Source organism: Diadema antillarum, unplaced genomic scaffold, assembly GCF_040938485.1.
Source record: "Diadema antillarum isolate AM-2024a unplaced genomic scaffold, OU_Dant_1.0 seq00000935_RagTag, whole genome shotgun sequence".
NCBI lineage: Eukaryota > Metazoa > Echinodermata > Echinoidea > Diadematoida > Diadematidae > Diadema > Diadema antillarum.
In genome coordinates this window covers 189,230-252,417 of record NW_027271786.1, presented here as the reverse complement: position 1 = coordinate 252,417, position 63,188 = coordinate 189,230, and the positions used below count along the sequence as shown (strand labels likewise).

Sequence of the window (63,188 nt, the reverse complement as noted above, 5' to 3'; positions counted from 1 at the left end):
TGTGCGTAATTTGTGGGGTTTTAGTACACGCAAAGAACACGATCTCAAAAGACGAGTCCTATCGTTAATTAACTTCATTGACTTTTTCTACCGATGCTGTATTTTGAACCCCTGCCTACAATAGGGTCTCAGGTTCTATTTAGGTATTGGTACTTGCATGCTAAACGCATCCTCTTTAGTTTCCATTGACAACAATATTGGAGGAGAATGGAAGCGATGAACGCCCTCACTAAAAGACGCTTCTCGTAAGACGTACTGCGTGCCCGCCTACAATAGGTTCTCAGGTTCTTTGGTACTTGCTAAACGCATCCTCTTTAGTTTCCATTGACAACATCATGGAAGGAGAATGGAAGCGATCAACGCCCTCGCTAAAAGACGCTTCTCGTAAGACGCATTGCGTGTCTTCTTTTTTTCTTTCTACTGTTTCATATTATTTGTGAGTTAAAAACTAGCGGCAAACCACAACGCAGCCGACACACAACGCGTACCGACTCATTCATGCGGCGGCAGCGGCACGGACACAAACGCGCCGAAGTTTACATTCGGGCTGCCGCATTGGTCAGAATCGGTAATGATAGACCTGTCCTGCGATTGGTTAATTATCTTACATACCCAAGCTATTGCCTTATACGGTAGTGCGTAGTGCGTGCGATGGAGCGTAAACGCCGTCGCTAAGCAGGACTGTTGTATTGTTTCGTCTCGTGATAGAAACAGGTTGTGAGCTTGAACGTAGCCTGAACTTTGAGAGCGATTTTCTCCGTTATTTAGAAAATGGGCTGACATCATAAACGTAGTTAATTCGTTTTTATGATCTATAGGGATATCGAAATGAGTTGTCTTACATATCAGTGTAAAGCTTAGAGTCTGTAGAATTCACATTTTTATAGGCATAACTACGATTTCATTTTTTGCGACTTTTGACTCATTCCGACGGAGCGCATCACATTTATTATGATACAAGATGCTGACTTCAATCCTGTTGAGGGTAAATTGCTTATAAATATTTTTATTTAATTTAACCAGTTTCTTAAAAGAAATTAAAAAAAAAACCTTCAAAAAATAGCATGGGTGATCACCCTAATCAGCATTTAAACAGATCACCTAATTTGTCTGTCTCAACAACTTTCCAATTCTAGTTATTACCTCCGCCAAGGGAGGAGGTTATGTTTTCGTTACCGTTGGTTTGTTCGTTAGTTTAACCCTAACTAGGCCGGGCTATTTAGGTAGTTGATAGAGCCGGGGGGGGCCTCCCAGGCCCCCCCCCCCCCTCCAGATCTCGGCCGTCGACCGCGCGATCGCAATGAAAATTGGCACACACATTGCCTATGATGTAATCTAAAATACCATGAAGTTAATTTTTCAAAAAATTATCATTTATGCTAAATTATGCTAATTTATGCATAATGATGCATAAAATCAGACTATTTGGTATAAATCACAAAATAAAGCTCAAAACAGGCACATTTTTTGTGTAGATATTCTTTTTAGTGTCCTTAGCAAATGCAAAGAAAAAAAATTGTGATACCAGAAAAAAATCTTAAGTATTTTATTGTTTTTTGAATTTCTTATGTATTTCTGTTTTTTCGACTTTATGTTTTTCATATTTTTTTCGATGAAATTTGTTCGCGACATCGCTCCGAACAAGAAAATATGTTATTCATTGATTTTAATCCATAAAACACCAAAATAATCATGCTTTTATGAAATTTGCCTGCAAGCACAGTTTGCATTGAAATTGTACACAAATTCACGTTTTTGAGCTATTTTTGGTCTGACATGCATGTACATATTTATGCGTAACTTTGGAACCGCACGCCCGGGCGTCGCAAATTTGGTGTCAAAAGATGCGGGAGACTCGGAAGGAAAAAGTCATGAAACGTCGCGGCGATAGCTTTTTGCGATTGCGATACATCGCGCGGAACGTCGAGGGGGGGGCCTCGGAGGCCCCCCCCCCCCGGCCTAGTTACAGTTGTAGGGTTAATAGTTCGTTAGTTAGTTCGTTAGTTAGTTAGTTTGTCTGTGTGCAAAATAACTAAAAAAGTAGCGAACGGATTGGGATGAAACTTGCAGGAAAGGTTGAGAATGACACAAGTACCAAACGATTAACTTTTGGCAGTGATCCCAGAATTTTGGGGGAATTTATGAAGGATTTTTGACATTTTGGCAGGTAGGGTCAATGAACTTGGGAGTTCAGGTTGCACGTATTTGAGGTTTGCCTGTGCGCACTATAGTGCGTGCTCTAGTTTCTGCAGGGGTGAGGCGCGCCGTGCAGCTGAGGGTTTATGATGTAACAAAGGCTTCTATGTTGGGAAATCTGGCAACTTTCAGCACACAATGCAGTACGTATGGGTGGAAATCACTGATATCTCTACGGAAGAACAAGATCAGTGGTGAAAATTATTTGCATGCTTGGTGGAGGTCGGCGCTCTCAGAGTGCTTCTCTAGTTTTATTTGTTTTTATCCCCGATGTTACAAGATACTTGATATAATGAGGGAATTTCAGTGTTTCCAAGCAGCTCATCAACACAAGGTACCCTTGGTCTACATTTCCCTTTCTGGACATCTACACAGAAAAGCATTTACTCATACACACTTAACACTTTCTACATTGAGTTCTGAAGTCCCCATACACTGTGACTTAATACACAGGCCACCAGGTTCTCATATAAGGCGGGTTTAACCCTAAAAAGACTGGGCTATTTTGGTAGCTCGAAAGACTGGGGGGGGGCCTAAAGGGCCCCCCCTTAAGATCTCGGCCGCGGATCGCGCGATCGCCGCGGAAATTTGCACAATGGTAGTGTGCGATGTAATCTACAAGATCGCATATTTAAATTTTCCAAAATAGTCTTCTTTGATTTTATTTTGATTAATTATACTAATTTATGCGAGAAATCAGACTCTTTGATCTAAATCAGTAAATAAAGCTCCAGAAGTGCTCATTTTTGGTCTAATTATTCTTTGTGGCATTCTTGGCAAATGCACTTGAAAAAAAATTTGGTATCAAAATTAATTTCTTTTTTATTTTATTGTTTTATGAATTTCTTATGTATTTCTTTGTTTTTCCGACCTTTTGTTTTTGTTTTTTTTAACAAAATTTGTGGCAGACACTTTTTGAAGCATAATACTCCTAAAACAAATTAATTTTAGCCATTGAGAGTAAAAATAAGCATATCTATATGAACCATGTGAAAAAACTCAATTTGCATTGACTTTGTACACAAAATCACATTTTTGAGCCATTTTCGGCCTCACGTGCACGTACAAAAAAGTTATGTAGCTTCAGAACCGTATCCCCGGGCGTCACAAATTTGGTGTCAAAATGTGCGCGAAACTCGAAAGAAAAAAGTCATAGAGCATCGCGGCGAGAGCATTGCGTGTTGCAGAGTAATCGCGCGAAATGTCGAGGGGGGGCCTTTTAGGCCCTCCCCCCCCCCAGTCTTTTTAGGGTTAAACAAACACTGAGAGTTAACTGTGGAAAATGTAATATATTAAATACCTCCCAAGTTTGTCTGTTGCTGTGTCCATTCTCTGAGAAATCTCCTTTCTTGATGTCCCCCTTGAAGGGACCATAGCGGGTGCCTTTCTTGATGATTTTCTCGGCTATGACACCAACACACTTGATGTCATTATCAAACTGCTTGTAGGCCAGCCCTTCCGGCAGAACTCCTCCCTCTATGAGGATAGAGGTGGCTAGGGCATTGTTGTGGAGATAAGGTTGGGAGTCCCCCGCATGATCCTTGGACGCATCATCCCCTGACTGACCAGAAGGAGCTAAACGTTTCACTGCTGTCTTATTGCAGCTGGATACTGTTGGACCTGTGCTCTGAACTTGTCCTTTGTTTTGAAGGCTGCTGTTATTATCCACTTCTCTCTCTGATCGAGGTGGGCAATTGTTGGGGTGTACATCTCTCTCTGGTCTGGGTCCTGGTTTACTGAGAACTGCAATATTTGGAACCTCTGCACGGTGCCCTGTGGCTGAGTTACACTGAGTTGCTGTTCTGATTGTATTGGTCAGATTGAGATCAGGATGAGTTGTAGTAGCAAAAGCTGGAATGTGAAAGGAATGCCCTCGTTGTGGAACTTGCTGTGACAGTCCTGAGTTACTGCTCTGGGTGACTTGAAGGTTTCCTGTCAGACAACAACAGCAACAACAACAAAATGACTCAGCGTAAAAAATGTGGTAATATTAAATGTTCCCGACACTTATTTCCTATTACATTGCATCACAATTTCTAAGAATTTGTCAAGACTCTTGAACCCTACAGTGTGTACATAAGACTTTTGAAAAACAAGAGCTTCCTAACCATGACAATTTCCTCTAATTTTTGTCACACTTACCACAGAAAAAGTAGAATAGCCACCAGTGGAGCAGTGTGGAAAAAAAAAAAAAACCACATCCAAGAAGTTATGGAGACTATTTTCAAAAAAGTATTAATTTTATATCTAATAAAAGTACCAAATATAAATGTTGAAGGATACAAATTATAACTCTCTCCTTTATGTTACATGTATATGTAGGCAAAATGTATTCAAATCTGTCTTTGCTGATCCTAGCATGGCTCTTTTGATTAGAGCAGAAATACTACAAAGTGACAAGTTTTTGGGTACATAGGAGGGGTCATTTTGGCTAAAAATTCAATAAGATTCATAATTGGCTTCTGTTTTCATGGAATATCATACCTGAAAACCCTGAGACTGAATAAATCTGAACAAGCAAAGAAAAACTATTTAAAAATCTGAACTTTCATAAATTTCATATAATATTTAGCGTGAAAGATATTTCTAAAAATCAGAACATATTGAAATTAATGCATTTTCTTTCCGTGAAAAATCTGAACAGCAGGCAGGTATGGAATATGACACGCTTAATACACTACGGTATACGTATAAACCTACAATGGGAACTGGGTGAGAGGAAAAAGCACAGTACAGTTGGTTATCAAATCTCAAAGACAGAGCACAATACCTGCATTCACAAGGTCAATCCTTGTTGAAAAGACTGCAGGCCTGTCAGGAGGTAGAGCTTGAGGCAAGGCAATTGGCCTGGGAGGGTACTCTGCACCAGTAGAGCTGATGGTGACTGGGTAGACCAGGTCTACAGTGGGACTCTCTAAGGGCATCTCATGGTATGTACTGGCCTGAGAGCTTGTTGATGGTGGCATCCCGTATGGAATCTGGAGTGGAAGGTGTTGATTTGGCTGATCCAAGAAGTTGAAATCCATGGTGGTACATCCAGTGTTCCCTTCAACTTAAGAACACTGCAATACACAAAATGAAGGCAAGATGAAAAAAAAAACATATCAAAACAAAATCAAATCTGGGATTACATGTATTATAAAAACAAGTGTATACAGCTATACACGCTTATTACTAGGTTCTACTTGGTGGTACGTAGTCATTTAGACCCTTGGTTATACTTATAGACAGAAAATAGACAAAATAAACAAGAATGTGGCAGCTAGACGAGTAGATCGAGTTTTAGAGGAAAGAAAGACGAGGTACAATTAATGTAGCCTTGGTTGAAGCAGAGCTTGTATTGTAACTGTTAAGGCTCCTCTGAAAAGTACAAGGTATGTAATTTTGAACTTTATAAACAGTAAGTGGTTTAATTAGCACCTGAGAGAAAAAAAAAGAAAAATAAATACATAATTGATTATCATACTTGTACACACAACATGCAAGAGTATAAAAATGGCTTTTAAATAAGCAATCTCAGTATAGACTATACACTACAAACACTTAAATATACTGTGTATACAAAAGCAAGAGTAGGAGAGCTTAAAAAATATAGATAGTGAAAAGAAGAGATGAAAATGAGATTACAAAAGAGTAATGTTAGGCTTTGAGAAGATATTTACAGAGGTCCATGTCATGGGCATAAAGAAATCCCTTGTTTACATGCATATATAGGTTCTAGACTTTATAAAATTATATAAATGTATGGTCAGCCCTAGACAGAAAGATCCGTCTGTCCGGAGGACTCTCTTATATTTTGCCATTAACGCTGTCCTCCGTAGACAGACGGAAGGTACCAGTACCCATTGCTGTGTGGATATTCTTAACCTGTCTCTATGGAAAATTGGGTGAGGTACCTCACCCTTCTCGATTGCGTCTAATTCAAGGCTCTAGGTCGGCAAATTTAAGCTTATATAGTGAAATCAACTATTCAAGAATACATTACACTCACCAGATTAATGAATAATCCAACATTTCGGTAGAATTTTCAACGTAAAACACACATCAACCAGCCCGTCACGACGTCATGTTCAAACTGCAGAAACATACACGATACAGTATGAATCTATTAGCCAATCACATGCGAGGTAGTTTCTGCGTGTTTTTTTACTAAAACACATACCTCGCATGTGATTGGTTTACAGATTCAAAATGGCGACTTACGGCTAGCGAACGGCGATGTTGCGATATGGATAAAATTTCTGCATAACCGAGTTACTGTGAGTATTTCGATTGCACAATGTGAGAAATTAACCCCAAATATTGTTGCATAATGTGTCATGTCATGTCAAACTTGTTTGAATGTAAAAAAGCTGTCTGAAATTTGGTTTATCGTAACGTTTGATCTGCGCGCGATGCTCCACACAGGAGCTGGGATCATTGACTTCGGTCTGTATACGGAGGGGATCCGTGAAGCCAGACGTAGTCTCCGCGGAACATTCCCCGACGGACAGATACAGACCGATCTTTCGGTCACGGTCAGCCCCCGCCCCTGCTTGCTGAAATAAATCACAATTCAATGCAAATAGCCTCATAATAAACACGCTTGTTTTGGTTCTGTCAGTCGTATAGCCTCATCTAACTGCGACTTGACCGAAAGATCGGTCTGTATCTGTCCGTCGGGGAATGTTCCGCGGAGACTGCGTCTGGCTTCACGGATCCCCTCCGTATACAGACCGAAGTCAATGACTGCAGCTCCTGTGTGGAGCAGTCGCGCACAGATCAAACGTTACGATAAACCAAATTTCAGACAGCTTTTTTACATTCAAACAAGTTTGACATGACATGACACATTATGCAGCAATATTTGGGATAAATTTCTCACATTGTGCAATCGAAATACTCACATAAACTCGGTTATAACGCAGAAATTTTATCGATATCGCAACATCGCCGTTCGCAAGCTGTAAGTCGCCATTTTGAATCTGTAAGCCAATCACATGCGAGGTACGTGTTTTAGTAAGACAAACACGTAGAAACTACCTCGCATGTGATTGGCTAATAGATTCAAAGTGTATGTTTCTGCAGTTTGAACGTGACGACGCGACAGGCTGTGTTTTACGTTGAAAATTCTACTAAAATTTTGGATTATTCATTAATCTGGTGAGTTTAATGTATTCTTAAAAAGCTAATTTCACTATACAAGCTTAAATTTGCCGACCTAGGGCCGTGATTGGAAGGAGAGCATCAAGAGATAACTCTACCTGATCGATGAACAGGCTCTGTCCTACAACATCGTTCCGGAAAAGTAAAAGTAAAGTAAAGTAAAAGTGAATTAGACGCAATCGAGAAGGGTGAAGTACCTCACCCAATTTTTCATAGAGACAGTGATTAAGAACATCCACACAGCAATGGGTACTGCAACCTTCCGTCTGTCTACGGAGGACAGCGTTAATGGCAAAATATAAAAAGAGTCCTCCGGACAGACGGATCTTTCTGTCTAAACTGCGACCAGCCCCAACGCGAAGCCACTACCACTGTGTACATGGACCGGGGCCTCATGATACTCATGAGTCATGGATGATGATGGTCATGAAATCTTGGAATTGGAAGCATCACACTAGTTGAACAATCCCACTTCATTTTTTTCACTCAGTCCCAGTGGCAGTGCACAGTGTCTGTGTGAGAGTGCAAGCTGGACGTGGCGTGGATCTATTCGACACACTAATAATAGTATAACATACACTGTATATTACTTACGATTGAAACAACTTTAAACGACACCAACTGGAACCAAGAGTTCCTCGAAGTCAGGATACAGGGTTGTCTTTTCGTAGTACTCACCCCACAAGTGCTGCAGATTTCGACATTTCAAGTCTTTGTCATCACCTCATCTCGGGTCCTTTCCGTAGAAACTGTGATATGCAGCAAGGATTATTCTGCATGATAGGGATCCAGGAATGCACGCGCACCCGGCTCACAGTAGTGAGCGCACGTACGTTGATTGTACCCTAACCACGACCCCAACCTCCTGGCGCATCCATAGCCTGCCTGTCCTGTCTTGGGTACTAGTAACCGCGCGCACGTCGACGGATGACCTGCTTGCTGCTGCGATGATGCTCGAGATGGAGCGTGCTCTATGGCAGGGTGTGTGTACAATTTTGTATTTTGAAATTTAAATTACGATTTAAAAAAAAAAAGAAAAGAAGAAGAAGTAAGACGGTGCGGTGTGTTGGAAACATATCTCATTATTTTATTTTATGTTCAAATTATTTGAAAATCTGCGATCAGGGAAGGACAGTTCAATGTCCCCTCCCTCTCCCATAAAGAGGACGTTAAATTAAATTATTTAATTTTCATTACTGAAATGCATTTTGATGCATATTACCGGTATTATAGGCCTAGTTGTGGTGGCATATTACTTCTACTTATACCACTTCTAATACAGTACTTCTCACCAAAGCCCTTTCAGCAACTGGATGAGGGTTATTGGTGTGGTGTTTCTGACAGTGGATGCCGTTTGTGCTTTGTGCTCTTTCAAATGTAAGAATGTGATAAATAAAAAGGAATGTGATAGTAAGAAAAAAAAAATGTGTAAAAATGGCGTCAAAATGGGCCTAGCTGCTATGATGAGCTTTCGATCCTTATAGAATCTGCGATCGTCAGAGGCAAAAATTAATGACAAACGTGGGGAAAGCAAACATATAAAAATGTGAACTAGGCTATACACACAAGAAGTACAGTCTGAGAATCGCCAGAGATCCGGCTTGGCCCTATAGAGACACAGAATAATGTAAACATTAAAAAGGGGACAAGTCTTGTCCACGCTTTTTATTTTCATTGTTCTCTGTCTTTATAAGCTCTCATAAGCCAAACAGGTAGGGCCTAAGGAGGGTAGAGGTTAAAACATGAGAGGTGACAAAACGCTATCAAGGTGGGCCAGTGATGATCCACTCTCGTAGGGGTGCGGGCAACTAGTGAAAGATTTATAATAAGGGAGGCAACGTAATCAAACAAGATAACAAAACAGTGAAGAATACTGAAGAGAAAGATGATTGAATTCAAAGTTTATAGCAACTTCATTTTGAGTGAGGGGGGGGGGGGCGGTCCTAAACCTGGTTAAGTGGAAAAACTTTTTTTTTTTTAATGAAAGTGAGAGCCAACTAACAAAAAATGCAGGAATATAAACAAATCTCAAAGGAGGAAATAGGCCTCCGTGATCTATAACGTAAACAATTATGTATATATGGATATTTATATTACATATCATAAACATCAACTCTGTGTGTGTGTGTGTGTGTGTGTGTGTGGGTATATTATATATATATATATATATATATATATATGAAGAGTTTGTTTGCAAAAACCGATAAGTCCTTTTTTTAAGATTTTGAAGTACGATGTCAGTCATAAAGTACAAAATAATACCTTTTAAATGATATGAAGAGTTCGTTTGCAAAAACCGATAAGTCCATTTTTGAAGATTTTGGAGTACGGTCTTTGTCACAAAGTACAAAATAATACCTTTTAAATGATATATTGGTCAGTACATAGATAAAGGTACATTTTTGAAGTTATGGTCAAAAGAAGCAAAAATTTTCTTATTATTCTCTTTATTTTTCTTGACCTTTAATCGCAAATATCTCCATTTGGAAAATATGGACTTATCGGTTTTTGCAAACAAACTCTTCATATATATATATATATACATATATATATACATATATGTCTTATTCCTCACAAATGGAAAAGGGGTCATGTAAAAATAATTATGACTATTCTAGGAAGATAATGCGTGGAGAAGGGTCAATAACAGAAATTCGTAGTCCAGTCATGATGCTACAAACTACGTCATTGGCTCTGCCAATTTTGTTCAAAAGATGAGTGCGACATTTTACTCGGCTGATTTTCTTTGCGAAGATAGACCTCCAATAGGACCTATATAAGGATAGGCCTTATAATGCGCAGGAAATTGCCCAAAGCTGCACTTTAGTTGCTCGATTTGGAACATCGGTAACAGGGTCTCTCTGCTCTGATATGCGAAAAATGTTGTTTGTCCAGTTCTTTTTTTTTTCATTTTGTATTTGTTGTTTTGTTAGTTTGTTAGTTTGTTTGGTTGGTTGATTGGTTGTTGGTTTGTTTTTGTTTTTGTTTTTGATTTGTTTTTGTTTTTTGTTTTGTTTTGTTTTGTTTTGTTTTGTTTTGGTTTTTTTGCTCATCCGGAACATGTGGAAGAACTCGAAGTATAGTGCTTGAAATAATTACAACCATGGGTTATAATGATTCAGTATTTTCGCTACGGCCAAATTCAACACACATATTATCATTATACATATATCTTCTTTTTTTCTCGTGATCGAATTTCCCGACAAAATGTTATCGATCCAAGAATTGGAGGTATATATTCCTATACATTTAATAAATGAGTGGTTTCATGGAAAGTATGTTAAAAGAATCTTTACAAAATGTAGAATATAAATTATCATATTAACCCTTTGCGTGTCACGTATATAATGTTTCCTGTCAATAGGTTTAAGTGTAAAAGTTGTGTACATTTTGACTTATTGGCACAGAAAGCTAATACCGTGTCTCGACTAGCACTTGTGCTAACTTTTGGTTCCCCCTTTAACAACATTATCTTCTGTTTTTCTATTATTTTTTTCGATTATTTTTTTCAGAACTTCTGTCTATGCATATATATGTCTACATTACATACTTATTCATTCTCTTTGCCTTTTCAGTGATAAATGTATCACAATGAAACTAAATCTATTATACACATGTATTCTTGATATGTAAGGTAGATAGAGGTATGTAAAATATATGCTTGCAAAGCTGTAAGAACCTTGTACAAAATCATTGTATTCTCATAAAAATTTCATGTTATTGTATCTTACACTGGAATTTCATGTTATCATGTTATCATATTCACATGTATGTTGTTAATAAACTCAACTCAAACTCAACTCAACTCAAACTCAGATTTTGTTAATTTTATAAAAGGAAGCGACATTTGCAGCAAATTTATCATAATACCTGCATTTCTCGTAATTATTAGGTTCTCTTATTTAAAGAAAAAAATGTAACTACTTAAGAGGAATTTTGGAGAAAACTGATTTGGATACCGCATGCCCTTTTTGGCATGATTCGAGTATGCTGAGTTAGTAAAAAAAAAATAATGGTTCGCAAGCAAAATCCAAAATAGTACATCGGTATACGCACATCAAAACTTTTATAAACAAAATGTCTGCAAAATCATCACTTTATCATTATCATTATTATTATTATTATTATTGCTATTATTATTGCCATTATCATAGTATAGTCACTGATTATTATTATTATTATTATCATCATCATTATTATCATTATTATCATTATCATTGTTATTATCATTATCATGATTATCATCATCATTATTGTTATCATTGTTATTGTATAGGCCGTTAATTTTGGAGGCAATCAATTCTCGGAAAGACAGAATTTGCAGATTAACGTTGTTTCAATCGCACAATGAGAAGGCAGGGCTGCAGATAAGAATTCGATACATAAATATCATCAATTCATTAATATGGAAGTTATTTATTGAAATATGCAAATTATGGGTTGTCATGCAAATAACACAATAGCATATTGCCAATGTCTTCATCATTTTTTGTCACTTCATAATGACATAATAGTTATATGAAAATCAGATGCAAGGTCAACGAATTAGGAAGTAAAAATGGCATAGGCAAACCAGTTTAACAGAAATTTATGATTATGCAAATGCGTGGCGTCTACAAAGGTGTTGTAATGATGAAGGAAAAGAAGATGCACCCATGAAAACAGCTATTAGTTCCTTCAAAAGTTTACTTTAAAAGCCACAAATCGAGGATGCATCATCATATAGATTTTTGTCATCAATTGAATTAAATAAATTATAGTTTATGAGTCAAATTGTCTCACGTAAACTTCTTAGCACTCGGATAGGATAATGGAGGGACAGAGAAAAGACGAAAATCTTTGCTTTCTGCCCATGATGACTGGAGGAAACTATTACTATGATTAGCTCGATGTCATTACGAAAAACCTAAACTTGAAGCCATACATCGTTCTTGTCCTTTCTTCTTCTTTTTTTTCGGGGGGGGGGGGGGGAGGTTTCATGAAGAGTATATAGATAGATGTTATCATGCATGAAAAACAAAATACATGTACATGTCGCTCCCAACAGAGAGACAGAACTTTTACTGCCACCTTTGATATACTAGTACCATACCGTTTGATTTATAGATGGCGCTGTTCATTACACTCTCGCAGAGCCTTCTATTGTTAAAAGTTCACTCATGGTCCATCAAAGAAAGTTGCATTTGTGTGAAAGCATCTCTACCAGAACTTAAGAAAATAGGAAAAAAAATAATCTTTGACATTTTATCGTAACCTTGAATACAGGAAGAAGTGGGACAGTGATGCTGTCCCAGTTCATCCCAGCACCCCCCCCCCCCAAAAAAAAAAAAAAATCAGAATGGCGGCTAATATCACAATACTATTTTTTTTTTTGCAAAATCTTTTCGGCCCTAATGCAAATCATTGGAACTCATAAGGCCTTCATAAAGCATGCTGAGTGCCTGCTAAAGCCGTGCGATGAATTCACGAAGCACTTCACACTGAATTTTAAAAAAAAAAGTGTCCAAAATATAACTCAAAATTAAACTTTCCCGAAGAGTTGTTGCAGAGCAGTTACCATGAGATTGTACATTGATGCCAAATGCCTAATAGGCGATAAGACTTAAAATCCGATTATACACTGTAGTTCAAAACTCTTTGAGATAATATAGGAGTATAGAGAGGTGTCCCACTAATCTCCCGCACCCAGTTCATCCCACGTACTCTCCAGATTCTTTTAAAAACGCGGCGCCGGCCCCTTATATAGGCCTATACCCTAATAAACTAACATGACTATTATGCTCTGGTGCATGAACTTTTGAAGATAAAATTCATCCTTGAAGTGAAATTATCAACCTACTAGCTATGATTATGCCGTGGCAAAGTTATTATCAAGGAATGCTGGTATTATCCATAAACTGACGTCTTTACTGATTTAGGCCATATTGTATGCTATTATACATTGATAATAATCGGGTATTAAACACTGTCACATTTGCTGCTTGATTGGGGGTCACCTCCAAGATTGTGTATAGGCCTATTGATAGGATCTTAAGAATACACACTTCAAATATATTTTTGAGAAAAAAATACTGAAAATAATCTATGACTATATCTTTTCCAACGTGGATATTTGATGTAAACCTTATATGTGAATGAATGTCCTATACTGCCCTTTCTGTTTTATATATAGGACGAGTTTGTTCGTAAAAACCGATAATTCCATATTTGCCAAATGGAGATATTTGCGATTAACGGTCAAGAAAAATAAAGAGAATAATAAGAAAATGTTTGCTTCTTTTGGCCATAACTTCAAAAATGTACCTTTATCATGTATAGTGACCAATATCATTTAAAGGGTACGTATTACTTTGTACTTTATGACAGAGACCGTACTTCAAAATCTTCAAACATGGACTTATCGATTTTTGCGTACAAACTCTTCCGATTGAAGAACAGGATTGGCAGGTGGGATTGGTATTCATAATTTACTCTACTCGTCAGCAAAACTAATTCCATATAGGGGCCTATACCTCGATCGTACACACACCACCTTATAGCTTTGAAACAATTGGCCAATTGAAGTCAAGTCTGCCCCGAGTTCTTGTATTTAAGCAAAGATTTAAAAAACACCTCCTTGCATCTTATCAAATAATTATGTTGATTGAGGATGATAACTATATTATATGACCCGTAACGAGTGACCAATGCGTGCAGTATCTACGCCTACTTGAACGGTTATGTCACTACTCTCGTTTTCATTTCTTTTCTTCTCTTCCTTCCCCACTATCTCCCTCTTGTTTCCCCCCCCCCACCTCAGCCCTTTATTCATTTTGCAATATGATCCACTCATCAGCTGTTCTTTGTTTTTTTAGGGGACCAGCTTGTTTTAATAACAAGCTGTGTTTTCTCAAGGTCCCCACGCAACATTCGATGTAAACATCAACCTCAATTGTTCATTATTATTTTTTTTTTGTAATTATACAAAGCAATGTACTTTTCCCCCACAAGGGGTTTGTGTTACATGTGAATGGTGTGTGAAGATAAATGCAGTTTACAATGTACTGTAATTATCGTTATCATTAGCATAATTGCATCAACTTTATGAGGCGTCTTCGATACCATGTGTATTGATATCAAATTTCTTCGGAATTCGGCAGTCAAGCCATTTCTTCTTTTTTTTTTAGAAAGAAAAAGCAAACAAAAAAATCAAGTTAAAACAGTTTATAGCCATAATTATTTCATTCTATTAAAAACGACTGTAACTAGTCTAGACAATGCTGAATTGAACAAAAAAAAAAGTGAAGGGCGTACTCGGTCAAGACTAGATTCGATCTACGCGAAGAAGAAGAAAGGGTAACTTTACAAATTGCTTTGTAAAATTATATAAATACATCTTATTTGTGCGAAAGTGTAAGAAATATCACAATAATGGGCCCAAGAATGTTAAGCGTGCTCTATAGCCCTCTCATGCCTTTTTGTACAGCGTGATTTTGTTAGCAGCAGACGCACTGAGTGACAAGAGTGTAGAGAGCACTGTTTTGATTATGACTGTATTGTGTTGTGGTGGTGAATACACAGCCGCCAGTCGGCTGTATTTTAGTGAGTGTAAGCACAGACCACCGTGTCGGGTCGGGCTAGGTCGTGAGGTGGCCGGTGGTGAAGTGAATATGGGCTAGATGTAAGTATTTATTAGTATATTACTAGATCATATAAGACTCCGGAGGACAGACAGACCTTGCTCAAAAGTTGCTGTCTACATGCATGGTCTAGCTCGCTGCCAGCTCTGCATGTGCGACAATCGGAGATGGGCTGCTGCCTGTATACATCATTTTAGACGCAGAGCACTGTCACAATAACAATGTCAATAGACTGCTGGGCAGTTTCACTATCATCACTTCAGTATCTACCCTCATAAAACTGTGAGGGTGAGCAGGCCTACCAATTCTCACACCGGAGGCGTGAGACACACGCCTCAGCTTCTCATCTCATGCTCACACGCCCATCCAGCTTCCAATTGCCTCCTGGCGCAGTAAGGACGAGAAAATAAAAAAAGATTGTTAGATAGGTAAAACACAATGATTGATTGCGTAATATACTAGCGATCAGTGACAGAGAGGTACAACTACAACAGGGTTCGAAATTGGCAAAGGTCCACTGGCCATTGGCCACCCAAAATCATGTTGGACTAGCTAAAAATCATAAAATTCTCAAGTTACTAGTCCGCCTGGCTAGCCAAAATATTGGCTTGCTTCGGTGTCAAAATTGATTCTAAGTAGTCCGCCTGGCTAGTTAAAAAAAAAGTTAAGTGCGACCCCTGTTAACAATACGAGTAATTTTTCAATCCAGATCATGAGATAGGAATTATAAAATGTCGTGTTTGCATATTCTCAGACAACCAGTTTATTGAGAGATTATATGACAGTTCATTTTCATGTCCAACAAAAAGTGCATGCCTTACAGGTATGCACAAAATCTCATGATTTCATGCTTATCCAAAATTTACTAATCTCCTTAATTAATACCATGGGGGGGGGGGGGGCTGTCCCCATCCTACACCCTCACCCCTCGCCCCTCCCCCCCCCCCCTCGTTGCTTCGCTCCTTAACAGGATCTCACTTCCAGCCACTTCACAACTTGGCTTCTCTGTACGATGTGAGTGTGACATCTAGAGTAATCTACACTGATTTAGTGATTATTAGATTAAAGCCACAGCTGTGATGTTTACTTTATTTTAGGATTCATGCATGACATAAATTTACATTACAATACATACAAACATTGTATTGTAATGTACTAGGCCTGTGTCCTTGCTGGTCATTTGTTCTACTTTTATTATTCAGAAAGGCATAAGGAGGTCTTCAGTGCCTGCTTTGTTTGTTTTTTGTTTTGTTTTTTTATTACTGTATAATTATAATTTTCTATGTATTTTTTTAAGGTTTTGATTTGCGGAAGTTGGCAGCCCTGCATCTTGGACATTGCACACACGTGAAAGTGACATGGAGTACAACTACATGCAAGAGCGAGCAGCAGATCACCGAACCAACCCAGAGACCAGCCAGTCTCTTCACCAGCCTCAGCACCCAGTGCACTATCAACACAGCAGTATCCCACACCACACCACTCCATACAAGCTGGCTACCCGGGCCTGAGGTTTGTGCTTCTCACCTATATTACATGTGGTCACTCTTGTACGTAGAAGTCTAATATAGACTTCCTTCATAACCTCTGTATGACAGAGAATGAACTTACCGTGGCAACGGGCTTACACTCATATACAGTGCACTCCCGTTATAACGAAATGCTCGGGACCGGCAGTTTTCTTTCGTTACAACGAAATTTCGTTATAACCGAACAAATACAATATATAACGACAACAAGGAACCACGTATATATCATAGTATGTTTGCTGAATACTCATCATACACTGGAAAGCTATGTGAAATGTGATGGGATAACTGTATTACAATAATAAACGCAAGTTCCCCTCAGAAACTGTGCGTGACACAAGGAGCAAACACACAGTGGTGTGAAGTGTTCACCCATGCAGAGACGCTATAAATGCTTGTTCCGCTACGTATTTTCGAAAGCAATTCGCATTTCGTTATAACGGAGCACATATTCTTTTGTTTTTCTTTGTTGGTGGCGCTCGGAAAAGACTTCGTTATAACGAAATTTCGCTATAACCGTGTTTCGTTATAAGCGAATTTTCTACCACAGACTTTAATGGTGATAGTTTTGGGACCAGAGGATTTACTTCGTTATAACGAAATTTCGTTATAACCGTGTTCGTTGTAACGGGAGTGCACTGTATGTGGTAATGTGAATAGCTGGCTGTGTTATCTTTCATTGTCTCTTCTTGTAATAATTTCTTGAAGGAAATGTTGCAAGCCACTCTGTTCAATATGTAGGGAATAAAAAGATATCACAAAGGTGATTAACATCTTATTTCTTTGTGTCTGCCATAGAGGGCGCCAGAAGATAATTTGTTGAATGAATGACTTGTCTTTATAATACAAAGTTCTGTATATTTGTCCATTCCTCTCTCCAGCTGTCCCACCAAGATGGGATCTGTTTCCCGATTGCAGATTCAGGAAAATTTTTGTGTCCTTTCTTGGTACCTGCCCAGGTATTCAGAGGTTGATGCAGATCACATAGAATTTGAGAAAAAAGTCCTCTCTAGGTCAAAGGTCACAGATCTTTGGCTATGAAATCTATGGTACTTTATCGCTGTAACTTCATTCAGAAATGGTCAGCAGAAATATAGGTGTGCAGGAAATGGAGAAGTGGGTGCTACATTCCAATGGCAATTTTTAATTGGAATGATAATGGTGAAAATATGAAGGTGTCACCCAAAGCCATTATGAAGAGTGTCCAGAGATGTTGCAACTTGGTAGACTGGATAGCAGTATAGCAATGAATCAGAATATCATGGTTGTTTTACAGAGTATTTTCCATGAGGTTTAAGGATAAGAATGAATGTATACACCAAGTTACCTGAAATACACACATTGTAAGTGAAAAATCCAAGGTCAAGTCTGCAAAACAATTTTCAGAAATAATCATCTTGGAAATTAGGGTTGTGGATAGAAATAGATTAGAAGTATTTTCTTTGTACTGAAAGGGTTTATATATGGGTCAATCCTGTAATGTAGTCAGTGGTCAAGATAAACTGTACGACCTTTAGCATTTTAATTGTTTAAAGGTCATGTACAGTACACTCTACATGTCTGTGGCACATAGGATGATTGTGTTAAGGTGGCCTCACACTATGCAGTTTTTTCGATCGCAGTGCTTGCGATGATTGCCAGATCACAATCAACGAGTTGCATAGTGTGAGTGCAACGACCACAAGGCTTGCGGAATTTCAGCTGGTCGCAAGGGTTCACAGAGGCAACCGCAGACGATCGCAAGGTTTTGAACTTGTTCAAAATTTGACAGCAGCCGCAAGGAGGTCACAAGGCTTGCGGACGCCTCCAAGTCGCAAGAAGTCGCATGCGGTCGAGAACTGCGTGCGACTTCTCGAAACCACAAGCAGTCGCAAGAAAAAAACGCATAGTGTGAGGCCACCTTTAGAGATGGATGCATCCTGGGGCCCATTTCCTAAAACTTGTCATCAGTGACAAGTTGTCATAGATGTGACAAGCTACAGAAATCCTTGCATCTGATTGGCTGAGAGCGAATTTGTCATAGAAATGTGGCAGTTGTCACTGATAAAAAGTTTTATGAAACAGGCCCCTGGGTCAAATGTGTTGTGGTCAAATTGATATATGTAATTATTAACTCGTTGAGAACGGTTTGATTTTGCTACAATACGCATTTCGTAGACACCTGCCCGAAGTAAACTCAGGACTCGTCCTCAACGGGTTAAGGGTTGTTGAAGTGAAAAAAAAAAGAAAAAGAAGAAGAAATTATACTACTGTAAAAGTGGATATTTTCGCACGATTAATTTTTCGCGCTTGGCTGGGTGAGAAGAGTTTCGCGTGTTTTTAATTCCGCGGAATCAAGACATCACGCACAGGAACATATGGCAAGCAAAAATATTCGCGTGCTTTTATTTTCGCACTAGTTTCTGATTGCGTGAAATGCGCAAAAATTTCAACACCGCGAAAATTTCCACTTTTACAGTATGCAACCAGGCTACCCATTCATTGATATAATGATGACATTTGCCAATATTTCATTGTGTGTAAAAATGCAAGTATTTAGGGCATTGCAGAAACATTAGCATATTGAATTTACAGAATTTTGTCAAACCCTGGATTCAAATTTCTTCTGAATAGTGTTTTACCTGAAATACTTTTTCATAACACTATAACATTTAATTTTCACGAAGAATTATAAATGTTCAAACTAAAATAGAAATTTGTACCATATAAGATTGTTTATTAGAAAGTGAACAGTCCAGTTGTATGTACTGTGATTCACCCTTCCTACTTGCTTCCTGTGCACAGGTTTGCATCATACATCAACCCCCTTCAAGGCCCAGGGGCTGTACCAGGCCATGTCCCCAGTGCAGATGGTGTGCCCCTTTCCAGGTTGCTACTTCAAGCGCAGGTGGTAGTGGGGTATCTAGCCAGGGGACTCATGAGTTTGATGGCATTCTTAACAATGTGATGCCAGGTTTGTTTGATCTGTCTGTAGTAATGATGTTTGTTGTTTTTGTATGTTATCCACAGGAAATATTTGACAATGCTCACACATGTAGATCATTGTCACATTTGTTTATTAGACAGTGTTTTTAATATCATTGTTTAATGTTGGGGACAATGTATGCTTTATGTATTTTGTATTTGGGGAGAGTACCGGTAATAGTTTGGGAATTATTAATATATATAAAACAATTTTGCGAGTTGTTGAAGTTGCAATTCAGAACTACTGGCATAAAATTAGAAATTATTATCATCCCCTTTTTCGCAGAAAAGTCAATGACTCAATAACAACTTCAGCCTAGGAGATGATGTATGTATACATAATGTAAAGCTCATTTGTTTTATGCCAGTGTAGTATTCTAATGATTAGTACCAAGATATAATCAGTCCATTTGCAAAATTCTTTAAAATGAAGACACAACAAAATATACCAAATTATATACAATACACTTGTAGAGGTTGTGTATTTGTGTTGATTTGCATGTGGATGAATACATGCATGCTACTACTGCTCATGTCAGCTGTTTACTACATATCAATGCACACGGTTTTTGTACATACTACTGTACATACCACAAACTTTTCCATCAGAATGCTGACTTTCTTGTTCACAATTTTAATGGTTCTTGATTTCAATAATAGAGAGTGATGTGACTTCATTTCATTGGCGAGGCTAGAGTGTAAAAAATTAGGTATTATCTCAAATGGAAAACCAATGTGCAACTTTCAAGGCATCTGTGGTGAGGGTTCACATTTCTCCGAATTGACTCTTAAGTGATTCAAAACATTGTGATAGTGACACTTGACAATTTTACACCCATATTTAACCCATATTCTATTTTATTTTTTATTTTTTCCTGGGGGGGGGGGGGTTACAACTACTTAAAATATCCCTCCAAAAGGTTCAAGTTTTGCATGAGAGATTTGGCATAGTTTACTTTACCTTTTTATTTCAAAATTCATAATTTTTAGTAGTTCATAATAGATAACCATGAAGGGTTGTAGAATGCTGCAAACTCAAAAAGTGTCACTGTTTACACAGTAATGCAAGTAATGTTATGCCACCTGGATGCTGTGTTACAGGGCAGCTCCTTGAATTCCATTTTGGGGCAATGTGTTAAGGGGGATGACTGGTAGGAGTTTGAGCATGAGTACATTGTAGGTTGATGGAATTTATAGGCATAAGTTTGAATTAGCACTTTGGTTTGATTGTAGGTAAACCTGTGTGGTATACAGACCTGTAGGTAAAGCTATATACTCAACTCCTGTTTGTTCTAAATGGATTTTTTAATGTTTCATTTAGGTGCCTCAACACCACTTCACTTTCGACCAGTACATCCCAACAGCCAACATGCCTTGCCACACCACCAAAAACCCTGCATCATCCTCAACTGTGGTGGCACCAACACCTCAGCAAGCCCTGCACAATGATTCCAACTCTGACTCCAGCTACCAAATCCAAGACCTCTCCAACTCCACACAGAGTCGATCCAATGCATCCAGCAACAATATGAACATGGCTAATAGGAGTGTGGCGGGTGGATGCAGCAGCTCCAGTGTTTTGCCAGACCCACACCAGGCCTCTCAGAGCAACACTATAAAGAAGAAGACCACCAGTTCAGCCCCACGTCAGAAACCAAAGAAACCAGGCTTGCCAGAACCAGTAGTACAGGTTGTTGAGCCACAAGTGCAGCCAAGGAAACCCAAATCACCTCTCCCCATTATCGCCACCAAGTCTTGCCAAACTGAACCCATGTTTGAGGACCTGAGACCAACATCGTCACCCCAATCTGCCCCACCTGACCTCCCAGATGGGTTGCGATACGTAGACGCATCTCAAGACGGGAAGGGCGTGTCGGGAGTGGTGGCGACCAGGGTCATTGAGGCGGGACGGGAGTTTGGCCCATTCACTGGGGAGTTTGTGAAGGAAAGTCTTGGATGCTATAACCCTACTACGTGGGAGGTAAGTTCGTTACTGGCAGTGTTCATCAAGCTGTTGATACAGTAGTGTACTGAACTTCACATTTTGTGTGTAAGATACATCAGTATGCCTTGTTTCATCAGCAAGCTGCTCGTGGGATCAGCCTTGAAAGGCCAGTGGCCTACTGCTGATTTCCTCCACCATTTATTTTAATTGTTATGTCAGTCTTGAACACCTACTTTTTGACTTTTAACTGCGATTATGTACTTATCCAAAATAAGTTTTGGTTTGTATGTATGTGTTAGAACTGATTGATTGTATATTTATATGTTTTTACCTGAACTTGTGGAAATAAACTAAACTGAAACTGAAACTGAAACTGAAACCGAAGTTTTGGTAGACATATACTCCAATGACAAATTGCATGGTACTTTGTACCCCTTGAACAATAATGGCTTGAAATGTGCAGTCTTGTTAATTAGGCATTTTAAAGTCCAAAACATTATGTTGTGATTCTGTACTTAAGCAAATCAAAACTATGAAGGTTTGTCAACTTTGTCACAATCCTTGTATGTACATGTCGGATGTACATATTTTATCACTTCACAGATGTGTAATTCCCTTCCACATGGAATAATTTAAATAGATATGGCTGGTTATGCATCCTCACATTGTTTTTGCTGCTGTAGAAGTTTCTAAGAAAACTGTTTTTTCTCTCTTGTTGAGAGATTCGTCAAGTATTTTTAAGCACTTTATAGTTTTGTAATCTCTTTTACTTGTCTTGTGCATCAGAGAATACAAAGACGCTATAACCTTCAGAAACATTCATATAGCCAGGTTCTAGACAGCATGTGATTCATGATATTTGAATGCTGTACCCTTCTGTATGTCACCAGTAAAGAGTGATGAATTTTATTGGTACAGCGTATTAAATGCATTCAACAGGTATGCGTCCGAGGCCACACTTGGTTCTACCTTGACGGGGCGTGTGACCCCAACAACTGGATGCGCCATGTGCAGACAGCCAGGAAAGGAAGTGAACAGAATGTGGAGGCCTTCCAGTTCTACGGGGACATCTTCTTTCGCACAACAAAGAGTGTGGAGGCTGGAACCCAGCTGAGGGTCTTCTACAGCAAAGACTACCTCAAGCATGTTGGATTCAAGACAGCACTCGATGACCTATGTTACAAGAAAGGTGCATTTCAATACCAATCACTGACAAACCACTCACCTATATAATGCTTCACTGGGGGTTTTGGACCTGACATCAAGTCACATTTTTGAGACTTCAAGCAAACCTTATTTCGCATCTTAGAATCCTGACACATGGGAATATAAGACACATGCTTCTTAAAAGCCAGTCACCATATCCAGATAAAGATGAAAAAGCCAGACATAGTTCTCAGAGGGGCTTAAAATTCATCTTTCATCATTTGGAATTAGCTTCAAATACACTAAAAGGATGTACTTATGTATTCCTTGTGTATGGTGAAAAAAAAAAAAAAAACAGTGGGAGAGGGGGTCTTAGCCCGCCCCCCGGTTCTGCTGGCCATGATAGTACACAACTTTTATTCCAAAAGAGCCTTCCCTGTTAACCCTTCATATGCAAGTGTAGCATTGTGGGAAGGTATAACGTACATGTAATATGGTGATCAATCATGCCCTTGCATTTACATTTTCCAACAAGCTACGTGTGATTCTCTGTAGCATGGAAGATTGATGTGGTCGAATTTGTTGATTACCAATAATTGGTAATACTCGAGTACTGATAATAAACTATGAAAAATTACATAGCAACCATAATGGGGTAGGCCTATGCGCACTGAGATTGTGGACTTCCCGCAAGCCTTTTCCGCTCTTGATATAATTTGTATTTCACATTTTCATCGTTACCCAATGGAAATTTATGTTATAACAACATTATTTCACATATTTCTTAGGCATACGATGTGTACATCTACATTTTAGAGCAATAATAAACAGCTCAGCTGGCATTTGAGGACTACATTTTGGCTGTAACGGTTGTGGGCCAGGTTACGTGTGTAGTGCTTGGATACAGAAATGACAATCATTTCTTAGTGCAAGGTGAATTTGGAACTGTGAGATAAATGAAGATCCTACATTGTATGAGAGTATTGTTATGGTATGGTGACATCCTTGTGCAAAAGTGTGCAAGGGTATCGTGTAGCTAATGTCATAGGTGAGCAGACAACCAGTTTAGTAGTAATCTCTCAAGATGGTGAAGAAAATCTGGTTCTGTTTTCACTCATGAGGTCAGCTGTGTCTGCAGAGACGATTGTCAAAGAGGTCTTCATGAACAAAATACAATCACTTCATTTCAAGAAATAAATAAAGTGTACATAAATATGAAAGCATGTTAGAAAAAGGGAAAACTGGTGAGAACAAGACATTTCAATATGGGATGCAAACATTTATATCCTTTGAAAGATGTTTTATACAATCAACTTCGGATACCTCGAAGTCGTCGGGACTGAAGAAAATGGTTCGAGGTACGCGATATTCGAGGTACGCGTACGTACACTGTACGTCGAATTTTCTTCGACTTATCCGACGTTTATCGATGTTCAACATGGTATCTGTTATAGTGCCTACCGATTGTTTGTATGCTTGTCAAATGGAATTTTTATATGAATGAATTGAATGAAAATCGGAATGTAAATCAAAATTTCAGAAATGAAGATTTTGGTGGCCCTATCGCGCCACCAAAAAAAAGTTGGATGTTTGCCTTTACTTTTGAAAATGAACAGCGGTAACAATTGGCTCCGTAAGATACTAAAATAAATGTCGGATGTTTGCTCATACTTTTGGAAATGAAAAACGATAAGACTCAGCTCCGCATGGTGCTAAAACTGATGAATAAAGATAAGATAAATGATAAAGATAAATGAATAAGGATAATATTCGGCTCCGGAAGACGCTGACATAAATGTCGAATATTTGCTTTGACGTTTGGAAATGAAAAACAATATTCAACTCGTACGATGGTTATTGGATAAGTATCGGATGTTTCTGTATACTTTCGAAAGGAAATAGCAATAACATTTGACTCCGGAAGATGCTAAAATAAATGTCAGATGATCGCTTTTATGTTCGGAAGTTGCAGTAATATTCTGCTCCATACGATGCTAAAATAACTGATGTTTGCTTTTAAATTTCGAAATGAATAACAGTAACATTCAGCTGCGTTCAATGGTAAAATTAATGTTTGATGTTTGCTTTGACGTTCGGAAATGAGTAACAATAACATTCAACTCCTTATACAATGATAAAATAAATGCTGGATGTTTGCTTTTACGTTCGAAAATAAATGGCAATAACATTCAGCTCCGGAAGATGCTAAAATACATCTCGAATGATTGCTTTTACGTTTGGCATGTTTGGAAGTGAATAGCAGTAACATTCTGCCCCATATGATGCAAAAAAAAAATGGATATTTGCTATTACATTTCGAAATGAATAACAGTAACATTCAGCTACGTTTGATGGTAAAATAAACGTCTGATGTCAGCTTCGATGTTCAAAAATAAAAAACAGTAACATTCGGCTCCGTTAGATGATAGAATAATTGTCAGATGATTCATTTCACTTTCGGAAGAGGACAGCAGCAACATTCGGCTCTGTACGATGATAAAATAAATGTTGTATGTTTGAAATGAATAACGGTAATATTCTGCTTCGTACGATGCAAAAATAAATGACAGATTGTTGCTTTTACATTTGGAAATGATTAACGGTATTAATCCGCTCAGTTAGATGCTGAAACAAATAGCGGATGTTTGCTTTCACGTTTGGAAATGGATAAGGATAGCATTCAGCTCCGTAAGATGCTAAAATGAATGTTAGTTGTTTGCTTTTACATTTGAAAATGATTAACGGTAATATTCGGCTCTGTAAGGTGCTAACAGACTAATAAATGTTGGATGATTGCTTTTACAATAAGAAATGAATAACGGTAACTTTCGACTCTACAATGCTAAAACAAATGTCGGATGCTAACAAATGTCGGCAAATGCTCCCACTTTTTCATTTCAAACGTAAGTTTTGACCTCCTAAGTATATAGGCATCAACTTTTATAATAATCTATACGCCTATTTGCTAAATCTTAAAACAAAACATCTAGATGATTGGATTTTCTATTCATTTGTTTTAGACATGGGCATCTGTATCACTTTAATAATGATTAATATTCGTTTTTCTATGTTTTGTAGGACCGATTTTGTTTTTCTTATGTTTTTCTCCATTTTTGTGTGTGTGTGTGTGTGTTGCCAGATTTTAATTTCGTGTAAATTCGACCACCAAAAAATAAAAATCAGTGATACTGGTGGCCCGATAAGTTAGTGTGGAGCCCTGTCTATTCTATTCTTTATTATGCTCGGCCTATACTTCCACATCATATTCCACAATATTTTCATAATCGCATTGCTGAAAAAAAAAATTCAGTGCTTGCGTTCTCGGGGAAGAATAAATGAAGCATACTTCGTGAAAGGCAAAAATAAAAGTTAAAAAAGGCACTACACAGGAGATTGATGTTTGGACAGTGGACCGTGATTACTGCCAAAGATATATCTGTCAACACCTATACGCAGGTGCGACACGACGGTTAAGAAATCTATGCGCACGGTATGACTATCATGATCAAGAATTAAAACACAGTGGTTAAAGAAAAGAAGATGATGGGGCAGAGCGTAGTGCTATCGTAAGCACTCCATTGCTTGGCATGGGGGCTATGTGCATACCGTGTACGTATGTAGGTAGGTGTTGGGATTTTTCTTGTCAGCTGTGTACCGGGTATTTCTTTGGGCGCGCGATTGTTCTGGTCGGGAATATTTACAGTCGAGTGTGAAAAGATTTGTGACATGTCTTCTTCACTGTCCACGCGCGCTTTATTGGAGATGCTGAGTGATGTTGCAATTTCGATTCGAGCTACATGCCGGGAAAAACAATAAGTTAATTAAGATCGGGACAGTAGATTTCACTTCGAGGTATTCCGAACTTCGAGTTATTTTCTTCGAGCTACGCGAATTTTAATACACGGAAACTCCATAGGAACAATCGGGACTTTCATTTTGCCCCCGAGGTAAGTGATATTCGGCTTATCCGACGTCGAGGTGTCCGAAGTTGACTGTAGTTTTAAAGAATAATGATAGGTTACAACAACAAGTACTTATGTCAAGTTACCAAAAATCAGTTTTACTGTTAACTTTTGTTTCTGTTTCTTCTTCTTTCCTACTCAGACAGCCACATCTTTGAGTGTGACCGCTGCGCGTGTCGTTACACCAATCCCAAGAGCTTGCTGAGGCATAATTTGTTTGAGCATGAACGAGAAAACACCTCCAAAGGGCCAAATAAAGAGATCCTGCAGCAAGTACTGGAACCAAAGGACATTTCACAGACACAGAATCTTGCTGACAAATATGCACATCTTTTAAACATGAGGGAGTTTGAGGCCAGAAAGTCAAGGGAGCAAAGAGAGGAAAGAGCAAAGTCACGAGAGAAAGTAAAAGAAAACAAAAGCAATAGGAACATTATGAAAGTGAAGTTTGTTCCCTTGAAGAAGTCTGCAGGAAGGCACTCTGCCCCCAAAGCTGAAGAGGCCAGTGATGAATTTCAGTGCAAGAAATGTGGTAAGAGTTTTACAACAGAAGGCAGGCTAAGAGAGCACTCGGCTTTCCACCAAGAAATGAATAAACTGAAGCCAATCTGTGATATTTGTGGTCTTGAATGCAAGCACAGCCGAGCACTGAAGCAACATAAGCTATCTCACGACCCAGATTCTTTTCAGTGCCAGTACTGCAAGAAGTACTTCAGACGCAAGGGCTGCCTGGTATACCACCTCCGTCACGACCACGAAGTCTTCGTTGGAGAGAAGTGGATGCGAGGGAATCTTGTGGACCAGATGGCACGGTATGTTGGTCCTGGTGAGCCTGAAGAAGAGCCATTTCACCCGGATCTCCCTACAGACATGCTTGGCAAGCGTATCTTGGTGTCGGGCAAACGCCCCAAAGTCTTCAAGTGCAAGTTCTGCCCCAAGAAGTTCCGCGCCCACCATCTCGTCCTGAAGCATGAAAAGATTGTCCACATAAAAAGTGGGCGCTTCAAGTGTGAGTACTGCTCCAAGGTATTCATGGAAGAGTACCGCTACATGCTTCACCTCCGCAGTCACACCAAGGACCGACCTTTCAAGTGCTCCGAATGCCCACAGTCCTTTGCTTCGGAGAGTGCACTGGCCAACCATCAGCCAGCGCATCGTGGGGAACGGCCATTCAAGTGTGAGGTCTGTGGCAAGGCATTCCGTACTAGGAAGTATGCCACCACACACAAGCGTCGCCAGCACACAGAACCCTCTGTCCTGTGGCAGTGCAGCTTCTGTGACAAGACCTTCAAGGACAAGACGGGGCTTGTGCGCCACGAGCGCTGCCACAAAGGGATCAGACCACATGTTTGCTTGACCTGTGGCAAGGCCTTCGGCACCAAGTACACACTGCAGTCCCACATGCATGTCCACACAGGGGAGAAACCTTTCAAATGCAATGTTTGTGGACAGAGGTTTGGGCTGAACCATCACCTGACTACTCACATGATTCGCCACCAGAAGTCCAAGCCAGCAGACCTGGTCATCGCTGTCATGCAGCGGGATGCCACTTCAGTATCCACTAGTGGAGGAAACTCTGAGGACAGCAACCAGGATAAGCAACTTCAAAGCAATCAGTGAAATTGGTTACAAATCTTCCAACTATGACATGAATTTTGGCAATGAAGATTTGACCACTCAATATTCTAAATCAACTGATTTTATTTTCTTCCTTTAGAACAGGTGAGATGGTGCTATTACACATTAACAGACCTAGACCCTATGTCGAATTGTTGGTGAAAGTCTGCAGCTCGAGCACAAATTTCGCACTTCATGGCATAATTATTTTTTTTAGAGAAATATATATGTGTAATTACATTTGGTGAAATAAATATTCAGTCAATAGATATCCATGTTAGGTATTTGTGTTGAACAATGTAATGAATAATCATTATGCTATAATCCAACAAATTTAAGAGCAATGTCATCAATTTCTTCTAATTTGTTTTCTTTATTATGCTGGCCCCTGTATTTGTTTGCATTAACTCGAAAGGTAATGAACAAGATAACAATAAATTATATTTTTTGAAAAAAAAAAACACAAAAAAAGAACTAAAGAAGATCTGTCAATGAATAAGATTGTGGATGTTTGGATTTGTGCACAAAGAGCACTACTTCCTGTATCTGTCGAATACAACATCATATGTGACCCTGCATCACAAAACAAACAGAAAGTCGCCAGACATGAAATTTTAGTTAAGTGCATATTCAAAAAGAGCAGACTTTAAGCTTTAAAATGATATATACCTCAAATCAAATGGACTCTCCTAACGTATCTAATATTGGAAAGAAAGTACACACTCGGGAAAAGTGTGAACTGAAAAAAGAGTCTCTGAAGGGCAGTGTCTATTCAAGCGCTTTAATCTTTACCAAGCCGTGCTGGCTGTGCGATGAATGGGACAAGAAAACATGTAAACCACAGGACTAACAACAATGAAGGGATTATCAGATTAAACTGAAATTGAGCATGCCTTATTAACACATTCTATCCATAATTAATGCCAACTTTCAAAGCAGTAGCATTATCCTTTCAAAATTTATTAGAGTTGAAAGTGAAGAGTGTGTACAAGGTTTTTAATAAATGAAAAGGGGACTCTAAAGACACTTCTAATCACACTATTCTACCAAAAAATGTCCGAGATAAACTGCTAAAAAAACACACTTTCCTGCCCGTTTAATGATCCCAAATTTTAGCATGATGTAGAAGAAGATTTGCTTTTTCAGAAAATATGAAAAAGTCAAGATCGGTTAGGTTGACCCATTTCAACTATTTTCAGTCCTCACACAAAATTAGTGTGTGCGACTTTTTGTTCGTTTTGTGATGAACGGTCACATATTTAAACTGCTAGAGAGAAATTTGTAAGCTACTGGTGCACATTCCATGTCAATGAGACAGATATTGATAAAACAAGGGACTATCCAGATGTTCCTGCACAAATTCAAATTGACATTACAGGATTAGTTTTCTACATTCTGTCCTATAATCCACACTCAGTTGATGTGCATTTTGCTCATTCTTAACCCTTTCTGTGGCCTGGGCATGAAGACATGATGTACTTGTACAACAGCTATGGGGTACTCTTTGCATAGTGGCATTTGAAGCACAAAAATGATTGAAATGAGGGCCAATGATGGGTACAAAAATAATTACAGTCGACCTTGCTTACAGTTAAAAGTCAACCTCACATACGTGTTAGTCAAATAATCGCCTAAGTCAAAGGTCCTTTCAAGTCCTCTTCATATTCTGTTGATTTTAATCCCTCATAAGTCAAATTTTCTCTAAGTCAAAGCTGTGTCTGTGGTCCAAATACTTGTATAAGGTTGACTGTTAATAATGACCGTTGATGTTACTATATTCTCCATGCACCCATAAACAGAATGAGAAAGAGATGGGGTTGGGAGGAGAAGGGGTGATATTTCATGTCTTTTGCCTGCCTTTGCCAACATTGACATTCAAAATAATTCACTGCTTGGTTAATGTGGCCACATTCTGAGCTACATGTGTATTTATTTTCTTATGAATGTACTGCCAGTATTCACTTTTTATAGACCTATTCACAATGCTGTATGAGGTACACAGCTATAGACAACCAGAATTTTCTCTCCTGTGCTGTTGCTTCCAGTTGAGACACATCTTACTTTCGTCTGCTACGAGGCATTTTGCAAGGTGTCTTTGGTTAAACTCTTTGTCTCTTCCATACAGGATTCCATGTTAAGTCTGTCTAGTGGTACTTTATACAGTGCACTCTTGTTATAGTGAACACAATTATAAATTCTCGTTAAAACAAACTGAATATTCAGGTCCCAAAATTATCATGTAGAGTACATATCTGTTGTAAAGTTTACTGTTTAGCAATAACAAAATTTCGATGTATCGAAAGAAAACCACCAGTCCCGGAAACTTTGTTATAACAGGAGTGCACTGTACTAGATGCAGGTCTAAGTTTATGTATGCCCTGCCCATCCCAATCCAGCTCTTCCAGTGTAATTTTATACATTGCGCATACTGTGTTTAAAGTAACCCAGCCCTAAAAGAGTGGTACCAGAGAATGTTTTACTGGTGACTACAGAGATGTTGATGAAATATAATTTGAAAACAAATGCCTCTCAGCTGTGACTGGCTTCTAAAAATCTGTTTGTATATGTCTAGCAAACTTTTGCAGCCAAAACCATGCCACACTGCCATGAAGTATTGACTGAACGTATTCTATGAATACCGATACCATTTCTACCATATGCTTGCCTGATCTTTTATTTGATAACAAGGGAACTCTGCCACTTTGCATATCACTAATAACAATACTGCTAATGATTAAAATGAATTATTGCCAGAATGAATAGTAGTGATGATGTTAATGAGGGTGGATGATGATGAGGATAGAGTTAATATTGATGATAATAGCCATCATTCTGAACATCATCCATCTTTTAAATGATGTAGTAATTGTGGTATTGTCGTGGCCTGGAATCAAGACTACTGTGAGACAAATCAATAAAGTTTGTTGTTTGTATGACACGTGTACAATGTACTTGTTCAAACCGTGTTAAAATGATGTGAATTTTCTGTTTGCCATGATCTTATTTTTTGGAGTTACAAACTAGTCATTTACTTGCCGTTATTGTTTTGAATTTACCGAATATATTCAAATGAATTGACATTTAAATACGTATATTTCAGTTGAAGTTACACCCACAAAAAAAAGAAAAAAATCTCTGAAAATACATACAGTAATTTCTTTCCATTCTCAGTAGATAAACTATATACAGTACATGAAGAATGTATTTACAAAGAAATTGTGCACCATTTGCGATAATATTCTTTTGTTAGTAGGCCTACATATATTGTAAGTAGGCCTATGTCAAGGGCAGTAGACTAGCTGCATTGTACATTTTAGGTCTGAATTTATGTGCCAGTATATAGACAATACAATTTGTATGTAACATACGTGTAGGTAGTAGATGCATATTGTATTCTGATACAGCTCAAGTGTTCAGCTAGCTTTAAAGCCAAATACTGTAACCGTTACATGTACATGTTCGTGCTGTCAATGTATTCACATTTAATAAATGGACCAATGTCAACTACAAGTCATACCCTGTGCCTTCATTATTGTGTATACAATGTGTGTCTGTTTCTGTGTGCATCTGTCTGTATGCTTCTGCCCCCAAGTATCGCTGGAGGCATTATGTTTGCCTGTCGTAATTGTTGTTTCCATGTACATGTTTCTGTTCACATTACTATGCACGGACATTTTGTGAGCCAGTAAAGGTACAGCAATAGCCAGTCTACAACTCTCACAGCATACGAACATACAATACAATGTACATGTACATGTACTATGCATGTTCATAATATGCCAGCAATTTGAATGGTGTATTCTCTTGTAATCCAGCTGAAGGCACTACATGACATGTGCACTTGTGTGCCCTGCTTTGTTTGTTTTTTTTTTTCTCTCTCTCTCTACGATGTACATAATATACGTGTGTATATTATATACATATTATATATATTATGTACATTATATATATATATATATATATATATATATATATATATATATATATATTGTATATATTACACATCTCATTTTTGTTTCCATTCTCCTACTGTGTGTGTGTGTGTGTGTGTGTGTTTGTGTGTCCACTGTGTATACACACTCGGGGAAACACTGCTAAAGTGAGTTCATCTCCTTCCTTCACCTTTAAATGCAGTGTTCTTTAGTAGTCCAGTACAGTAGTTAGCTGGTCTCTTTTCAATTTTACAGTGCACTCCCATTATAGCAAAGATGGTTATAACAAAATTCCGGATACAACAAAGTAAAAATTCAGGCCGCAACATTATCCATTCTGTGGTTTTTATTGTTATTGTTCATTTGTTTTGTTATGACGAAATTTTGATATAACGAAAAGAAACTGCCAACATTTGTTATAATGGGAGTCCACTGTACAATGTGGTACCTGCCATAACGATGTAAAAAAAAAAAGAAAAAAAAATGGTTGTCCCAGCGACCCCATAATAGGGTTTCTGTGTATTGTCTTTTTTGGTATCTTTTGTATTTGTTCCCTCTGGATTTCTCTCTGTAATCTATAATTTTGAATGAAGACATAATGGCTCTTAATCACAGATCACACTCTCACACTGCATGCAGCTGAACTTGCTAACAAGAAATTACATGTAATTTCTTATTCTGTTGAAAAGGAAATGGCTACAAGCAAAATATTTTCGTCATCCCAGTTTTGTATCTCTTTTTTCTTTACCTTGGCAGTCATACTTTGGGAACTCAAATAATGTCTGAGCTCTGCCTTACCACGAATGGTATCATCTGTGACTCATGCCCTCCAATTCCTTACATCTTTCAATTGAATATAATGTGTTGTTACTGTATCAGAAGTAATACATGTGCAATAGTTATTTCATACATCTAATGGGTGAAGCTGATGGAAAATAAATAATTTCTATGTTTGCAGAGGCAAACCCTGTTATAAGGAACACAGATACATGTACATAATGTTAACACTAAAGGATATTTTGTTGAAATGAGAGGACTTGTCTAGTAAAATTGTCATTAATTCCCTTACTTACTTTGTCTGTTATAACGAGAACATTCTGGGGGTTCATGCTGCCTCACTAAAACAATGTTTGTCTGTTCATGTACATGAATTTTCATCAAAATGCAATGGGCCATTTGAAGAGAAAGCAGTCTCTAAGTTAAAACAATGACAATGTAAAGCATTTGATTTTAAGTACGTCTAGGAAAATGGCATATGAACTTTTGCCTCGGTCTGAAGTCATTTGCAGAATACAATTAAAATTCCCCCCTGCCCTTAAATAGTAACAACTGAAATGAGTGCTGGCCAGTTAGGTTAATGGAGTTGCTGCCAAGGTGATGACACTTATTGTATTGAGCTGCAATTACTTGTACTACTATGTACTACATCTGTAAAATATGACTCGGATGAGTGGTCATAATAGCCATTTAGCTTTTCTCTCTGCAAACACCACACTTGGCACTCTTGCAAACACCACACTCATGCACTGACTGCAAAGTGAGATACACAAGACCGGCTGGACTCTCATTTGTTGACTTAACTTTTCTAATTGTTGGTTACTTCCAAACACGTCTAAAAAGAAAGAAAAAAAAAATCTCCGTGAATAACAGAACATGAGTTTTCAAAAGTTTTGACTGGTGCATCAATCTTCCTTCGGGTACAGTCACATACTGTATACCATGATTGGAGGTTTCTTTACTAGGGACTGTCCTGCATTATGCAATTGACTACCTCCTTGAAATGTTGGCACATCGTATAAAGTGACATACAACTGCTAAACATTTACTAAGTGCATAGGGCACAGAAGAGGTAGTTTACCATTTCCCAAGGTCATCCATTCTACTCTGAACAGTGTACAATTCCACTCAATCCTATGGTGAACATGGGAGTTTGAGCCTTAAAAACTGACACTTTCTTCAATCTTTACAGATAAATGCAATGGAACAAGACCAGATTGTGCTAGTTTACCGTTACCTGACCATATTAAATCTGATGTTACAATAAAAGAGAAGGTGAAGGGGAACAGAAGTGTCTTCATGATAAATTTTACTCTAACACAGGACACAGTTTAAACGATACAGCAACCCATTTCATTGACTTATTGATACAACATATACAGCAGCCTACTGTGTACATAAACAAACAGTAACAGTCATTTGCAAATAGTGCACACAGGGTGAACCTGGATGAAACTAGAAAAAATTGCTTGGACATTTCTGTACTTTTCTTTGGGGAAAGAGATCACTTCAAAAGGTCGTGGATATGAAAGTCCTGCAGTGCACAAGGGATTTTAAAAAGTCCTCAGGTTCTTCACAGGTCAGCTTTTGCGCCTTATTTCCACATGATTGTACTGTCACTTTCAAACATTTCTGATTACTATATTTTACACACACAAAACACACAATTTTGAACTTTGAATTGGGGAGCAGACTTACTGAAATATATTTTACCATTATTGATGTACTTAATCACACTCATGGAAGATGAATAATAAAATTGCATAGTGACATACCCTAAAATGATGTGGGAAATGTCTCATGATTGCTACAAAACAAGAACTTTTTTCAAGTTCCTGCTTGCCTAATTGACATGATTGAAAATCTGGAGAGCATCCAGTTTTTAATTTCATCCACTTTCTCCATTTTTATTTCAAGTTAATCTTTAAAGGTAGAATGACGCAGTGAAAAAACTCATACAATTCGTACAATCAGACTATACTTCCCAATTCTCACGGAATAAATATGAGGGCTGCAAAATATACTGGGTACTTCTGATGTCTTAAAGCTCTATGTATTTGCAGAGCTTCAAGTTATTAGTAATATGGAAATACATGCCTCTTCATAATATGTGTACTTAAAATTTTGTCCCCTGAGAAAATTTTTACCTGAAAAAAAAAAAAAAAAAAAAAAAAATCTGAGCAATACTGCATTGCATGCTTGATTCTACTGGGACAGCATGTTTATTAGCAATGTTGTCGATATTGCTACACACATAAACACGTTCTCCAAAAGGGTAATGTTATCTATCAAACTAACTTTACAAAGGTATACCAGGTACACACCACAATTCAACTCTATGACAACTTTCATATCTTGCATGCAACCATATTCATACCTTTCAATTATCTTACATGGAAACTTCTGTTAACAACAAGGTTACACTAATGAACACACCAAATAATCTAAAAATCTGTCTTCAAAACACAATTCTCGGAATTACCACCTTACCCCTCAAAAGAACTGAAATTTCACATAATCACAAGGAATCCGGAACCCCAATTCCCTCCACATTCAGCCATATGTGACTTGTTTTCAAATCTCTGTATTCTGAGTGAGAGATTCAAAGCAGGGAATGTTGAAAGAGTTTTTGCATTTTGATTGCTTCATTCTTTTTGTCTTTGTGATATCTTTCTTTCATCACAAATTCATGATAAAATTTGGCCAAACAATCCTCTTGAAGACAAACAAATTACTGTAGTAAGTTGCATCACACTGCAGTCATCACTTTGCTGCTTCACCAGCCTTGTCGATAAATGTTGCCAGCTGGACGTCATTGTCGGACAGGCCACCACAATCGTGAGTGCTCAAGGTGATGTCCACACGATTATATACATTGAACCACTCTGGGTGGTGGTTCATAGTCTCTGCCTTTAGTGCTACACGCGTCATGAATCCAAATGCCTGAGGAAAAAAAGAAATCAAGATTTTAGTTCACATTGTATGTGCATACATATATGAAAAACTAATTTGTGCAATTATAGGTATGCCAATGAAGAGTTTTCTATACATTTTCCTAACTATCAAAAAACAATTCAAGGATCATCACCATGTAAACAGTGGTCCAGTTATTATACTTTGTTCAATTCTGCTAGACAAAAGAACATTAGGAAGTACAGTTGCATTGTTACATAACAATACAACCAAAAATGTTTGCATGTATTTTAATTTTCGAATTCCATGAGCAAAGAAGTGCAAGATTAAAATGCACAGGAAAGTTCGTGTATACACCTTCTGCATTGAATGCCAGTGGCAATTTGCAAAAATTTCATGCCACAAAAAAGGCCATCTTCTCCAATTCGCACAAATTTTCTTGCCTACAATGTACTGATTTGAGTGTTACGACGTAGCATCTTTCAATAGCATCATTCGTTTCTCATGTAACCTAATAAATAAAAAGGAAAAATCAATGAAGTCTCTGTGATGCAGGGGAATGCCGGTACATGTAGAGAAGAAGAAATCGCTTTGCTTTGGAGTATGACTTGTGTTATGAGCAGGCCTTCATTGCAAGACTGTTATTGAAGCACTACATTGCTGGGGTACACATGGTATATTTTGTAACATTTCTATTCTCACAAATTCTGTGAGTCGACCTGTACTTGTAAAATTTACAAACAAACAAAAAATATTGTCTTTGTCATCCATAATCATTGTTTCATTTAATACATCCAAGGTGGGATATTGCAAATTTTGAGCTTCTAAAGTGGATATACACTTTGTAGCTGTACAACTCACAAAATTGTGTAAATATATGGCATAAATACAACACTTTCTTTGAATCCTTAAAAAGAGGTACAGCTGTATTTAATTTTCAACATGCATGACACACACACAGGACCAACATGCAGAAAAAGCTGGCAGATTAACAGGGCAGGCAGAGTACAAGTACATTAATATTTCTAAATTCACAAAAATGGCACTAATAAAAAGAAGAACACTCATTTCTCCTCTACAAAATGCTTGAGAGACTGCCAAAAATAGTTTTTTTCTTTCTCTTAATCTCATCATTTCATGTGAGGCATGTACTACAATCTCAGAGGAATCTAATGAACTCTCACTAAGTGAGTACTGTTTTAGAAGAAAATTAGTGCAAGGTTAAGACAAAGCAAATGGTATATTGTGGTGAGCTATGACACAGAGAAGAGTGCATTGTTATTTAAGAGCAGGGATTAAAAAAAGGAAATCAATACACGAGCAACATAAAGAAAAGCATGTCGTTAGAGACTGCAAATAACATGATGGTAAGGATAACAAAAAAACAAACAAAAAGAACAAAAAAAAAAACTGGCAGGAGAAAGAACAGAGAGAGAGAGAAAGAGAGGAGACATCTGAAAAAGAACAGCCATACACTGTACTTCAAGGAGAACTCGGCTGAACTCTGCTCTGACTCACCTGATTGAAATTTCCAAACACAAACTGCTTCTGGATGGCATCTCTCCCTTCAACTTCTTTCCATCCAGCCGACAGGAGTCCTGCCAGCTTTTGGCTGCGATCATCACCACTCAGCTTGGCACGCTTCACTTCTGATGCCTTTTGAGGGGTAAATTCGTTCAAGAAGCTCATACATGGACTAAAGTCACCACACACATGTAGATGAAAGTCACTCTTAATCATAAAGATAACGGAAGTCAAACAGCATAACACGCAATACACAGTAGCCAACATACTGTACAGTACACACATGTACATACCAGTGTGTCAGACCTACTACCGTACTCATTAACCATTTTTTAAAATTAAATACCTTTATATCTCAGAAAGTATCCCTCAGATTCACCTTAGTTTCATTCCCCTTGAGACAAAAAATACTACAGATTCCTATCCCAGGCTCAGATTGTCGACTCATAGTCGTACCGTACAGTGGGCAAAATTTCTGGCAACAAATGCAAGTGACATTTCTCACTGAACACTGGTGCAAGCTCATCATTTTAATTGACCACCCGTTTTCCCATTGAAAAGCATGTAGGCCTACACTGTAAATTGAATGAATGGGCAAACACGTGTTAACAATAATTAGGCCTACACGTATTACTATTAAAAATGAGGATTTCTTCTTCTTCTTCTTTTTCAATTCTTTTTTCCTCCTGTTTCCTCACCTCAGTTAGTTAGAGCTCTACCTAGATTTGCTGTATCGAGATCTAAATTTAAATTGAAAGTTTGAATGTTCCAGCGTATACGCCCCGTCCCGCGCGTACTTTTGATTTTATACGCGAGAAAGCCATTGCGCAAGGGTGGTCGATCTAAACATAGGTGGTCGATGAGTAGTAGACTTACAATTTGTACTATACTACACTGTAGTACTACAATTGTACTGCATGATTAGGTACCTGGTAAGTCTACATCAAATTATGAATACGAGTTTGCTATACAACACATATCTCAACGAATGGGACTGAGCTAACGAGATTCTCATTATAATTATTTCAACCAGCAGTAAACACCTTTAAAATACCATATTGCGGTATACATGTGACTTCTGAGGAGTTCAGCAGTAAGGTATAAATCAAATGATAGCAACATGTACTCACCATCCTTGACAAATACCTCACGAAGCGCATTTACTCTGAGAGCCAGGATCAAGATAGCACGGCACAGACTTCGATAGCTACGTACCCACGCCACGCGCACTTTTGCGTCGCGTCGCGTCTACGTCTCGTCGCGTCGCGTCGTGCGCAGTGATCGCATTCGTGAGATCGTAGAGATGAAGGTCAGTGATCGCAGTACTCTGTCAGACGTGTGTTAAAATTCAAAATACAAAAAAAAAAAAAAAAAAAAAAAACTGTAAAATAGCTGGGATAAATGAGGTGTTCCATCTTCGGTAACCTGAAAGAGTAAGATATACCCTTTCATTCATCAAATTTTCAAGGGGTTTCTTCAGCTCAAACTCTGTCCAAGGGTCCGCAAAGCCAGATTACAAGTTCATTAATTTTGATACTCAAAAACTCCCATATTTTCCGTACATGCACCCAATCAAATATAGTCCATTCAAATTCCATGAGAAAAGCTTTCACTTCCAACCACAATACTAGTAGAGGAATTCATATATTCACTATCTGCAGCTATCAGTTTTTTTTTCTGTGTGTGTGTGTGTGTGTGTGTGTGCGTGTGTGTGTGTGTGTGTGTGTGTGTGTGTGTGCCAAACTGCCCTTTCCGACTTTTAATTGATTTTTTTCTTCATTTATTTCATTGTAATTTACAGGTGTCATCGAGCCCTAATGGTGGCTTCAGGAAGTTCGCATTCACTATTGTCTGCTATCGCTTGTTTATTTTTGTTTGTTTGTTAACAAACGAATATAGACAAGGATGAAGACACCTAATATCTGTGTGCATTTTTAAAGTTCGTTTTGTTCCTTTTTTATTTATCTTTTTTTTTCATTCTAGAGGACATCCTTAATAACAATAATAATGAGGTAACTAAAACAGGGGAAAATTATATGTAGGCCTTTACAGTGCACCATCTTCCCTATTTCAGGAGTGGAGAATTATAACATTGATTTTTATTTCATTAATTCATGTGGTTTATTGTTACAATAAACCACAACGAGCTGGGATGATTCGCATAATTTATATAATGATACGCTATAGCATTACCTCGTAACTCTGTCATGTAGACTTACACACACGTTTCGGTATGATGGTAATGTATACTTGCATTTTTTACCAAAAAAAAAAACAACTCAAACTTAAGAAAAAAGTATCTTTTAAGCCTATCTGCTGAATGATATTTTGTATGGGTGTGTGTGTGTGTGTGTGTGTGTGTGTGTGTGTTTCAATTACCTAAACAGAAATGAAGGCGTTAAGGAATTTAACTTTGTGTGTTTTAAAACCAATTAGGATTGTTTGGGATAAATATAATAATACCTTCTTTATCCGGCACAACTATAGCATTTTCAGTGTTGCCACTGCTCTACCAGAGGGTCCTGCCATTTTCATTACCCTGATAGCGTAGCCAGGTACCCATTTATACACCTGGGTGAGAGGGACGTGGAAGGTAAAAACATCGTGTCCGCTCTACGTATAATTAAACCACTGGGATGGAATTGAATTCGTGTCCTCCGATTGGGAGTCAGAAGTCTTACCCACAGCGCGCCCGTAGATGAAGACATCATCACCTAAAGTAATTTTAAGAGTGGTTGCCACCAGCAAATGCAATACTATGAAAACGTTTAAAACCGTAGAATTCCATTTCGCTGGAATTTGATAAAACGTCTACATTTCTGTCCGTTTAATTCTAAAGACATAACTTGAATATGCCTGTGAAATTGTACCTGATAAAATGTGAACTATTCGGATCAGTCAAAGTCAAGCATGTAAAATTGGGATCATCTATACGGACGCTAGTTTACTGCATTTAAAAGTGATAGGCATGACGCTGCTTTAGACTTAACTTTTCTGGGACGGATAAACTCTTTGTTGTAATGTGTGTAGATTATGCATGGTGTCAGTTTCCACTTTATACAGTCGCAATAGAAGATACGCCTACGAAGTTACAGCATCGGCTTTATTTCAGTGGCTCATACCAAACCATTTTACTATTTTGTCCTTATATTATAATCATTATTGTGTTATCTACAATATATAGCACTTCAAGTATGCCTACGAATTTCATGGCATTAATATAATAGTGATGACATTATACTATTTGTCTTAACGATGTCACAATATCCGTATATCTTTCTGGTTTGAAATTGAAACCAACATAGGAGTACATACTCTCATGACATCTTATACGATAAACCGTATACTAGTACACCATCCACGCAGACGAATTTGAACATGCACTATTTTTGATATTAAGATATCTTATGTGTCCCTATTTTAGATATAATAACGGCATGAATATGGGTTGTATTGATAATAGATACAGGAAAGCGTATGCTATAGAGAGTGAGAAATATGCCTTCTCAGTAGTCAGGACTCATAGGCAGACACACACACAAATGAAAAAAAAAACCGAGAGTAATACGTTCTGTGGGTATACTGTAATAATTGTTTTATCATTTGTTCATGTAACATGGCAATTTTATACAGTGTATTATACTAAAGCCCTGTCACACTTTCCCGGATAGGCCCACCGTACAAGAAACAGGCAATATTTTTGCTCTTCCGTTGTAAATATTCAATCTTGTGGACAAAGTGTAAAGTTTCCTTTTTAAAGGTGGGTACATGCACGGTCTAGGACCGAACAAAACGAAGAAAAAACGCACCTGGAGCGATTTATGTACAGGACGGTGGAACGTGCGCAAACGCATGAGAAACGAATAATAATTATGAACCGCATACTCATAGGACAAAACTAACGAGGAATAAATGGGTGACGTATGAGACGTATAACATGGAATGTCCGAGAAACTTGCGTATGCGTTTGATATGCTGTAGGCCTACTATAGCCGTTCAATCCATTCCATCTCACGCAGTGCTCAACGAACTCTGCATCACAGGAGGCCTAGCGGATGGGAATGAGTATAGAAAACGACTTCATGGTACAGTGCAGATATACAAGAGAAAATGTACAACTATCGAACAAGGGTCATATCGCGCTATTTGTTTTTGTTATTGTTTTTTTTGTGTGTGTGTTTTTTTTTTTGGCGTTCTGACAGAAATCACTGGAAGATTAAAGTCCATCCAAATGATAAGAAAGGACACGAAACGCATTTCAACGGATACAACAGATGCCCAAAATCGACATTCGTTTCTCATGCGTTTGCCTTATCCGCGCGGCAAAGTGTGACAGGGGCATAAAATGTTTGTTGCACTAAACATGAAAATAATGATCACATGACAATTCACAACTGTGAAAGAAAACGCAAACACCTCCATAACAGCTATTGCACGACTAGTAATAACAATCTTCACAATCATGTGCTATAGTGGACATACAAAAATTAATAATCTGCTATTATACTCTCGAAATACTATCTATGCCATAACCTGTTTGACTGGACCTACTTTGGAAAATATTGGAGAGTGTACAGTCTCTTGGAAAGATATCCCTACTCCCATACTCTCACCTTCCTCGATTCCCCTTCATAAACTCATTACACTTCGGGAACTGACAATTTTCTGAATATTAAAAAATTACATCAAATCTTTCTGTTTCAACCATAAAACTGCAAAGCTCTGTGAAGGATGGGTATCCCCCTTCCATACTTTCTCCTCCGCCCCCCCCCCCCCCGACTTCGTACACAGTGATGACCCTCACGCAGACAAAGGATTGATACCGTGATTTAACTATATAATTATATTCACATTTTCATGAGTCGTGATATCTAATTTCTTACTGTTTTAGAGAGCAAAAATCTAAATATTCCCCCACATTGTGCACTAGTAAATCGCCGAATTTTAGGTCTGAACGTGCAAAATCTCCCTCATGTTGAAGGTGGGATGCCCCCCCTCCACCGCACCTACATGACTGTAGTCTCCAAGTCCCCCCCCCCCCCCCCCCCCCCAATCATGAAAACAATATTGACGCCCCATGCTGGCGAGCATTAACACATGGTGGGTAAATGGGCGATATAACTGCCTGTAGGCCTATGTCGAGGAATTTTCCGGATAACCGACGTGTTATGTTAATGAAAGGTTGCGTTGGAGTCCCCTATATCATAGGTATAAGTCCACGAATAGTTCGGGTCGAACAGGTTTGATAAAGTGTTATTACCATGATGCTACCCGTAATGAATCAAGATATACATTTCAGCGATACCTCATTAACATAACTAGGAATATTCCTGATATTTGATTAAAATATCTCTTAATTTCCTTTAATTTCCTGTGTGTTTTCCATCTTTAATAGCAAGTATACCTATCTCAAATTAACCAGACTACCGTTAACTCGTTATGCGCGATCAAACTCTTTGTGTAGGCCCTCGTATGTGTCTGCGTCTGTGTGGGTGTGCATGTGTGCAGTGTGTGTGTGTGTGTTTGTGTGTGACAGATTTTAAACGCTGTCAATATGAAATGTGTCGATGGAATATTAAATAAGATTGTTAGATCGTGTAAGAGGTGTATAGCGCCACCTCTCGAGAGAAACATTACAGTGAATAAAGTCTAACTTTCATTTCCTTAAATTATTTAACAATGTATGTAGGGTGACATCACTGTATTGTATTCGTTTGTTGTACAATCCATTCTTTTGTAAGTTTATTTCTAGCCAAATTAGACAGGCATTTATATAATCACGTAGCATAGAACTAGAAATAGGAATCACCATCATTGTGCATGACAACACCTTTTTAAGGTACAGTTAAAATGGATTTTACGGGAAGGAAAAACTCAATCATCCCAATGGTTTCCAGCGTTGAGACAATGATAACGAAAGCAGAAATACCAATATAAACACATATCAAGGCATCAATATCCTATCACAGGTGCAATCATCCAAAATCCATTGTACAGATATACATAGACACAAAATAGGGCTTACCTTTGCGTATAGATAATGAACAAGCTAAAGTTATCCGATATGATTGTGTATACGCATTTAACTGCATTAACTAATCAATTTATCAATAACATTACTCTGTCCTGTCAAACTCTGTCAGTATTACAGAAAATTGATATTTTTTGCATTGTTTACGTAATTACATACCTTCATTAGACACGGTTATAGGGCAAGACCTCAAAATGACCACTGAAAAGACCCTAGATTAGTAGATCTCACATACAATGATCTTTTAGTGAACTTTCAATGATCTCAATGGTCTTTCAGGATTCCTCTGCGGTCTTTTAGTGAATTTCAGGGTTTACATTCAAATTGAATAGTCTATCTGCAGTCCTTTGTGAAAATTGTCTGTCAGTGGTCTATCACCAAGCTTTCAGCGATCTCTCAACGAGCGCTCAAGGGTCTCACCGGTCTCTGAATTAACGTTCAACAGTCTCTCAAGAATTGCCACATTTCTGCTGGAGAGGATCACTCAAAGATTTTGAGGGATATTTGAGGAATCATTGAAAGAGTAGTCTCTCAGAGACTTTGATTTATCTCTCGAAGGTCTAGGGGAGTAGTCCAGATGATCTTTTGGTTATCTCTCAACAGTCTTAATATGCAGGTCTTTTAGTGAACGTTCGTTATGTGGCAGTCTTCAAGGTCCTATAGAGATCTTTGAGAAATTTGCTGGAAGAGTTCTTTTTGCTCTTTCAGTGATCTTTCAAGGGGTCTTTAAAACTACCCCGCATAGACATTATTATTTTGTCTGGTCTTAAAGACTGCAGACGAATCATCTTGACAATATTTGGTCTCTCGGTTGTCTGCTGTTATGCGGAATTATGGAGGTCTAATGACAGCAAGAATAACCTGTAACTGAACTATTCATTTTCTTTGTTAGCTCTATAGATATACAAGGGTCACTTATAATAGTTCTCTTCGCCTTCCATTTCACATCATCAGCGCTTATTATTTTGTTCTTATGTGCACTTGTATGTTCAATGAGCACGTTCGCTTTCTCGATCGATCTTCTGTTGTTTATCGAGAAACCAGAAACTTTAGTGGCTACGTTTTTTATTGCAAAATACACCGCAAAGTTTTCCAGTGAAACACCTTCGAGCATACATAACGAAAACCTTTCTGTAACAGCGGCTTGTGAAGAGAAATATAATGGCGTTGCAGAAGCTGTTGCTCACGCCTAGGACAGACACAAGCAAGGCCACCTTGTACGGGCATCTTATTGGTGAGAACATCTTGACGGTGAGAAGTACAGCAAAGGGCAGCCAGCAAACCAGAAAAGTTATTGTGACCACGAGCAAGGTTCTGATGGCTTTGGTGTTGATGCGTTCTCCGACGGGAACCACAGATCGCCGGGGAGTGTTCCTGTTTCCCATCATGCTGCCATTCATTTTCAGTGATGATGCACTGCTTGGACTTACGTCGGAGTTTCTATGAATTTCATGGAGAGTCTCAACGTGGGCAGTATTTCCTGTTTTATCATGCTCGATGTTTTCTGGATGATTTGTTGGTTGCTTTCCGTCCGATGTGTACGTTTCAAGCAAACGTGTAGAATGGTTCGGTTCAGATTCATCCTTCCCTAGAGTTGAATTTTCTGAACCTCTGGACTCCTTGACACTATCGCTAGAAGTCACCTGACATGTCCCGTGCTGACATCTAAATCTCCCTGAAAATACGTTTGCCGTTCTTTCTCTTCTTTTTGCCTGTTCTTGCGAGAATCGACCTTCTTTACGTAAGGGAAGTCGTAAAATATAAACCAATAAACGCATATTGGTGTAGCTGAGAACGGCCAAGGGAAGTATGCACGATACGATGGCATGAATGACGAGGGCGCCATTGACATCTCCTTTGAGAATGATACGAAGCGGACAAGTCCCCGGACGAGTGTATTCATCGATTGTTTTTATCATCCTCAAGTCCAGAAGAGAAACGAAGGATGCTCCAACGCATAACAACAAGGCAGCCTTGGCTCTGCGGGCAGTGACAATCATAGGATACTGAAGAGGGCGTGTGATGGCGATGTATCTGTCCAGGCTGACACAGCACAGGATAAACATAGATACTGTGATCAATATATCAAATATGACGGACAAGATTATGCAGGTAATAGATTTTAATACGAAGTGAGGAATAATGTTGAACAGAACTTCGAAGAAGCAACAAAACAGGCCGACGAAGATATCAGCCCATGCCAAGGCCGAGTAGAAGTACTTGGAAGTCTTGTTGTAGCATCGAGTGCAAGTACGTTTTATCACCAACAGATTTGTGGCATTCAATGTAACAATTAAGATGCCGAATGCGGTGTAAATCGTGGTAGTAGTTATGGTCCACACATGACTACGAAAGTGGTCGCGCTCTGCCGAAGTCAGATTAGAGCTCCCGGTATACCAATGCATGCCGATCGCTATTCTTCAAATCTCTGCTCGCTGCAACAAGCTTTTTGGGCTTACAAAGAGTTTCTGCAAAAGAACCTTTTTCAATTGATTCTCACTTTTCAATTTGTATTATATAGATAGATAAAGATGGATGAAAAAGGTTTCAGTCTTGCAAAACGTTCAGTGCTCAAACTCCTTCCCTATGAGCCAAACCCGTCTTGATCTTCTTTACAAATCTTCACAACATGGTTCTCTCTTTCTGTGCGGAGACCGGGCTCATGATTTCGGTATTTATACAAAATGACTGAAGGTTGAGGCTGTTTCAATCCGGAACCATGTGATCTTCTTCTTGGCCGAGCTAATTAAGACTATCATAATGGTTGTCAGTCATTTGTTTGCCTATCCTCATCTCAGCTTGCACGATTCGTCAAGAGATCGAGTTAATAAATGGATTGTTTGATTTTATTGAGCCATATCTTCATGCCTTGCGTCACAACACGTTTGAATAAACCCGATTTTTGTATTCTTTTGTTAAGGCATGACGTGTAATATTTGCAAAAAGAATATCATATGGATGAGACACTGATCCCTCTTGGAGAGAAAGCTAAACAATGGGACACTAATGAGGAACAGGTTGGCAATTAAGCTGATGCAATGACGGATTTCACGCTGTATACTTTCCATACCTGTCATCATTTATAACATCTCGGAAGGACTTTGCCTCCATTAGTACTTCTTTGTGGCGTCGTATACTGGTACATGTACTATGCCTCCCTCCCTTTCCCACTTGTTTTCATGACTTTGCAATAGTATATTGATAGCATATAATATATATTTTTTTTTTTTGTTAATTGCGATTCATACTTTTCAGGAACCGTTTTTATAAAAAAGGTGTCAAGGTGCCGTCATTGTATTGTCGTATAGATACGTAATTCTCTCAACTGCACGCAGCATCTCCGTTCATACCCAGAGAAAAATGTAAACGCATACACACACACACACACACACACACACGACTGCACGCATACACGCACACACGCGCACACTCACACTCTATTCATTATTGTGCTTACTCATCTCTGATGCATTAAATTCCAAAATGTCATTTCAATTTAATATTGCAGCATCTCTTCAGAATTTGATGCATTGCCTCCATTAATGAATACTTCTCTCTTGCTGTTGTATTCAAATAAATATCCTTCAACCATCATAGTTTTGGAGTCATCATTGATGGCTTCAAACCTGCCTTCTGGCAATTCACTGATGGCTTTCTATCTTTGAACCACAAAGACTACAACCCACCACAAAATGACGGAATGAAGGAACTTCACACACAGAGAGATGTATATCATGATCTGAGAGACTTTCCATTATAGTGGAGTTAATTGCAAACAGTGATCATCGCATATGAAAACAATTATCAAAGGTCCTGTCATATAAAGTATTTGATTCTTTGAAGATGATCGTCATCCTATCTTACTTTATGTTATCATTTTATATCCACGTGGTTTGTTGGTCATGTAAACGTATTAATGGTTGTTATCCTCGCCCGCAGCCCATATTCGTCTAATGTATAGAGAATATCTAGGTACATCGTGTATTCCCCTGCAACCTTATTATTTTCGTCGTGCAGACTGTATAGTATCAAAATAATAAATTGCTTTATTCACACCGTTTCTGCGCTCACAGTTACTTCCCAACAGAATGAATCGATTACGTCAAAAAGGAAGAACCTGTGAACTAAATTAGAGAAGTAAAAAAGAGAAGTAAAAAAACAGTGTGTGAAAGTTAAGCAAAAACCATTAAATCTCTTAAATATAACTATTACGCGACATCTATTTCAAAATATTTTTTATGGCAGTAGAGAATGTATAAAAAAATAAAAAGATATTAGTCTACTCGAATCCACGTGTGTCTCCGAGAAGCCTGCACTATGTTCACTTTGCAACTTGGATTAAGTTGGGTTAGGTTGGATTGGGTTGGGTTGGATTGGGTAATGTTTTAACAATGAAGAAAAGATGATTTGTCTATTACCAATGAGGCATATTTGCTACTGTTAGATTGCATTCCTCGTAGAAGAACAAGATTATGTTTATTAGATTTTGAAAAAAAAAAGTATTTTCAATAATGCAAAATACCTTTTTTTCACCAAAAAAAAAATCATTTTGATACGTCTCAGTGATGTCAACTTCTTACATGCGTTACTCCTCACAGTATTCACTTATTCATGATGACAAATCTCTTTTCCCCTTTTTTACGTCATCAGATTTCTCTTTAAATGCAGTATCTTCCGCATGTTCCACAAACTATCTTTTAAAAGTACCACCCTGACAGCTTGAGATTTCATTATACATGTGATATGAGAGTCCTTCCATGTCATTATTCCCATAGATTCCATGCACCATTTATTCTCCTTACCTGTCTGAGCTAAACTGCATGCATGGTAATACATTGCGTATAACCCATTTTTCTTATTTGCCTAAATTCAAGTGTTGACCATTCTGGTCGATGAACAGCCCCATTTTTGCTCTCCAAAGTGATGGACACTCCATTATTCCATCTCCTTGCAACTAATTGCTGTTTGTTTTACAATTTACTTGCAGATTCTAATTTTTGCTGTTTCGTACAGAGCCCTGCCTAGCGCTTTACGTTGTGACAGACAACCTTTTTACATACATATCAACTTTAATTATCTAAAAATGTCAACCATTTTGAATTCCATAGCGGAGGGTAGAGATACAACTAATCGTTTGTGTCGCGAAGAAATCGTATGCATTCCATACGACATTTTGCAATGTTTTGGTTGTAATTTCTGCTGACGTTTCTGCTGCGGACGAATATTAACGATTATCTCTATGTACCCACCGCCAAGAATAAATTTTATTGTTACTGCAGGTTTTTGTTTTGTTTTGCTTTGTTTTGTGTTGTTGTGTTGTGTTTTTTTTTTTTTTTTTTTTTTTGTTAAGAGCCCCATCTCCCTGTACAATGTTATGAACGATGTTTCGCAAGTCGACTAGAGGCAAGGCTCCTCGCATGCAACTGGTTACGAAGGCTGCTCGCAAGAGTGCCCCGCCACCGGAGGAGTGAAGAAACCTCATCGCTATAGGCCCGGCACAGTCGCACTTCTTCGCGAGATTCGTCGTTACGACAAGTACTGTTTGTATTTCCATAAATACCTCACTAAACCGTTTTGAAGCAAGTTCACTCATATACTCAACCATGTGAGCATTGGATGAAACTAGCTCCATTCCAAACACTTCACATCTATGTCTTTATCCTGTTTATCATGTTCATATTATCCTATTTCCCAGTGCAATTTAAAAGCTCACAGAGTTTTCAACTGAGCCCAGTTGAAAACATTTTCCTTGCCACTTACCGATGATGAGTTTCGTTGCTATTGTTGTTTTGTGAAGAGTCCCACTTTACTTCACACTGTGATGGACAACCTCATGACTCACATCATTCTAACATCATTCTATTTCCTCACAACTTATCTTCTGTGTTTATCTTTTGTGTTTATTTTATCATTATTGATGTTTGTGAATAACCCCAATTTGCTGAAAACTGTGATGAGCAACCTCGTAATATTTACTCTCCTTACAACATACCTGTCATCTTGTTTTGGTGATATTGCTATTTCGTGAAGAGACCCATGTCGTTCTACACTGTGATAGATTTCCCCTTAGTAATCCATATTTCCGTATACGGTATATGCTTGTGTTGCTGATAATATTGTTTGTGCAGAGCCCCATCTCGCTCTATTCACTATAATGGTCATCCACTTAGTATTCCATCTCCCAAAGCTTATTTTCTGTTGTCTGTGTTGCTGTTATCACTTGTTATATTGTTTCAATATCTGACTGTGATGGACAACCTCTCAGTATTTGATTTCCTTCCTATTCGTTGTTTGTGTTGTTTGCTGTTCTTTGTGCAGAGCCCCACCTCGCTCTACACTGTGATGGACAACCTCGTATAGTATTCCATCTCCTTATAACTCACCCTTTATTAATGTTGCTGCTGTTGAAGTTTTGTGCAGAGCCCCACCTCGATCTACACTGTGATGGACAACCTGTTAATATTCCATCTCCTTACAACTTACCTGTCCAGTTTTGTTGTTGTTGTCGCTGTTGCTGTTGTTGTTTGTGAAGAGCCCCCACCCAGCTCGAGCCATTGTGATGGACAGCCTCTTAGTATCCCAACTCCGTACAACTTACCTGTCGTTTTTATTGTTGTTGTCTTGTGTGCAGAACACCACCTCGCCCTACACTGTGATGGACAACCTTGGATCACGTTCCATCTCCATTCCCATCATGCAATTTGTCTTATCATAACGGCACCAGGGCATTCTAATGAAAAATTTGTCAACTTGAAGAGAAAAATGCCATTGTCATTCGATTTGGACAAGCTGTGACATTGCACAAAACTTTGACTATTTGCATTTGTCAGAGCGAAAACATAAATTTTTGTCGATTTAATGTCCTCTATTGACTTACCACCCACATTTTGATCAGGATGGAAACCACTGTACGTATCAGTAAACCACTGTAAATCAGTGGTACAGTAAATCAGTTAATCAGTATTTTGCTGCTTCTGGTATTTCTTCTGCTTACCAGCGAATAAGCCGATATAGTCATTTTTGTTTTTCGGCAATATACACTTAACTCGGCAGGATTGACGGGTGGTATCACGTACCATTAATTTTGTTCATTTATATATACATGTGTCTATTGTTTGCCCTTTTTGCTGGCCACCATCAATGCTGCGATGTAGTCACAATTTTGAAGAATAACTTTGAAAATGATACGAATATGTACATATATACTCACCTTTGCATCGAAGTCCGAAAAGACGTTATGAGCTACACCAGGTTCAGATTGCATAGAAATGTATTTAGAGGTAAACTAACCAGCTTTGGATTTTGATTGAACTCACTGCTCAAGCGCTAATTGGATGTCAACCATCATATATTTTTTTTAGCTTGTTTTATGGATGAGATTTGGTGTTCAAGAAAGAGACTAGACCTGTCTTAAGCACTTCAATATTCACAACAAATGCTGATTTGGTGTCCTAAATAAAAAAAGAAGTGACAGAACTTCGTTCTCATTTGTTATTATCAATCAATAAACCGAATACGCAAAAACATAGTGTTGTCGTATGTTGCTTGCAAAAGACATGGGTTTTTAATTGATGTCAAATTTACCTGTGGTCTAAAAAGAAATATTGATATCTTTTCGGGCTTCGATGCATCACATCACCTATATCATCCTTTCCAGCTCTTGGACCACAGCTCCTAGGGCTGGTCGGGAAGCTCGGTTGGGATTACCGCAGAGCGCACCAATGAGCATTAGACTCCCATCACCAGCAGCTTGCCCCATCATGTTCATCAGCCGACCCACCTGATAGACATCGCTATGGACGTCAGTAGCCTGATCTTGAAGGACGACCTCTGGGGCGATATGTTGGTACAACTCGCCCCTTAGATATCGGGTCTCCTCGTCCGAGGTGAAGCAGTAGTGGGTTGAACATGACTGACGGGAGACCAACCCCAGATCTATGACTCTGGCCCGCCATTGACCTGTGGTTGAAGAACATGATTAGGCATATACGGGTAAAAAGATAATAAATGTGATTCGTGTTTCTGTGTGTATATACAGTGTAGATAGGGAGAAAAGACAAACAAATTATTGTGATACTGATGGGAAGGTAATAATGGCTCGAAAAACATGTGGATGAAAAGATGAAGGACAAACTGACTTCACTTGTACAAGACATTGTCGTATTAAGGTGCTTTCATTTATCGAAACGTTTATCGATGTGTGAAATACGTGTCACTTGATGGATTCAATTAACTTTTCTTCTTCAAAAAAATAACTGAAAAAGAGGAGAAGGAAAATTAGAGTGTTTCGGAAGAAGTAGAAGTATTTCGGGTTGACGAACTTGAACTCACCTGAAGAGGACTTGTCTAACAGGACATTGTCCTCTTTCAAATCATTCATCAGATATCCTCTCTGATGAATGAGGTCTAGACCCTTGCAGATATCCAAGGCCAGCTGGAGCCAGTTGGTGTGGGTGATGGTAGGAACCTCGCCCCGGATGGCCTTGTCCAGAGTCACGGTCTCCCCCGTTATCGCGTCACCTGGTAACAATAAATGTTGGTAATAGTTTGAAATTGGAATTCGTCTTTCAGTTGACACAAATATTGTGACGATACTTTCTTAACAAGTTTGAGGTTTCACTGTAGATTTCACCGTAATGGGAATCTAAATTACTTTCTTCAGTGAGATGCGTTTTAAACAACTGGACTTAAACCTCCTAAGAACCGTAAATCGGTGGCACAAGACATTTTCTTTTGGATAGGGCCTACGTCTGCTTTTGCAAAGTTCACTTATATCGAAACTTATGAATGTCAGGTGAGTTTCAAACATCACTTGATCAAAATGAATTAATGTTCCTTGTCCTAGAAAGTGATAACGTTCATTACCTCTGATGCTTTTGTTTGAGTGAGAAACTACAAAGCATCCCAGGTATATTAATCATCTTACCGATGAACTCCATCGCGAGGCCGATACACCCAGTGCTGACCTCAAGGCATCCAAGATATGTTGGGAAACACGCCTCTCTGCCAAATAAATCCAATAAGGCGGCTTCCTCCTGGATCTCAGCCGCCTGAGGTGTAAAGCAAGTTGAGATGGATGAAGAACATAAAGACTAGTGTTTACCTCCGTGCCCCATTTCATAAAAAAGTTGATATGATAGCAACTCTTGCTTAAATGGCAATTGTCATAGTAACGAAAAGAATCCTGCTTCCTGATTGGCTGTTGCTCTGGGAAGATGCCATTACAGCAAGAGTTGCCATCCTAACATCTTTTATGAAACGGGGCCGTGGTCTAGGATCCGTTTCTTATTATCAACGTCATTACCATTACAGTGCAATACTAACATCTTTACAACTCACTATTTCCATAACTATCATTTGATTCTTGGTAATTGCCATTATCAAAATAATCTATACATGTCATAGAAGATTTGCATGCAAGTGAACGATGTACTTCTGACATTAGGAACATCAGGAACCAGAATTAAGTTTTTAATAGGAAACCTTGATTCACTTCTAACGCAATACAGGACTCCTATAAACATTCAGTCTCTCTATTATATCATAACAACGTATATAAACGATAAAACAAGGATTGAGACGATACCTTCTTGGTCATCTGGTTAATAGACGAAGGCAGCATGAAGGTCTTGAGGGCAATGGGTTGATTTGTCACGCGATGACGGCAGAGGTAGAGGGTCCCGTAGGACCCCTGTCCTAGGACGATAGAACCTCTGGCGGGGTCGAAGTCCTTAAGGTCTGTTATGGTCCAAACGTATGAGCTTGGAGCGGATGATGAAGATGATGCACCTGCAGCACCAGGCGGGCTGGGTGCTCTCGCCATGGTGTTGCTTTTGGCAACTGCCCCACCAGTCGTCGTGCCCACCTGAGATGGAGTGTTGGTAGGCCTGTCATGGAGAATAGTAATCATGCTGTAGTAAAATTGTATTCTTTATGCTTACGAAGAGTTAAAGTATGATCGTATAATATTGATAGGATGTTATATCACCACAAGCGCAATTTATCAATGTCAACCTTCAATATTGTCAAAGGATTTCACGTCTGTAAGTTGAAAAAAATGTATAATCATCAGACATAAATACTACACATTTTACTTAAGTTGATGGTTAAGTAGTTCTTACCGAGGAATGGGGCTTGCCGACGTCCCGCTTGAAGAGGGTAGTGTGGAAATGTGGGGCGTATATCTAGGAGAAGAAGAAGAAGAAGAAGAGAGAGAGAGAGAGAGGAAAGATAAGATATGTCTTTTTTCTTTCTGTCTGGAAGAAGAAATGGGAAGAGGAATACGGTAGGATAGCATCAGGAGAATTACCCCCCTCCGGAACAATTATCTCCTGCTAAATACCAATAGGGCGATAGGATTATTGATAGAGTTAGAGCAAAAGATTAGGGTAAGGGTTAGGTTTAGGATTTGAGTTTGCATATGGGTTAGCATTGGGTTCAGGAGTAGGATTAGTGTAAGGGTCTAGGGTAATTGTCCCTATTAGAACTCTATTCCTTTTCTTTCTGTATGCACTTGGCAAATAGCCTTCCAAAATGTGACAGAAGATGCTCAACTTATCTGTCATCATTTGTTTTTTTTTATACGCATCAAAAAGCATTCGTCGTCACGGACTATAGGTTTAAACTTGACTGTTCATATGGCCAAACACGACTCTTTACATGTAATTTGGAGTGGAAGTTTCGTTAAACAATATCATCTTATGTGAATTGGTTCAAGACAAAACGTGGATGTGTCGCATACACAGTGCGTTATATTCCTTTATCTAAAGAAATCACACTTAAAGGAAAAAGGAACACTAATAGATAATCTTACACAGGGGATGGGGAGTTTGAAATAGAAGAGGTGTTGGGTGACGAATAACCAGTGGTGCTGACTGCTGGCGAGCAGTGTGAGGATGGGGATCGGATGGTGCTTGGAAGTGCCGAGGCTGCGGCTTGATATGGCGTGCTGATTTACAAAGAGCATAATAGAATTAGGTTTTGACAGATTTTTCTCAACATCTGTCTTTACATGAAATTGTTACCGATTCCACTTATTTCTATTTTTTGAAGAACGAAACACTGAAAGGGTTTTGATATATAACTTTTTACAATAGGATCTTCTGTGATAGTTTGATTAGATTTGATTTTGAGTTTTTAGTCGATTTGTGCATCTTACATTCTGCCCTCTCATTATAGATTGGAGGACTTTCAACCATTCATAAACACTGTGTTTCAATTATTTTAGAATAATATCCAAAGTCTACTCACCATGCAGGCAGAGTTGGGGAGATAGAAACACCCGAAGAGGAGGCAGTCATGTCAACCTGAAGATTGAAAATAATGATAATATTGATAATGATATCAATAATGATGATGATAATAATAATTATAACAATAACATCAATAATAATGACAGTAATGATAATGATAATAATAAATAATAATAATAATAACGATAATAATGATATTAGTAGTAATAATGATAATAGTTGCTACTTCTATAGCGCACATCAGGGGCAGTTTCATAAAACTTGTCATCAGTGACAACTGCCACATTTCTATGACAAATTTGCTCTCAGCCAATCAGATGTAAGGATTTCAGTAGCTTGTCACATCTATGACAACTTGTCACTGATGACAAGTTTTATGAAACGGGCCCCAGGTCTACCTTTCAGTGCTCAAGGAGATATGGAAATATCGTGACTTATTCAGTTTTTTGTGATCATTATTTTCTGCATAATCTTGATTAATGGCAATGATCTGAATCTTTGTTCATTCATTTAATCTGGGTTGTCACTTTAATAAAGTGATTTTCATAATATACTTATATCTTTTCGAGTTTGTACTTTTCTTCTAAGGCCCTTTCTGAGTACTCACCTGAAGATGGTTCCCGGATTGATCTTTCTTATGTTTGGCCAAAGCCAACTCCATCTTCAGGATCTCGATCTGTGATGTTGCATCGAGATACTTGTCCATGAACCGTCTCGCCTTCTCCTCGGCCTGCTTCGCCCTCTCACCAACGATGAGAGCCTCCTCTTGCGTCCTCCTCGCTCTCTCCTCGGCAATTGTTGCCCTCATTTTGGCCTGCCTCGCTCGTTCTTTGGCAATGATCGCCTTCTCTTCGGCCTGCCTCACATTAACCTCGGCGATGCTCAGCTTATCTTCGGTTCGTTTCGCTCTCTCCTCGGCAAGCCGAAATTTCTCCTCTGCGATGTTCAGCTTATCTTCGGTTCGTTTCGCTCTCTCCTCGGCGAGCCGAGATTTCTCCTCTGCGATGTTAGTGCCTTCTTCTGCCAGAGCTAGCTTCTGTTCTGCAGATATCGCCCTCTGCTGAGCATTCACCGCAATCTCTTCAGCAACCTTTACCTTCTGGCTGATCAGCCGCGCGTTGTCCTCGGCTCCTCTGATGTCCTCCTCCATTGCTGTCAACCGTTTCTCAGCGATACTTGCCCTGTCCTCGGCACGACGAGCACGGTCTTCTGCTTGTCGCGCCCTTTCTTCCTCCTGCCGTACCCTAGCCTCGGCCCTTTGAGACTTCTCCTGAGCTCGAGCCACCTTCTGAAGGGAGAAGTTAGCCATACCACCGATGAGTCTGGCTGTGCGCTCAGTCCGCTTTGCCTTTCTTTCGGCAAGGTTTACTTTGCTGGACAAAACCTATTAGAATTGAAAAGAAAGAGAGAAACAAAAAGCTTACTGTCAAATAGTCTTATCAGAGAGCACAGAAATAAAGATCGCATGTATATTATAATAATAGAATTAACATTCACTTCCATCAGGTCATCTTATTGAAGTCATATAAACACGTGTAGGCCTATACTCAGTGGCGGGTTGACGCTTCATTAGACGATGGTAGAATAGTTTCTCGTCTTCACATGGATGATGTCTTTGTTTTATATTTGTTTGTTTGTGTGCGTGTGTGTGTGTGTGTGTGTGTTTGTGTGTTAGGGGGGTGTCTGTGTGTTTATTTCATCGTTTTCCAAAGATATTTCTGACAACTGTGAGTTCACCGTATTCTCGGGTCGTACGCCTAGTACAAACGTGTGTTCATGTGAATCTTAATCGATTATCAAAGAAATGGGGCATTTTTAACGTACACCATTCTGTTCCTTCAGCTCCTTGTTTTGAAGGGACTCTTTCAACCGTTGGAGAAGAAGATTACCCGTCAGGTACACTGGCGGTGATGGAATTCGGCGCGCTGTCTCAACCAGCTTGATACACAATGAGAAATGAAGAGATTGTAAAATGCTGCGGATCGGTACTAAGTTTTTATTCAATAAACTGTCTTTAGTAATATATACATGTCACTTTGCATCTAATCCCACCATAATGTGGCTGCATAACACTTAGTGTTCATTCATTCATTTTCCCATCATCAACGCTCGAAGCTTGCAAATATATCTTTAAAAAAAAAAATAGTTCTCAAAGTGCTGATTCTAAATCTTTAAAGAATAAGGATGTTGCTTTTTAAGGGAAATCTGATCAGACTTGAAACACCGCTCTGTGGGAATACAATAATGCTTCTTCACAACCTCAGTTATAGGGCAGCTGTAATACGACAGCTCATGTACAGTAAACCAAAAATCTGTAGTCATGTGGTTCACAATAAGTCTCATAATCCTATCGTCACTTTTACCGTATTAAACAGTCTTTCTAATATAGTGGCTATTTGTATAGCGCACAGGTCCACTTTTCAGTGCTTATGGCGCTTCAAAAATGAAAAGATATGTAATTTCTTATAATTTCCAGACAATGTGACTCTAATTATGTGTGAATATATATTTTTTTGTCTCATAGATATGTTTCATGCTTATTTGAAACATGCGACATAGAATGAGGGAATGTGGGGAGTATAGTTCTTGCTTACATCAGGCGAGCTGTTCGTGGGTAACCCTGCGGTGGCCCGGACCCAAGGGTACGGATCGCAACACCGTGACCTCTTCTGTAACTCCCATGGTACGGGGAAGTGAATTGGGAATTTGGAATACACCTCCATGGCGTCGGAGTCAGACTAGATCTCAATATCTGCATATTATAAGCAAGATTGAAGATAATATAATATTTTGAATGATAATGATAAGGCCTATTGGTAGTGTATGAAGCGCCCCCCTATGGATTGTGTATAGACCTTCTGGTTGAATATATGACCTTCACTTGACCTTGAGGAATGCCAGTACGGTACAAAGTGTTTTTAAAAGTAGTTGTAAATCCCGATATCCCTTGAAATTAATGAGCAAAATTAGGCATACTCATGTTAAAGATTGTAGATAATCAATACTGACCTGACAAAATACGATTCACTGTCTCTTTAGTCGCAAAAGTGGGAAAACTTCGGGAGCTTTCGTGATAACACGCTTTCGATAGAAAGAAGCACAAAGATTGTACACACTTGAATTGTGTGGTATATGTACGAACGTGTGCATAATACGTTACCATGGTCACGCTGCCTGATCAACGCGCATATCAGTAAACGCGCATATCACAGTGAGAGTGAAATGAAACGTAAAAGTAAGCTGTACAAAAATGTTATCCGTTTAAAGAAGCAAAATCATACCTGGCAATTAAATTCAGCGTTAAGGAATTTAAAAAGTTCAAATCCGAAAGATTATTGGAAACTGATTAATAGGAAGAATAGATACTGTGAAACATCTCAAGAACTATCATCGCATGATTTTTATGATCATTTTAAAAGTTTGGGTAGTGGTAACGTACGATCTTATGATGCTGGTATTGAAGCACTGCTTCATGATATGTCAAATGAAGAATTAGACAGAGAGATTGAAATATCGGAAGTTGTCAATCAAATGAAACGACTTAAGAATAACAAGGCACCAGGCCTTGATTTGATTTTGAATGAACTTCTGAAGAATAGTTCAAAAAATCTGGTCAAGTTGATAACCAAATTGTTTAATCTTATATTTGACAGTGGCATTGTCCCAACAGATTGGGTAAACGGTTTGATAAAACCATTGTATAAAGGGAAGGGCTCACGAGATTGTGTTGACAACTACAGAGGTATTACATTATTGAGCTGTGTTGGGAAGCTATTCACGGCAGTATTAAATGATAGAGTAACTTTGTTTGTAGAATCACAATGCCTGTTAGGAGAGGAACAAGCTGGTTTTAGATGCGGATATTCAACTATGGACCATGTATTTTCATTACATGCTATTCTTGATTTTTATTTACAGAGAAGGAAAAGGGTGTATACAGCTTTTGTTGATTACAAAAAAGCATTCGATTTGGTTGATAGATCTTCACTGTGGTTGAAATTGTTTGACCATGGAATTAATGGTAAATTACTCCGGGTCGTTAAGGATATCTATAGAAAGTCAAAATCCTGCGTTTTTTATAACAATTCTAAATCAGATTTTTTTAAGAGTAACATAGGTGTAAAACAAGGTGAGAATTTATCACCAATATTATTTTCGTTGTATTTAAACGATTTTTCGTCATTTCTGTCTCAGAGATACCCTGGCCTGGATTTTCTTTCGTCAGGTATCAATGAAACGTGTTCTACCGAAGAAGTGAATATGTTTGTTGATTTATTCACATTACTATATGCAGATGATACGATTGTGTTGGCTGAAAATGCTGAGGAACTCCAGTTAGCTCTTGATGCTTTATTTGATTATTGCCAATTGTGGCATCTGACCGTTAATACTGCTAAGACTAAGATAGTTATTTTTTCCCGTGGAAAAGTTAGAACAGCTCCTACCTTTCTTTTCGGAGATGACAAAATTTGTGTCTGCGATGATTATGTTTACTTAGGAACGACGTTCAATTATAATAATAATTTTAAGAAAGCTATAAACAAACAAGTAACCCAAGCCAAAAGAGCGTTGTATTCTATGAAAAGTAAAATTTTACCTCTCCTCCTTCCAATCGACGTAAAACTAGAGCTATTTGAACGTTTGATCATGCCTATTTTGCTTTACGGCAGTGAAATTTGGGGTTTTGAAGACCTCGCCCAAATTGAAACTTTCTTTTGTAGATATTGTAAGGAACTTCTTGGATTACATATTAAAGCGAACTCCGAATTGTATGGTTTACGGAGAAATAGGTAAAGATAGATTACAAAAAACAGTGACCCTTCGGATGTTAATGTTTTGGTTTAAACTTGTTAACAGTAATATGTCAAAGATAGCGCATATTTTGTATAATTTTCAATATGTTTTATCGGCGAGGCAAGAAAATTCGATGACATGGGTAATTAGGATAAAAGAAATATTTAACAACTTAGGTCTAACTGCAATTTGGAACAGCCAAGCAGCACATCTCACTTTAGCTGGCTTCAAAAGTTTAGTTAGTACCAGATTAAATGATATTTATAAACAAGAGTGGCATAGTAATGTAGACAAAAATTCTCAATGTTTAAATTATCGAATTTTTAAGCAGGATCTTCATTTTGAGAAGTATTTTCGACACCTTAATGATTCACAGGCAAAAATTTTATGTAAATTCCGTTGCGCTAATCATAAACTGCCAATTGTCTCTGGAAGATACAATCAGATTCCAAGAAACGAAAGATATTGTACCAATTGTAATGAAGAGAAAATTGGTGATGAATTTCACTACCTTTTTCAGTGTAGACTCTTTAATGAACAACGAAAGAAATACTTAAAAAAATATTACTGGAAATACCCCAACACTATGAAGATGGATCAATTATTTAATTGTCAAAAGAAAACAGTCCTTTCCAATTTATCCAAGTTTTGTAATTATATAATGACACATGTTTAGATTATTAGTATTTTTTATCCTTTTTGCAAATACTACATGCCTTTTTTACAGGCTGTGCCTTCTTTACAATTGATTTGTAACTTATTTGTCTTTTCATTCTCTCCTCCTTTTTTCTTCCCCTCTCTACTTCTTCTTCTTCTCGTCCATATTTCCTTCCTTCTTGTTCACTTAGCGTATGAATTCATGTCCATATGTCTTTGTGTGTTTTCTTTTTTTCTTTTTTTTTTCTTTTTTTCCTGAACCAAAAGTCACTCGTATATCCTTTGTTAATTCACCAGTCTTGTGTCCTTCTCACTCTCCCTCTTCACCTCCATATATCCCTTCTTTCTCTCTCCTCTCTCTCTCTCTCTCTCGTCATATTTCCCTTTCTTTGTTTTTTTTTCACTATATATCGTGTATATATTGTATATTTCTGTACATTTTTTTTCTTTTCATCAATCGCATTTCATTCTTATTTTGTTTGTTATAGTTGTTTTGTACACTTTTCAGAGTTATTTGCAATTATTATTTATTGATATTATAATGTGCTATATGTTTTTCATTGGACTCCGATACCCAGAGTTTGGGTTGTGAGTAAATAAACTTTCAAACTTTCAAACTTTTCAAACTTTCAAACTTTCAAACTTTCAAGGACGTTACTTATGCACACGTGCGTAATGACGCGAACTTCATCCTACTTCGCGCAGAGACGTAATAATAATATGTGCGTTGCGTTTGTCCTCATCAACCGAGTGTGCGTACAGCTCTTTTCAGGATCTGTGACGTAATAATGAAACTTCGAAACATTTTAGTTTACATAACAACGGTGCTTTTTTATGTGGTTAATTCCTAGTGCCTTCCTCCGTGCTGTTCAAATGCATCTAATGGTGTGCTCTTAGCAATTTACCAAATTCGTGCTCGGCTACTCCAAAAGTGTCAGGCCAATGAAATTGTGCTGTGTCACCACAGTTGAGATATTTTGTTCGTTTAATTTTAATTTGGAATAGTTACACCAACTCCGTGTAGCCAATGTCATCAACTTTGTAAGTTCGTGTACTAATTTTACTTATTTTTCCTTTTTACTTTCCTTTTCTTCAACATGTCCGCGTGTATCCGGTTTTTTATCCACCTGTATTCACCTGTCTTGTCGGGCTTCTGGAAAGCCAGTAGTCTTGTAATGCCCTCCCACTTTCAGCAAGTTTCCACTGTATGTCAACCTGATGCTTCGTCTATTGCAGTAATGACTGCTACTAATCAATGTAATTATTCGGCTGAGTATGAGAACTTATTGTACTTCTTTGACAGGAAGGCGTCTATTTCTGACTTGAATCTGTTGACTGTAGTTGCTTCCACGGCTGAAATTGGCAGTATGTTCCAGTGAGTTACTACCCTGTGAGTGAAATTGTTTTCCCTGATATTCAGACGTGCATGTTGTTTCTGGATCTTTGAGTTGTGGCCCGGAAGAGAAACTTTCCCATCCTTTGTCTTGAAGAGCTTGGAACCGTTGGTGTCAGTGAAGCCATTCATGATTTTGAAGACTTGGATCATGTCACCTCTGAGTCCTCTGTAGGCAATGAGTAGGCAGTTTCAATTTCTCTAATCTTTCAAAAAAAAAAAGATATAGACCTTCATTCATTTCTGTCTCTATATAATCATGTCCTCTCTTTTATACTTTGCATGTCTAATATTACATTATACTAATGATTCCAATTGACTATTTAGAAATTGAAATTTTTATTAAATGTGTCACTTCAGTTTATTTTTGTCTGTACCTTATGTCCCCTGCTTATTTCAGGTGAGAACCTAGCCTTTGCATTGTGCATTGGCATTGTTTATGGGCATAATAAAGATGTTGAGCTAAGAAACTAACTAATATGCACAGAAACGCAAGTAAAATAAAAGAAATGGTAAACCTGATAGTTTTGGTCGAGTGACGAGTAAGTCAAGAATGTATATACATATATTACTTTATAGTATCGGCAGAAATAGTAGTAGAAGGAATGACTCAACGAAAAAACGCTGTGCGTTTCTACATCGTCTCATTTTTTTTTCAATGTATATAGATAGATAGATAGATAGATAGATAGATAGATAGATAGATAGATAGAGGGAGACAACACACACGCACATTCCACATACATAGTATGATATATATATATATATATATATATATATATCTACATACATATATATATATATATATATATATATATATAGAGAGAGAGAGAGAGAGAGAGAGGGAGAGAGGGAGAGAGAAGGAGGGAGGGAGGGAGGGGGAGAGTGAGAGAGAGAAAAAAATGGGATGGCACAGGTTTTAATAAGAGGGAAGGGCTGGCCGAGCTCAATTTTTGTCATGGTCCAATTAATGCACAATCAAGTACCGATGAATTGCATTTCTGTAAGTATTGCGATGTTTATATTCTTCCAAAAGATACGCCCAGAATGGAGACTCTTATATTGCATACTTCAATCCACAGGTATTTTCTTTTTTGTGAGTAATACTGTCTACACAGAAAAAAAAACACGTCGCATGCAGAGAACTGTTTCTGCAACGCCTAGTATAAAACGTTTTATTTCGAGGAATCGTCGACCTTGAAACAATTTGAATTTGTACCAAAAATGTCATTGTGAATACATTCCGATACTCAATTGCTTCCGATCCCTTCATAATTATAAGTGTGTGGCATTGACACATATCAGGATTGTGAGGTATAACCTATACTTGATCTTTATATCTTTGATGTACTTCATATAGGTATCAATATTTGCAGAAAACTAACACACACATTTTCAGTGAATGTCTACTTTAAATCGATGCTGCATAGCGCCATCAGCGTGGGGCAGATTTCTGTAATGCTATCATTTTGTTGCCCTTTAAAAAAAGAAATCGACGTCAGGTCTTTCAGTTGATCTGATATGTAGATTATGTCACTGATGCATTGTTTTCTTTGGACGGACATTTAAATGTACCTATTTTTTTTTTTATAAGGGCCGTGTAAAAATTGAAGGAAAAAATAGGTTGCGTATACCCGTCTGAATCTGTATAGGCCACCTCGTTGAAGGTGCAAGCATGACTCACTTTAGCAATGCGTTGATCTCATCAGCGCTATTAATAGCGATGCCTTACTGTGCACGTGTTTGATCTTATCAAATGAAATGGCGCCCTTATATGCTAAGTGTCACAGAA

General features: G+C 38.3%; 3 protein-coding genes across 3 annotated transcripts; 1 reads left to right on the top strand and 2 right to left on the bottom strand.

The window, feature by feature from the left end:
* Positions 1-3,496: 3,496 nt before the first annotated feature.
* LOC139741575 (uncharacterized) lies at positions 3,497-5,248 on the bottom strand (the record flags this gene model as incomplete). The annotated part of the gene is made up of 2 exons (XM_071652158.1): positions 4,967-5,248; positions 3,497-4,128 (listed from the first exon to the last, which is right to left on the bottom strand). Coding segments are annotated over exons 1-2 (888 nt in total), but the record flags the coding sequence as incomplete, so codon positions are not given.
* Positions 5,249-20,980: 15,732 nt separating this feature from the next.
* LOC139741573 (uncharacterized) lies at positions 20,981-28,316 on the top strand. The gene is made up of 3 exons (XM_071652156.1): positions 20,981-21,434; positions 22,338-22,587; positions 26,649-28,316. The coding sequence occupies exons 1-3, from the start codon at positions 20,982-20,984 to the stop codon at positions 28,124-28,126; spliced, it is 2,181 nt and encodes a 726-aa protein (XP_071508257.1). The 5' UTR covers position 20,981; the 3' UTR covers positions 28,127-28,316.
* Positions 28,317-35,198: 6,882 nt separating this feature from the next.
* On the bottom strand, positions 35,199-38,501 carry LOC139741572 (putative pterin-4-alpha-carbinolamine dehydratase). Its single transcript, XM_071652155.1, has 3 exons — positions 38,400-38,501; positions 37,264-37,401; positions 35,199-35,775 (listed from the first exon to the last, which is right to left on the bottom strand). Exons 1-3 carry the CDS (start codon positions 38,427-38,429, stop codon positions 35,596-35,598), a joined length of 348 nt encoding a protein of 115 aa, XP_071508256.1. The 5' UTR covers positions 38,430-38,501; the 3' UTR covers positions 35,199-35,595.
* Between the last annotated feature and the right edge of the window lie 24,687 nt (positions 38,502-63,188).

What these genes read in the sequence shown, in the direction of transcription:
- LOC139741573 (XM_071652156.1), top strand. Translation starts at nt 20,982, where the DNA reads ATGAACATGGCTAATAGGAGTGTGGCGGGTGGATGCAGCAGCTCCAGT. An exon ending in ATAACCCTACTACGTGGGAG is followed by an intron (nt 21,435 to 22,337) that starts GTAAGTTCGTTA and finishes TGCATTCAACAG; the next exon opens with GTATGCGTCCGAGGCCACAC. An exon ending in TGACCTATGTTACAAGAAAG is followed by an intron (nt 22,588 to 26,648) that starts GTGCATTTCAAT and finishes TTTCCTACTCAG; the next exon opens with ACAGCCACATCTTTGAGTGT.
- LOC139741572 (XM_071652155.1), bottom strand. Translation starts at nt 38,429, where the DNA reads ATGCGCTTCGTGAGGTATTTGTCAAGGATG. An exon ending in TGAGGTATTTGTCAAGGATG is followed by an intron (nt 37,402 to 38,399) that starts GTGAGTACATGT and finishes ACCCCTCAAAAG; the next exon opens with GCATCAGAAGTGAAGCGTGC. An exon ending in TGTTTGGAAATTTCAATCAG is followed by an intron (nt 35,776 to 37,263) that starts GTGAGTCAGAGC and finishes TTTTTTCCTCAG; the next exon opens with GCATTTGGATTCATGACGCG.